A 71,267-nucleotide genomic window follows, 5' to 3' on the forward strand; every position below is an offset into this window, starting at 1 on the left:
CCGCGTGACAACTCACCAAACGGGAAGGCTGCATAAAACTGCGAAACTGATCGCTGTATCGAATGCCACCTGGCAAAGAGGTCAGAGACGCCTCTTGGTGCCCAGTGCGCTTCACAGCTCAACACATAGCCAGGACTGCGTGGAAGGCCAGGAGCATCTGAAACGGACAGTCAAGGAAGGGGGCCAAAGGAAGGGGTGACGAGGAGGACTGGGACAGGAGCCGAGCCTGCAGGGCCTGCACTTCGCTACTGAGAGAATCTAAACTGCAGAGCAGTCTTCCTAATCTCTGTCTAGTGAGACAGTCATTCCCTGCTGGTCAGATCGTCGGGGATTACCAGCAAAGTATCGTTCAAGAGTTCACACAGTCGAACAAGGAATAGGAGTGGGCTGCCCTAGCATGCCCTGCCCTTTGCAGGCAGAGGCCGGGCCATGTAGGAAATGCCCATTGGCCTCGTACGGAAGAATCCGACAGAAATCCATCGCGAATGATGTGCTTGCAACAGAATGTTGAAATTGGCGCATGGAATCCCAGAGCAGGGTGTAATCCACTGTTAAATGCTGGAAGGCAGTTTAACAATTCTCTACAGTACATAATCATTAAAGACCAAAGCACGGGGCCAAATTCGAATGGGGCAGCGCCAGCTTCCGCCTGCTGGGAATTGGGCCCGAGTCCTAAAATAACATCTCAGCACTTTTCATACTCCTGTCCCACTGCACTTTACAAAACAGCATGCTTCATGCCATGACAGCAAGTGCCACCCAGGTATTATGCCCTACGCAATACTCATGTACTAGCTCCTACCAAGAGGGGACATTTAAGTCCTCCCTCTGTGCTATCCGAGGAAGTGCCCTGGGGATCTATAACTTCCTTTGCGATTGCCCTTGGAGGAGGCCAGGAGATCTGTGTTAAGCTTAACGTTCCTCCTAAGTTCAGCCCTCTCTGGCATTAGCATTGGGCATGGAGCCAAAGCCATGTGCAAGCTTTTGGCCTTGGGGTGAAGGTGTTAAACTGGGACTCAGGAGATTGGGGTTTATTTCCTAGCTCCCCTGTGTGATCTTGGGTAATAATTAAAGCCCCGAAGTGATTTAGGAGCCTCACTCCCACTGACTTTCATTGGCATCTCTCAGGGGCTCAGTTCTCCATCTTTAAAATGGGCACAGCAAGACGTTTTTTGCCTGCACAGGGACTGATGTGTCTGTACAGCGCCTCGCACAGTGGGGCCCTGATCTTGTTTGGGATCTCTAGGTATTACTGTAATACAAAATAATGACTTGAATCCCCAGCTTTCAGCTACTGAGGCAAAAGTGCTACTATCTGAGCACTGTCAGAGGTAGACAGGAGCCAGACGTACGCAAAGCTCTCCATGCTCTATTGCAAGCCATCCAAAGTGTCAGTTTCTAGTGGAAACTCATAGGAACTTTGAGTCTGGCAATATATGCAGGTAAAAGGAGGGGGATAAGTACAAATCAGAAAACATGCAAGCAGAAGAATAACCATTATGACAAATAGGTTGTGAATTTGAATTTAAGCCAATCCCAGCACAGACCCACCTCTTGAAATTGCATTCTTCCAGCCTCTTCCTTCAAACATCTGTGTGTTCTAAGTCAAATGCTACATGAAGAAAATCTGAATGTTCCAAAAGGCAGATCTGGGCCGATGGGAGCCCGTGCTGCTGATTAGAGATAGGTGGAATTTTTTGGCCAAAACTATTTTGTTGGTGAAAAATGCAGATTTGGACTCACCAAAATGTTTTGCAAATTTGTCCTGGTTTTACTGAATTGTTTCTGTTGAATAAATCTTTGTAAAAAAAAAAAAAAGAAATTGAGTCTGGAAAGATAGAAATGACCTTTTCGAAACAAAATGTTTTGATATTTTGGTTCAAGATGACGTCACTTCAAAATGTCCTTGAATTTTATTTTTAAAAAACCAAAATATGTTTAAAAGTGGCAGAAATCGAAACAAAACATTTCATTCGACTCAGAATGAACTTTCTTCCTGACTTTTAGATTCACCAAATTTTTTGAAAAATTTCTTTTTCACTTCGACCCAAAATTATTTTTGTCTCAATTTTTGGATTGCCATCGAACCGAAAAAATCCCTTACGGTCACAGCTCTATAGCTGCTATCGTTGATCTTCTTAGCATGGGGAATGGCGACTCAGATTGCTTTGCTATCTCATGTTAAAGGCACGTGACTAGAGGCAAGGCATCCACGTAAATATTGTCAGATTACTTTTCCACAGAGCCTTAGTTCTAGAGTGAGATCAAAAATTGGATTAGATCTGAAGAATGGGAGGTGACAGAAGTATTTTAATCTGGGTGTGTTGTTCATCCCTTTACAGATGTAGTTGCAAAGCTTGGACATGGATCAACTTCCCCAAAGTTTGGGAGGGTGGAATCAGGTTTTCGTTCTGCTTCCGTCTAAGGATCTCAAAGTACTTTCCAAGCAATTAAGCTTCTAGTGCCTCTGAAGAGGGGAAGTTTTGTCACAGCAGAGTCACAAAGTAGCTCCAAGACACAGGGAGATATGACTTGAGTTGCAATGATACTGACCTCACTGGGAGTTGTGGGTGCCAAGCACCTCTAAAATATTAGGCCATCAATGACTTGCCGTAGGGCCACATGACAAATCAATACAGAACCAGAAAGAGAGCCCAGGAGTCCTGACTTAAGATGTCACCCCCTAAGGTATATTATTCTCCAGTTTGGGATCAGGATGCATTTTCCCATTGGAAATAAATTACCTAAAAAAGAACCAAAAAAATGGACTGGTATGGAACAGAAAGACTTTTCTCACTAAATTTAGGGCTAGGGTTGGGTTTTTTTGCTGGCTTGCGTTTGTCATCTTCTTGTTTGGAAACGAATCTTTCGCTCGCTTCCCTTTCATGTTTTCTTCAGTGCACAGTCAGGTAGCAGCGGGAGCGCCCTTTGGTGTGCTGAAAAGACACAGAACATGCTGAGATGTATAGCCGAGATGACGCAAGAGTCTCAGCTCACAATGGAGGGTTTGCGGATTTCACACCTAGGCCTGACTGTTACTTCCAACTGTTTTAATTTATTTTCCACCATAGAGAGTTAACAGACCTGTCCAGGATCAGGAACTCTTGCTTTCTGTTTCTTGTACGAGCTGCATCTTTGACTCCATTGGCTCTGAGGCATCTTTTATTGTGTCTGAAGGGTTGACATTCTGCAGAATAACAATCCCTTCTGGAGAATGGAAAACTTCCCAGGGAATTTTAAAATTCGATTAGAAAATATGTATGTATGATTTAAAAAAAAAAAAAAAAAAAGAACTGTGTGAACTCGGGGAAGCCTCATCCGCTTTCTCCAGGTAGGTCTTGGATGCTGCAGATACTAGCTGGCCAGATTTTCTTTTCAGGTGAGGAGGGAATTATCCACAGATAGTTTTCAGTTATTCCTCTCCATTGACTCTCTACATGTTAAAAACTGCATTGGTTTAACTGAAATTGTTTGTTTAGTTAAACTGCAGCTTTCCTGTGTGGTCTTTCGTGTCAGTTTCAAATTGATTATATTGGTTTAGTATGGGCCTGTGTACATTTACTGATGCAAGCTAAACAGCTGTGAGCCAAGTTTGAATGGATATGAGTGTCCACAAACAACGTTGCACCGGTTTAACCGAACTGATATGAACTCACACTTTTAGTGACATTGGTACCACTTTATGTGCAGACCCAACCTAGTGTAACAATCTTGCACAGGAGCAGGTGTTCAGTAAGAACTCTGCTTTTCCATCACTATCTGATTTCATTGCTGTAAAAAGACGTTAAATAACAATGGATGCAGGTGGCCCCATCAACATTTCACCTATTAGTCTTGTTTCTAAAAACTTGTGAGCAGACCAAGGAGATGAAGATCGGAACATTGGGCTCTCCAAGGTCAGCTGTACGAGGAGTCTGTTTTTCCCCTGATTAGAAATCAATCAACCCGTGGCATTGTTCCATCCTTGTACATGGAACTTGAATGTAGAGTTTCTAGGCTGGTGCTATGTCTCCTGTCTCTACATAGCAGAGAAGCTGGCACCGTTGGCCTGAGAGAGTTCTGTCCATCGGGAGACATTTTGGGTGGTAGTCATAATCTAGGCTGTTTTTCCTCCACTGCCCTGAACTCAAGTCAACATTGTTTCCTAAGTCATTTTCTGAGACTTGTTTTTAAAGTAAAACCATGTGAAGAGACAAACATCAGAAAAACCACTAAGGGCAAAATAAATAAATAAGTAAAAGCTAGTCCCAGGCAGACAGCTGGATGAGTGTCAAAGAGAGGGAGGAACAGCTGGATCCAGTAAAAGCACAAGGAAAATTAGTTCCATACCCAGAAGGGAAGTGGGGGAGGGGGCTTGGTTTTTGGAGTTCAGAGCTGAGCGGGACCAGCAAATGTCAGCACATAAGACTTGGGCATTGGGCATCGAAATCAGGGAGCAGAGCAGAAGGTTGCAAAGCGGGAAGAGAGAGAGCTTGTCTTCTGGAGGAATTGAGCAGCAAGCCCTGAGGAAAGGAAGGAGGTGGAGTGTGTGTTGGAGGGGGACTGCAGAGGGGAGGTGGGATGTTACAAATTGTAGGTGGAGTAATTCTGCGAGAATTTGAGCTGCTATCCATGGATCCCTGACTGTACATTGATGAGGTCATAGTGTTTTCGGGTTAAAAAAAAAAAAGACTTCGACTTGTTTTTCAGGAGAGAGAGAGGAACACACAGAGGCTGAAGAAATGGAGCAAGTAGCAAAACTCCTTCTGTGGCAACTTTTGCTTCTGCAAAGTAAGCTTCTAGCTGATCAGCATCATTATGTGTCTTTCTTGTACCCAGAGAGCTTAGCGTTTACTTGGGGGAGCTGATTCTGGAAGTTCAGTGGTTTGGTTTAGATTCTTGTAACTAGTTGTTTTCTGGAGTGTGTGTGTGTTGGGGTGGGGGGGGGGGATTTCGATGGGGAAAAGGGAAAGCTCCTGGCTTTTCTGGGGGAGAAATGTTTGCTGAGGCAGGGTAGATCAGAGGATGTTCTGTGTCGTTATCCATGTTCTGTGATTTGTTTTGCTGCTGATCCTCTTGGTCTGCAGAAGAAAGGGAAGGAACATAGTCTGGGATCGCCCCAGAGCTTTGAAATGCTCCACATTGTTTGATCTCAGGTGGCTTTGGGCTTTCGGGGCGAGACGGGAGCAGGCAGCCCAGTTATCGTGAGCGATAAGGGGGAAATACTAAAAACGTTTGGATGGCCCAGGTGAAAACAGGATTCACCTGGCCTCAGGGAGGAGCGGGGGAGATGGAGGACGGGGAGGGTGGTCGGGGGATTATTGTAGAAATGCGAAAGTGTTCATGTCATTGCCTGTGTTGCAAAGTTTTCTGTGGGGGACTGTGGCAGAGCCAAGGTGCTGAGGGACGGTGCTTCAGCAGTGAGGCTGTAATGAAGTGCAAAGACTGGTGGGTTGAAAGTGGCTGCCCATGTCACCTTCGACACTTTCTTCTCTGAGGAGAGCCAGGTGTGAGCAAGGCCGGCTCAGCCTGTGGTACAGGACAGCTCATTTCTGAAAGATGACATTGCATGCCCTCTGGGAAATGCCCTCACTTCACAACCCCAAATTAATCCCATTAGCCAAGGGCTAGGCTTCCCCTGCACCAGCCTTTCACAGCTCCCTCAGGTCACAGGTGAATTCAGTTTGTCTTTAGTCTGGTGCCTTGTGTTGATTTTCCACCTCACTTCACCCAACAATCCACAGTTGGCCGTGCCTCCAAGCATAGTTCAGGACTGGAACAGCCGGGGAGGACTGTGGGGCAGTGGCAGAGCTGTGATTTAGCAGTAGAAGGGAAGGGCATGTTGCTGATCAAGATTGAGAAGCAGTGGGAAAGCTGTGCGGGGATCTGTGACCAGAGCAGGAGGGGATGGCACCTGTTATGTCTGAGAAGCAGTGGCAGAATGGGAGGGGACTGGAACCAGCCAGGTTGTTAGCCATCATGATTCAGGTGATTTGGCAGTGCTTGCGGAGAACGTGGGACAGGAACAGCAGGCTGCGTTGCTGCTCATCAGCGGAAGAGCTGTGTGGGGTCTCAGACCTGGAAGCGTAATCCTGCAGGTCCGGATAGAGGTGGTCTGGCAGAAATGTTTGGGTGCAGTCTGCAGAGGCGGCAGCTCGGTTGCAGCCCTGCCGAAGTCCTTCCACCTTCAGGACGATGTCACCAAATTGCCGTGAAAATAAAGTTGAAGGTGAGGGGAGAAAATCCAATTATTTTAATCGGTGTTGAGACGAGGTTCTGATCTCCACCCTGGAGTGTTCGTCTCTTGGGGGAAGACCGGCTCTGTTCCGAATGGCTCTGCCTGGCGGGCCGTGGGCCAGGCGCCAACGGAAAATACACAAGGCTGAAAGGTGTTTACAAAGTGAAGCAAATATCTGAGTTGTCTGTGAGAAGCGGGTCTGTGAGGGATCCTGTGTGCACAGCAGCCAAGATGGCAACTGGCAAATGCTGGTGAAGCTTCTCCTGGCTTCTCATGCAGACGAAGGATGTTTTTTTTTTTTCTGCCAAGCCTGCACATTTTTGTCTTTCAGATCTGACAGGCATGTTCCCACTTGTGGGAAGGTGTTGGAATTGTTAGAGTCGGATAGCTGGGGGAGCTTTTGGGAGTCCCAATATCCCTCTGAAAGGAAGAACAAAAATCTGCTGTTGAGAAATTAGATCCCGGGAGCTTTTTTTTTTTTTTTTTTTAAATAGGGGCTTTAAAAAGGCCCCAGTGCAAGGGCTGGCTCAGCAACCAAGTGGTTGCCTGTTGGGGATCTTCATTCAAGATCCAGTCTTGGTGTTTCACTCCCGGGCCAGCAGGAGACTTGAGAGTCAGGGATGCAGTATGGTTAGCCATTAGGAAGCAAGCACTTGCATTACTCACGGATGCCCCCACCTGGGTGACTTGAAAGAGGGGTGTGGATCGCCTCCCTCTACTGTGTCAGCTGGCAAATAGCGCTATTCCCAGAACTAAGCGGAGATCATTGATGTGGCTATTGCTACGACAGTGCCCAAGGATAAGCCATAATGGTCCTGTTGACACTAGGTCAGGCCCCAAAGGAGCCAGCATGAAGTTGCTATCATTTTCCAAAACACTGGGAGCAGGATTTTGCCATGATGACGATGATGAAAATGAAGAACAGCACCACTCCCACCGATGTCCCTGCTGTCATACCACCCCACTGTTCACCCTGCAGTCAACTCAACTCACTACCTCCTTTGTCTCCTTCTCCCACTCCTTGCTTCACACCTCCTCACGCTGCCCTCTCAACGTGGGTGACTCCCTTAATCAGCATGAGCAAAGCAGCCTCTCTCAAGTGACAGTATCTGTACTGAAAGGTGGGAGTCTGTGTCACTGGGTTTGTAGCCCAGCCAGTCAGGATAAATAATGGAACCGAGGGCTACAAGTACTTTCCTGGCAAAGCACAGACAGGTATTATGCCTAGGGTGACCAGATATCCCAATTTTATAGGGACAGTCCTCATATTCAGGGCTGATATAGGTGCCTATTACCCCCTACCCCGTCCCGATTTTTCACATTTGCTCTCTGGTCACCCTAATTACGCCTACTTTACAGGTGCATAAATTGAGGCACAGAGAAGTGCAGTGACTTGCCCATGTCCTACGATGAATGCATGGCAGAGCTGGGAAGAGAACCCAGGAGTCCTGACAGGCAGTTGCCTAGACTGCTGCCTCCCTTGTAAGGATCTGCTAGCAGAGGCTTTAACAGAGGAATGAAAGGGAAGCCGGCAGGAGCCATGCAAAGTTTTTCTCTCCTGGAAACTGTTGCCCTGACATTACAGTCGATCACGCGCTGCAGCCTTGCTTCACAGAACAACCACATTTTGCAATGTGGTGGAGGAGCACACATGGCCTGTTGATGAGACTCCAGCAGCCCATCCTGGCAATACGCCCCAGGGGATGGACGGGAGAGTCAGGGCTTGTGTGGTCCTGATCGTGCTAGTAGGTAAAACCAGCATAATAACAGAATCCAGAAATGGGGAGTGGGGAGGTTGTCTGCTATTCTTAGCTCAGGGACAATGCAAGCTGTGGAGTGGAGCACACAGAGGGTTTCCCGGTTGGGAAGGCTCAGCTGGATGGCTTTGTCAGATGTCTAATTTATGCATGTAGCCTCCATGTTTTTTACATTAAGTTGCAAGGGGGAAAGGGAAAAATAAATGCATTCCCACTGCTCTGTCATGAATCAATCCGTTGCTGATGCACGGCAAAGTGAAGCTCTGACAGCACTGGCCGTGCCACCAGTTAGCAGCACCAATGTGTAGACGTGCTGTGGGATGAAGGTCACCGCACTGCAGCACTTCATCATGACGTCACTTCCCCTGTGTTGTGATGCAAGCCTCACTGCATCCTGACCGGTTAGCCTCACCCCATACCACTGATCTATGGCAACATGGGGCCATGACACAGCAAGATGACATGATGTCCCATCACACCTGAAGATATGCCCAGGGCTCAGTTATCCCATCACAGTATGTGCAGCTAATTCCAGTGATTTCAGTGGCTGTCCAGTTACTGATTGTCCCTTTTCCCCCAGCTATTTCGAGGTTCTCTCATGAAGACGCAAGTCAGTGACAACCGTAAGACCAGCTTCTCCCAGACAGTTCTACCAATGCATTTTAATTCTCAGCTGCTGTTCCGGCCCTGAGGCTTGTCCAGAGTTTGCATGGTGGTTTGTGTGATATGAACCCGTGCCCCCTGGTGAGTGGTTTGGGGTCACCACATTCATTAGAGCATGGTCAAGAGGTTAAAGCATGGAACTGGGTATTAGGAGATCTACCTAATCCACAATCAAGGTGGACCCGGGAACTAATTATTTAGCATCTGTGCCTCAGTTTTTCCACCAGTAAAATTAATGCTTACATGGCAGAGGTGTTGTGAGGCTTATTTGCTCAATATTCGTGAATCACGTTGGGATCCTCAGACTGAGAGTGCTACAGAAAGGCAAAGTATCAGTTCCTTGTTGCCCAAGCAAAATCTGAGCTTCCAGAAATGAAGGCCTGAGCATTATCGTTCTGTGCCAACAAGTGCTTCGTAAGCCAGAAATCAGGGATCTCAAACAAAGGAATCACGTCGCAGTTTGGGAGTGTGTTGTCCCTTCCTTTTATATGAGGTGATAAAAAGTACACCAGCAGTTTCCCAGTGTATTTTCTTTGTCGAGCTGCAAATATAAAAGTAGAAGAAAAGGCTTCCATTGGGAGTATCTTTGAATGGGGCACTTGAATGAAAATTGCCATTCTCACCCCATGGCGTCATGGCCAATGCTTTGTGAGATGAGGAGAATAGGAGTGGTTTATTTTGCTGCACATGTTCTCTGTGGGTGTGATTGAAGTAGCCCCATTCTGGAGTTAATTTATTTCCCGTTGCAAGGGGAATTCCAGGGCTGGAAAAAAAAATGTCAGCCCTTGTCAGGGTGACATTGTACCCAGGGCATTCGCAGGACAAAACAACTAATTATTTGGCTGTAACCCATTTGTGCTTAAACGGTTAACGGATGGTTTATGGAGATGAATGATGTCATTGTGTTGTGGTACTGAGCCATGCTCTCAACAGTGGACCTCACATCCTACACAACAAGCAGGAGGGACTGGGCGATTCTAAGGTGGAAACAAAGACGTTTGTGCCCGTCTCAGGAAGTAGTTCTCACCCCATGGATCTGAGTCATAAGGGCTGGAGAGGTTGCCAGTGCTCTGAAAAGGCATGCTAGCCTGGAGAAGCCAGGCGTGTGAAGGAGACAGACTCTACCAGGTATGCCTTTGATGTCAGCAGGAGGTTTCTCTGAATCGTCCTGGCAGCGAAGTGTGGAAGGAGCGTGGAGGGTAATGCACCTGAGTGACAGGAGCTTGTCCGAAGGATGCTTTTTTTATCATCAGCGTTTTGCCTTTTATGAAGCACTAGGACTCAGTTAATTACATCAACTCCAGCATCCGTGCTGCTGCCTTTTCTCCTGAAAGCTGCTAGCTCCATAGCCTTGGAGAGCACAGCTCTCTATTTAGCCATGAGACAGGTTGAGTGGCAATGCGGTCTCCCCCCTGCCCCACGTTATTCCAGCGCTGCTCTGACCTGGAGGAAACAAGAAGGGAGTCGAATCTCCAAGTCCATTTAGCCCTTGGTCTCTATTGAGATTGCCAGCTGGGACAGCAATCTGGGTGCCTGTAAGAAGGAACCAGAGTGAGTTTACCAAATGCCATTCACACAAGTAGCACAGAGCTGAGCAGGGTTGACACAGAGGACCTAGGAGGGGAAGGCGCCATATCCCATTGCTAATTCCATGAGCCACCCATTGCCCCCTTGCTGCTGCTGTCTGTGGATGATCCTACTTTCCACTGGAATCGCAATGGACCCTCATGGGGAGCCTGGTCTATGTGGCAGCCGCAGAGGTACAATTATGCCTTGTCGCCCTTTCTTTGTGGGGGAAGGGGTGGAACTTTTCTCTTCCAGATTGGAGAAGTCAGATGTGATGCTAGATGTCCTCCTGCATGACCCTGGGGCCTTTCCCCCTCCAAATGAACAGCTCTGAGGGCCTCACCTGGGCTGACTATACACCAGCCAGAATGAAAGCCTGTATTCTCTATTCTATAACGGCAGCACGGTCAGAAGCACTGCAGAGCACCACTGTCTAATCCAGGGGTGGGCAAACTTTTTGGCCTGAGGGCCACATCTGTGTATAGAAATTGTATGGCGGGCCATACAGAGGGGTGGGCAGGAAGGGGCAGGGCTGTGTGGGGGGAGCAGCTGCCGCGCAGCACTGCTTGGGACCAGGAGCGGCTCCAGTCAAGGTGCTTTGCCTGATTTTGGGTGTTTAGTAATTGAATGGGGTTATAGGCTCGCCAGTGGATCTGATCAGAAGATAATGAGGTTTTAGTCCCAGAATCAGGCTACACAGAGTTCTACAAGGACTCCCGGGGTGCATGACAGGAACGCTCCTGCTGACAGCCGAATATGTGTAGTTTTACAGACTTTTATTGAGCTAGCATAGAATGAGAGACAAACAAATAATCAAATGGATAATGATTAAAATTACAGTCTTGTCTTAAAGACACTTGATAGATATAATATGCAGTACGCTTTGGATTAATATACTCACACCCTTCCCCATCGACCTGGTAGGAAGATCTCCAGGCTCCTCAGTTCTTGCGTGGGAGGTGGAGAGCTAGACGGTGCTAGAGAGCTAAGAGCTTTAAGATTAAGACTACTTTGTAGTTGATGCTACTAAGTATCAATGAAGAACATGAAGATCCCAACAAGATAAAGATATCTATCCTATTGGCAAATATTCTATTCGGCCGATTCTTCCTAGAAGAAGGCACAAGCCCAAGCGCCAACACAAGCACAAGGAGCCAAGCACTAACCAACAATTGATGTGGGTTGCTCCTTTTATACCCTGAACAATATGGGTCCTCTTTCTAAGTCCAAACCCGGCTCCTTCACCCCCAAATTATTAGGGCACACTTATTCTATAGGCTGGTAGGTTTGTGTGTATTAACGACTTATCCATATCCTTTCCAGACGGTTCCAGAGGGTTCGCTTATCTCACCTTTGTTATTTCTGGCTATTTCTGTGGGCTTTATGGTGTATCTGTGAAGTTTACTCAGGGCATAAACTCAGACAGCCCCCCCTGTCTTGATGCCTCCTGACTTATCTAGAGTAAAGATTATAACCATATATGTATCTTATCCTTTAACTCGTCATTACTTATCTGGGCCAAAGGTCCTGAATGTATGTATGCTAACGGCCTTAGCTTTTCATACAGGATGTGGCCTGTAGATATCTTGCATTACAGCTATACTTTAACATGAATCTGTGACTGTATTATAAAAAACCAACTACTTAAATTTATAAGGAAAAGTATATATGTGCAAGCAAGCAGGCTAGTCCTATAGGCTACAGCACCGCTGGGCCCATGTAGTGGGGGAGGGGTGGGGGGAAGGCGTGGGGCTGGGAGGGGAAGCAGCCCCCACCATGCCACCCAGCTTGTTCTGCAACTTTTCCGCAGACCCCCGGTTGAACTGGAGGGCCTGTTGAAAAGCTTGGACGGGCCGTATGCGGCCCACGGGCTATAGTTTGTCCACCCCTGGCTTAACCGAGTGGAGAGAGACCAAGCTGATGCTCATACGCCCGTTCAGTTCCCAGCACTCTGGCTCTGCAGGAGAACATTAGGGGAGGTGTTTGAGTAATTTGCTCAACTGCTGTCTCACATTACCCTGCACAGAGCCAGTCTGCGTGATGCGTGGGTCGAAAGGCCAGCAGCTATCGGCCACTCGGCTTCACTCGCCTTCCCAGCGTGACCGCTGCTGATGGTGGAGCTGCCCTGTTTGTAGCAGTGGTGGAAAAGTTTAGGCAGGAAGAAAGCCTGTAGTAGACAAGGTCTTATTTCTGTCATCTAAAGCCGGTCTTTGTGGTGTGAGAGCACAGGGATAGTCCCCGTCAGTATGTTCCCATCCCTAATCACAGCTCTGAGCTCTGAGGCGAAGCTGTAGTTTTCTCTGTGCAGAGCTATGACTGAGAAGTGGTATGCGACTGCAATCTGGCTGAAAGCACTGTTGTGCCTGATACAGGCATCAGAAAGGCCACTGATTGCCTGAGAACAGGACCCCTGGCCACTTAGTTCCAAAAATGCAAGCCTCAACCCTTTCAGCTATAGGAGAATCTCCATTAGCCATCACTAAGGGTGTGTCTCCCCTGCCGTCGGGACAGTATGTGTGGACTTACCCGAGTTAGCTCACTGAATATAGCAGTATAGCCACGTGGCAAGGGCTGGCTGCCTGAGAACGTACCGAGTGTCCCAGTCAGGACTGTAAACGGGGGACCAGCATGTGTCGCTTCCTACATGGTCATTGCCACGCTGCTAGGTTAGCCAGCTAGCTCAATCACAGCGAGCTGGGGAGTGTCCACATGCCTCCCACTTACAGGGGAGACGTACCCTTAAGGTCAGGTTCAGGTCCTGTCTGTATGCTGCAGCCAGTAGAAGATGTAAGTTACAGACACGTTTACAGCCTGATCTTGGGAGGAACCGAATTGCTTTCCATGCACAAGCATCAGGCCCTCAGCTGCAAAACTGCACCTCTGCGTTGGCTCTGGGCCGCACTGGTGCATTGTTTACAGGCTTAGATTTTTTTATTTTTTTTTAAACCTGGTGGCACCTGTAGAGAATTAAGATATTTAATGGGTGAGACGCTCTATCTATAGGACCAACTGAGGGGAAGTTAAACTGGGGTTCTAAACCCCCCTCTAGCCAGACCAGCACATTTAAAGGTGAATTCAAGGGCTGAAAAAAAATCCCCATTTCTCTTCCACGGAGATGAATGGCCTGTTGATTTCAACAGGGGGTTGGTGGGTGCAGTGGTTGGCCTCTGAAAGTTACCCCAAATACCAGACTAGCTGCCTGGTGGTAAATTTCCAAGCCACTTTGCTCCATTTTCTAATTATCACCTAGTCCAGGTACAAGTAAAATGAACTGACAAGAATCCAGATAATGAAAAAGATGGGAGGGGGGGCGAGATCATATCGCTGGGATTGAAAGTGGTAAAAATAGAGTTAATTAGCATGGTAAACACCTGTCCCTCAGCTCAATCTGGAGCCTCAGGTTATCTCTGCAAAGCCAAGACCAAACGTGACTATATTTTTGACCCCGTGTCTTCCCCCACTTCTCCAGCTTGCTTGTTTTTTTCATCCGCTGGAAGTTCTTTGGGTCAGGGACTTACATTTCTTATGTTTGTAAAGAGCTTAGCACAGTGGGGCCCAGCCAGGTGGTGAGGCCTTGAACACTAGCACAATATAAATGTTAAATAACCCCAGCACTGAAGAAGAGATGAAGGCTAGAAGAAGAAGAATAAAGGAGAGAGGCTGGCTGCTGGCTGTGAATATATGTAATATTTGCTCATTTCCTTGGTCAGTAATGTTCTTTTCTCTTCTCCTTTGACAGGGTCTGTTGTCCATTTGTATTCAGGTAAGTGACACCCTTTTAATCTGCTGTGGTTTTAGGATCGTTAGAAGTATTGGAACTGACCACATTGAGTTCAATGGGCAATTTATTGTTGATTTCAGTAGTAATGGAACCAGGCCCACAGGGAGAAATACCTCTCAACTTTGGGTTAGCATTATGAGGAGGAGGTAAACTAGAGCGGATTTAGGTGTGGATATCTGGAACGTGCTCTTGCTGTATGAAATCAATGCTTCTATGTGAGTTTACAACCCACCAAAGGATGACTTTTATCTGATTGGTTTAAATGGCACCCAAATGGATTCCCATTGAAGGATTTCTGGTCTCAACGCTTCAGCCTTTTTGCTCTGGAGGGCTGGGAAAATGCTTTGGGCTGAGTTCTTAGAAGCCACTCCCAAATCTTAGATTCTAGATGGGGGCTGCAGATGCTCAGCACTTCTGAAAATCAGGCTAGTTAGGGACTTAAATATGAATTTATAAGCCTGACCTTAAGCACCCAGTTTTGAAACTGTTGGGCCTGGTATTTCACTGTGGTGAAGGAGGGTGCTGATCATTGGAGGTGACTGCCAAGGAATTTAAGCGGGTGAAGGGAGTGAGTGCTGGAAAGACCAGGCGAGCAGAGGAGACGCATGCATGGACCTAGGAAGAGCTTTACATGCACAATATAGCATCAGGGTTCGACTTTTCTAAAATTCACATTGACCTTCCTGCTCCCTCCCTCCTGAAACAGTCACCCCCAAAACACACCCTGTGGAACATTCCTATAGATCTGAACAGTGATTAAACCAATAGGGTTTTATAGCAACGTAGTTGGATGCTACAGAAATGACTGAGTGGAAAATGAGATCCAGTCTGTAGGGTGTTTCTTAACCATCCTATTAAATTCCAGACCCCTACAGAGTGGTTAGCACTTTCTAATAAACTCTATGGGACTTTTTCCATAAGGGATGTCTGTGTTTTTTGGGGTGGGAGGGTTACTTTGCTTTGAGGTGGAAGGTCTGCATAGATTCTACAACATGCTGCCGTGATTGACCTGCTGCTTTCGTGCATCCACTTCACGCTCCATCAGTCTGCTCTCTCCCCTCTTTGCCCACAGTCCCAGCTGACGCCTTGAACCCTGAGAGCGTGGTGGTGTCGGTGTCAAACGTTAGCGCCGTGGCTGGATCCCAAACTGTTCTGACTTGCAAGAGTTACCGCATGATCTGGACCCAGGACCGCCTGAACGACCGCCAGCGCGTGGTCCACTGGGACCTGTATAACCACCCAGATGGAGCTTACAAGGCGGAGAGGCTGTGTGACATGTACTCTGCTGGGGAGCAGCGGGTGTACAGCTCTTACAACCAAGGGAGGGTATCCATGCCCCAGAACGCGTTCACAGACGGCAACTTCTCTTTGGTGATCAAAGGTACCGGGAGCCAAAGTGATCTCTCCTTCCGTTGCTTCAAGATAGCTCCAGCTCCATGCTCTTGTTCTGACACTGCCTAATGGGAAGGGCAGCCTGATGAGGTCATTTGAGAGCCAGGAAATGCAGGGTTTTAACTGCTAGCAAAGTAACTGTATTTTAAGAGAAACTTACCTTGCAATCACTTTGAAAGCCTTAATCCTGGTGCGTCAAGAGAAAAGATGCCTTATGGGGAAGGCACTGGACTAGGACTCAGGAGGGCTGGGTTCAATTCATAGCACTGTCATGGACTCCCTGTATGACCTGCATTGAGTCACTTAATCACTCTGTGCCTCAATTCCCCACCTGTAACATGAGGATAATAATCCTGCCTTTCTCCCACCCTCAGTCTATCTTGTCTATGCAGATTGTAAACTCCCTGGGGCTCTTAGCATGGGGGTGTACAGTGCCTCGCACAGTCTTGGCTGGGGCCTGTGTTACTGTAATGCAAATAATAATTCAAACAAACAAACAATGGTTAATGACCTCTGACCCAATTGTGCGCGTAACCCTCAAATCAGCATGTAACTGCAGGAAGATGTCGGCCCCGTTTGTATAGAGCTCCTCGGGTACATCTATGCCTGGATAAACAGTTACAAGCAATCATCACTTTGCTATTAAATGGTCTTTTTCTCCTCTTGTGCTAGACGTTGCAGAGAGCGACCAAGGCACGTACTCCTGTAACCTCCACCATCACTACTGCCATCTGTATGAAACGGTGAAAATCCAGCTGGATGTGACTGAGACAGGTAAACGCACGTGCTGATGTGAACAATGTGTATCAATCCCTCTGCTCGGGGGGGGCGTCTTCCCAGGCCCACTACCTGGGGCCTCCGTCTGACAGAGAACTCTGGGCGGGGGGAGCTCTGTGCCCACATGGAGCCTTGTTGGTTTCACAGGTCAATCCAGCAAGGAACTTTGGTCAGGGAAATCAGTGGGGCTCCATGCCGCGGCAGAGCGCCGTGCAGGAGAGGGGCATGGGTGCTGCACGTGAATGTTGCTATGCCTCAAAAGACATCAGTGCTCACCGCAGCTTCTAGCCATCATGCGGCGGTGCGGTTTCATCTTCTTTGCCACTGGGGTCTCGCTGTATCACAGCTCCCTAGGTTTTTTGACCCAGGTAATGTGTTTTATGCACCCAGCTCTGTGGCTTCTGGGCTTGTGCCATACAGTAAAAGCAGCCTGTTAAATGTAATGCCTACAATCAGCTGTCTCGCCTACTACTGGCCCAACCTACCGTTCAAAAAACCTCCCCGGCAACGCCTTGCAGCGTGGTCAGTGAACTTGGCATTTAGAGACCACCAAGGGGAAGGAATCTCCTCCACTGAACGTGCCTTACGTCCAGATCAGCTTCTAGGGACTGCCCCGATGGCATCATTTAGATGAAGACGTCCCCCTTTGCCCGCCAGTATCACCTCCATCTTGTCTGGCCTGAGTAGGGTGACCAGATATCCCGATTTTATAGGGACAGTCCCGATATTTGGGGCTTTTTCTTATATGGGTGCCTATTTCCCCCCACCCCCGTCCTGATTTTTTCACACTTACATCTGGTCACCCTATGCTTAAGCAGCCGGCTGGCTTGCCTGCAGGCCCCTGTCTCGTCAGCACTGGGAAAGAGCTGAGGTTTCCCTGAGAAGGAGGTGAAGGGCTGAGAGTTCAGCAAGCCTACAGGGAACTCAGATAAGTGGGCGGCGGGATGGGATAGAAGCAGCATCTTCTGCTTTCTGCTCTCGCTCCCTGAACGTTTCTGTTCATATAATAAAAACATCCTGCCCGTCCCCGGGAGCCCCGATCTGCTTTTCTGTTTTTTATTGCTCAGCAAGAACAGCCTGCAAGCCAGCGATCCTATAACTAACTCCTCCAGTAATTAGGGTGTTGTGGGCAGCAAAACATTTCCTGCAAGGAGACTACATGAGATGCTTGGAAAATTGGGACCCAGCATGTGGAAACTAAAGTCTGTTGTTCTTATTTCGTTCTCAGTCACTGGAGAGAGCATGCTCTTCCTTCTTTGTCGAGCTAGTCACGGACTCTTAGCTACCAGAGAGGAAGGATGGGCTTGCAGTTAAGGCACTAAACTGGGACCCAGGAGTCCTGCATTCAGTTCCTAGCTCTGGTACAGACTCTCTGCGTGAGTTTGAGCAGTTCACATCCCCTCCCTGTGCCTCAGGTTGTGAAACACTTTGAGATCCCTGGGTGGAAGCGCAGGGTAGGAGAACATCATTGTTTCATTCTCGGTGGTTCCTAGTATGGGAAAGGCTGGTGTCTTTAGACAGCAGAGCTGCAGGGGGCAAGAAAATGTACGACAGATGTGTGTGCTGTGTTGCTGACAGATGAAATGGGACTGTGTATATTTACCCAGCTCTCTGTGTCCCCTCTGCAGCCAGGGAAGCGAAGAGGTACTGGGATGGCGAGAAGGCCGTGATCGTTGCCCTGAAGGACAGCACCGTGCTGCTCCCGTGCGTGAACCGGAACCAGATCTGGACTGAGCGGCACAGCGAGGAAGAGCAGCAAGTGGTCCACTGGGACCGGCAGCCCCCGGGGGTCCCGCACGACCGGGCTGACCGCCTCATAGACCTGTACGCCTCAGGCGAGCGCCGATCCTACGGGCCTCTCTTCATCCGGCAGAAGATGAACATCACGGAGACGGCCTTTGCCCGGGGCGACTTCTCGCTGCGGATTTCAGCCCTGGAGAGCGCGGACGAGGGCACGTACTCCTGCCACCTCCACCATCACTACTGCGGCCTCCATGAGCGCAGGATCTTCCGGGTCTCCGTGACGGAGCCGGTGAGAGAGAAGAAGGTGGTGAACCTCACTCACCACAACAGCGGGCCGGCTGTAGGTAGGTGACCCTCCAAGGGTGGGGGGGCCCTCTCTCCTGGGAAGGAGGTGAACAGCTACAGTCCTGCCTCAGGGAATGCCTCCAGCCCTGGAGGTGTTTGGAGCAGGCATAGAGAGGACTCTGCTAGCTCTGTCTGGCCCCACAACAGCCCTGGGTTCAGGAGACGCTCTGGGGCAGGCCAGGAGGGAGGGGACGTGACCAAGGTATTCCTGTGCCCTGATGACTCTGTGTCGCTGCAAAGCGCCACACAGGCCATTGAAACAACTTGGAGCTGCTCTGAGAGCTTCCCCAGCCTGAACCAAGGGCCACGCATGTCCTTGCAGCCATGAGTACGTGAGACTCAACTTCCCTTCTGTCAATGCAGAGGTGCAGGAATGAATCTGCCCCTATGTTCCGGGGGAAAGAAGGGGGTTGACATCTTTGTGTGGGTGGGGATTGATGTCTTTGTGTGGGTGGTGGATGCTCTGATTGCTTCAGGGGACAAGCTTCTGCAGAGAGCAGTCTAAAGCAAATCCTGGGAATCTCTGGTGCGCCTGCTACCGCGCTCGGTCGGGGCCTGATCCTGCCGCCAGCACGCAATGAAGTCAGTGGGAGTTAAAGCCCACTCAGCACCTCTGCAGTCCATAGGGCTGATTCTTCTCTGCCTTGTCTCTAGTGCCACTATATACGCTGGTGCAAAGCGTATTTCAAAGCTTACTCTTCTGGTGTGGGAGCAGTTCACACCCACTCGGAACTGGGGTCGATGCCACCAGGCAGTGGAGAATCAGCACCAGGATCCCCCTTTTTTAGTCTATCTCACATTTTCTTCTCTGGATGAGCTGCCATCTGCCAGCCTGTCCAAACCCCAACCATCACGCTCATCACAGGCAACCCCCCTGCCCCAGTTTAATAATTTTTGAGCCTTCTGGGCTATGGTTCTTTATTAACAGTTTAAAATATTCATCATGGTTTAATATTTATTGGCTGCTTAATACCGAATTTAAACGTGCTTCATAAATCTTTAAGTAGTTCTGCTCTGCTTTAGCAAGAGGCTTTTCTGAGCCACAGAGGCCTGAGTGTCCCCCCGGGGACATAGATCAGCATCCAGAAAAGACCGGCACCATCAAGCGGAGATCACCGGTGGGGCTGAGTTTACAGAGAGGCTGGGACACACAAATATGATTATCTCGGCCCGTGGCCTTTTTGCTGCCGTCCCTTGGCTTGGGGAACCACGTTTGGCTGCCATTTTGCGGCTCTACATTCCAATTTCGGGCAGGGTCCCCTAGGAATCCAGCTTTTCTCTTTGTTGTGTGGTTGCCTGCGCTAGCCAGTTAGTGAATTGGCGTTAGACCAACCATGGGAGTAACTAGAACCAATTTAACATAGACGGACTATCTCACGGGTCATTCAATCCTGCACCAGTTCCCCAAAACGGCTCAAGCGGCACCATGTCATTGGAGGTGCTGCCTTCCAGAGGAATATCTAAGTAATGTCCTGATCAATTTGAAATAGCACTGAGAGTTAGTCTCAGTATCCTAACTGCATTCTGATGAGGGTTACATTCTGCCTCCTTCCATTGCCCCATAGTGTTCAATTGACGACATATTCTTTATCTGCTCTTCAAAACTGTTGGCTGAGTGTTGCTGTGGGATGTCCCATAGCTGCTGTGTTTCACCCCAGAGGTGGCTGCATTTCAGTGGTGGGTAAAGAGATCGCAGCATAGTGTGTTTCAGTTTAAGTGAGCCTGTAAAATACTTTGGGAGAAATGGTGCTGTATATGTGCAAGATAACATTGATAGTGTAGGGCCTACACTGGGGTTTGTCACTGACAGAAGAATGAAAGGATGAATTATTCCAATCAAAGAAGCAGACTAAGGAGTCCTCTCTCATTTTGCACTAATTCAAACGACTGCTCTTCCTGTGTTCAATGTTTTTTTATTTCTCCCTGGTAAACTTTTGCCAGACCTTTTACTCTTTACTCCATTACATTTCATTAGCGTGCACAGTGCTAAATAAAATAAAATAAAGCCAGTATGTTCCTTCAATTGAATGATAGCTGTGGCTGCAACGGGATTTATAAATGCAATCTTGCAGGCCAGAGTGTGCTGGAGGAACTTAAGAGACAATGAAGTCTAAGGATCAGAACAGGGAAACTGGGAGTCAGGACACCTGGGTTCTCTTTCTGGCAGAGTCTCTGTGACTGGCTTTGTGACTTTGGACAAATCCCGTAGGGTCCACTAGTCCTGCAGCCCGTGCTTACCTGGGTAGCAGGGTAACCGCTTTGTGCCTGGACAGGATGGAGAGAGTTTCCTTCTAGGAGCGATGTCGTGAGCCGTCACTGGTTGATATTCATAAAGCGCTTTGAGCTTCTCCGACGAACGGTGCTGTGCATGCAAAGTATTAGCACGAGACGAGAAGGAGGCTTCTGCCACTTTGGCCAACTGGGTTCTGATCCTGCAAATCTTGGGTAATGTTTACTCATGCAAGTGGTCCCCACTGGACACAGCAAACACGGCGGATACGAATCTGTTCCCTTGGACACCAATGGCAAAACGGCCAGAGACAGCAGTGGGAGAAGGATGAGGCCCAGGATCACGCCCCCCACACTCCTTGATTTGAAGAACATATAAGCTGGATTTTCTTTGTTCCGAGTCTTTGCTGAATAGGTCCTTGGGGGCACTTAGGGCCTGATCCAAAGACCACTGACCTCAGCGGGGTTTGGATCAGGGCCTAGTGGGCCTCGGGTGAAGTAAAGCAAGCCGGTTCATCTGCAAAGTTCTGCTCCCCTTGGGCCCCTGGGTGGTGAGTCCTCATCTGGTCCGGAAAGCACCACGCTAAGAATTTGCTGAATTGATGGGAATTTGAGAGAAGCTGGAATGTCTCGGGTGCCTGTTCCAAACCCACCCCCACCATGCAGCACGCTGGAGCGGATCCGGTTTCCATAGCAGTGGGAATGGCCGTGACAGAACCCCCCCCACTCCTGGTGCACCCGGGTAAATATCTTCAGGAGAAATGAAATGAAAGAAAAGGAAAATGTCAGTAGATAACAGAGCCAAAGCCAGGGCCTTTCTCAATGAACAGCTCCAGTTCCGGGCACAGCGCCAAGATTTGGAACCATTTCCAAACAGAAAACTTCATCCTGCTGAAAATATAAACATGGGCTGGATTCTGCTCTTGGTTGCACCAGCATAAATCCAGAGCGAATCCACTGACTTTAGTGAAATGACACTGGACTTACATCTGTGTAACTGAGAGAAGAATCAGGTCATTCGCTCTATTGTGTATTTATTGTAGCACAAGTTCACAGATCTATGCTCAGTCTCCTGCCAGCCCCCAGGGTGTCAGCTGGTGCAAACTGGTATAGCTCTGTAGGCTTCAATGGAGCTAAATCCATTTATATCAGTGGGTGATCTAGCCGCTGGTCCTTGATAATTTGGTGGCAGGAATGTCAGGGGGTTGTTTCTGATTTAATTTTTTTGCACAAAAAACCAGAGATCCTGGGTTAAAATAAAGCAGCAGCTCTTGGAAAATGCAGGCAGTTTGTTTATGTTGTAATAATTCCTTACCATGCAACTTTGTCCTATATTTCAGCCCAAAGTCTCAGAGCAGTTTACGAACGTTGAATCACTTGAGTGTCACACACGTGTGAGATCGCTTGGTCTTTATAAAACAAACCTGTTAATTCTTCCTCATTGTCCTAAACGGAGCAGAGTGGGGGCGAGGGAACTAGCTGGGATTATACAGTGTTTGAAAGAAACAAGGAAAGGGTTTTGAATATGGAAATTCACAGGCTGCATTCACATCTGGTCCCCAGTCCTGTATCCTGATCCACATGTGTGGACCCTCCTGTCCATGCAGAACCCCGTGGACTTCATATGTAAGGGTCCACCTGTCTGGATCAGATTGCAGGACTGAGGCCTTGATGTGTAACTCCATTGAATTCAGTGATTTATAGTCTGATTTGTGAGCACGTGTGGGGGAATGTCAGTGCATTAACTCTTGCATTGCTGACTATGTTAGAGCTAGCCTCTTTTGTTGAATACTGCCAACTATTTCAGGGAGTTTTAGGGCAGTGACTTGGGTGCAGATGGGGATGTAATATTTAGAAATATTGCAAGTTTAGCTCTTGCTCGTAGCATAAAGCAGTGTTTCTCAATTAAATTTGGCCACGGAACCCTTTTGAACTCGATAAATAATTGCGGAACCCCCCAAACTCTTAACAGTATTTTTACATATGGGGCCAAAAAAAATGTCGAAATAAGCAAATTATATACAAACAACTAGGTCAGCGTTTCTCAATTAAATTTCCCCGTGGAACCCTTTAGGCTCCGCGGGGAAATTACATTCATACTCGATACCCTCCGCTGAAAAACCCAGGACATCTTCCCTTTTTTGGCGGCGCGGAGAACAGCTGCTCTCGGCGGTGCGATGTCCCTTTCTCGTGGAACCCTAACAGTGTTCCCGCGGAACTCCAGGGTTCCGCGGAACACCAATTGAGAAACACTGGCATAAAGCAACATCACCCAAGCTTAAACTTTGGTGCATAACTAGAATGGGGAAGAGATACTGTGTACTAGATAGAGATACTGTTTCTGTCTCTGCCGCTGGCCTGCTGAGTGACCTTGGGCAAGTCACTTCATGCCTTGTGCCTCAGTTTCTGTAAAATGCGGGTAACTGATTTCCTTGGTAAAGTGTTTTGAGATCTACTGATGAAAAGCACTAGATGATAATAGCTAGACGTTAATAATAATAATTAATATTGCTTAATAACATAAACCGCAAGAGGCTCAAAACGGTTTCAAACCTATTGTTTGTTAGTCAGTGAAATCCCCAGTGTTTACAACCCTGTCTGGCAAGCGATGTCATGGGAAGGCAAAAGAACAGTAAACTGCTGTGTTGCTTCCTCTGCATGGCAGCTACTGCAGCCTTTAACAACGTGGAGATTTGTTGCAGCAAAGTTGATGTTGAGGGCTCTGCAAGTGGGTTCTTTATATTCTTTTAACCCTGTCTCTGATGACAAGGGTTACCCAGTTCATCCCTAATAGAGCCAGCCAGCAGCTGCCAGTGTAATGTGTAGCAATGGTAATAAAAGAGGGATGCACTATCGGATTGGCGGACAAGCCCATCAGATCAGACAGCTCTTGCCGAGCTTCTTGATTTTCCAGTGGTGCTGTTGGCATTGGCGATGTGTAGTCTTGGGCTCTACGTTTTTGGCTCAGTCAACCAAGACGTGTGTTTTAAACAAACAAACCAAACAATGTGTCCCAAAGCCAATAGCTCTATGTATGCGAACGGGGCTTTCACTGTGGATCACAGGCACTTGACAGTCACTAATTAACACTCAGCACTCTTGTGGAGCAAGCCAATTATTTTTGCCATTCTACAGATATGGAAACGGAGGCATGGAGTGGTTTAAATACATTCTTTGTCTTATTCTCTGGGTCTTACCCCTCTCCCTGACTGTACACTGACCCCTGGCAACCAAAGACCCTTTTCCCACATCAGGGACCGGACTGAGTTGTGCATTTCACATCCATTGGCTTTGTAGCTGAACTCCTTCTCAGTCGGAGGATGCTGGATGTTCTGTCCGGCCCGTTGAAGAGCATGGCCCATGCTGGGAAGTTTGGATCTGGATCCAAGCTCCCCGGAAGTTCAGGAGGGGACAGATCCAGTGTTCTGGTTCAGAACCAGGTCTAACTGGGTTTCTTCCATAAAGCTTAGTGAAGACTGTCATGCTTCCAGGACTCTCCATCCTGCTCTACTGCCCCTTCCCAGAATGTCTTGCTGCTCTCACCACGTTGATAAGAAAGGTTTCCCAGGTGGACCGCTGCTGTGTGTTCCAGTATTATAGCTGTCAATCCCTCTTGGCAAGAAGACATCACAGCAAGGGCTGAACCCAGCCCTGTGCTAGGCAGTCTGCAAGGAGCAGAAAAGGATCTTGGTAGCTTCTTCCCCAATACAATCAGCAGAACATTAGGGGACTGGACCAACTAACACATCAGCCCAGGTCCCCAGGGGGCATGCTCTTCTGGGCGGGGTGTGCCCAGCCTTCCAATCAGCGGGAGGCGCTAGCCACAGAGCATTTCATTCTTGCTCGGAGCAGCAGCAAAGTGCTCGACCTGGGCCTGCCCTGTGTCATCCTTGCTTGCCTGGCAAGAGTCACTTTTACAGTACAAGCACTTGAAGCACTGGAGAAGTATCTCTGGTCCCACTCCCTGCTTGTCTCAGAGCAGGATCCAACCCGGAGACAACTAAAGGGTTTCCTGATTCTTACCTGTTCTTGAGCAGCTGCCTCAATTCTTCGTTTTAATCGACAATTTAGCATCTCCTTATAGCCAGGGGTCCTGGGTCACTCAAGTGTTTAATTAAAGTTTGGCTGACTGGTTTAATGGGCTATTTGCTCTAGCCCATTAGGCCTTCTGTAACTAGGGTCCTGGACAGGGCTGCTTTTGGGTCAGGGTGCTCAGCCCTTAGTTTATTGCAGGGAATGTGGAGTTTCTGGACCCTGACTGTGTTTGCATTACTGTACTGCTGGAACCGAGTAGTTTATAACATTCCCAAATGGCCCCAAAAGCAAAACCAGCTGTTTGGAGTCATAATGAATTCGCTGGCTTCGCTCAGCAGCGACATTCCTGTTAGAGCCGATCATCGCTGTGCTTAACCGATACACCGGAGGTGTCACGTCACTTTCCGGGGAATGACTAAAAAGGCTCTGGGGAGATCTGGCTTCACAGGCAAGGCTGACACAAATGGAGAGCTGGGTTCAAATTGTGGGCAATCATGGCCCAGCTAAGACAGACCCAGTGGTCTCTTTCTAGTCCTGATAGTCATTTGGTCCACACTGCAAAACCACCCTCCAGTTTGACATAGCATAGTCTTTGCGTAGGACTGGAGTGTTGGCAGAAAGATGGAAGCTCTTTTTTGGCAATACTGTGCATGGACTGTGGGGAATCTGCCACTCAGTGCCTGTTATTTGTCTGTTGTTAGCCTCTCACTCTCAGAAGCACCAAAATGCACTTACAAAGAAAACAGTGAGCTAAATTCTGCTCTCGCATAGACTGGTGTAAATCCAAAGTAATGGAATTACTCCAGATTGACACTGGAATAATGGTGAATAGAATTTGGACCTTTGTTTAATATTATGTGGATACCAGGGAAACTGAGGAACAGAAAGCGTAGGAAGTTTGAGTACGAGTGCACCAGTGCCAGGGATAGAACACAGGATTCTTGGTTTGCAGCTTTAGCCATTAGGGAATTCTGTCTGAACATACTGCAAGGTACAATGGCTCTTTGGATGTTTCCCCTTAGGTTAGAATTCCCTGTTGGTGTTTGTCTGGTGCTATGTGAACTTTCCCAGTCTTCAAGAGACGGCATCTCCTTGAACTGTATTTCAAAGGGAAATCTCCCACAGCACAGTGATTCTCCGGACTTTCTATCTATCCTTCAACAGGATTTATCTAATCCCCTGACTCTTGCAAACAAATATTTCCTTCTCTTTTTTTGGCAGAGGGAGAGAGACCATTGACCCAATTTTTCAGGTTCTAGAAAAACATTCCATGTACAAACTCTCAGTTTCCCTTCCCTGCTTGGAAGACGAGCAACTAAAATTGAAAAGCTGCTGCGCCCAGAAATGGAATGGTTTCCTGGCTTTTGCACTGTGTTCTTTTTATTTCTATTATTTTATGTAAAAGAAAATTCATTCTTTGGCACTGCAAATTCCTTCCGCTCCATAAATTATACCACTTGGCAGGGCCGGGCTGTTTCATCCTTCAGCTGTCTGGAGCTGAAGCCGTGCAGTGCATGTCTAAAGCAACCAGAAAAGCTAGCTGGGAGATGCAGAGGCACCTGGAGTTCTCTTTGCTAGACAAGCAATGCAGTGACCATCGGTCAGAGTCACCAACAGCATGTTTGAGACTGCTTCCCTGGAAAGTCTTGGGAACATTAAACATAAGCACATGTTAAAGAATGATTATTAATGCCTTATGCAGCAGAGAGGGAGGATGCACTAGCGGTTAATGAGCTGGCTGAGACTCAGGAGAGTGGGATTCAATTCTGCTAGATATTCTCTCTCTGACTTTGCTCAAACCACCTAATCTGTCCACGACTCAGTTCCCTCCTTGTTAACTGGGGTTAATAATCCTTCCATTGTCGGGATCATGCACTTCTAAAGGCAGGGGCTGTCTCTCATAGAATCATAGGGTTGGAAGGGACTGCAAGGGCCATCTAGTCTGACCCCCTAGCAAGATGCAGGATCTGCAGCTTGGGTATCTCTTACCATGGGTATGTAGAGTACTCAGCACGGTGGGGCCCAATCTCAGTTGTGAGCCTCCAAGCTCAGCTGAATAGAGCAGTAACAATACCTGAGAACCTCGGAGGAGAATGTGGTATTGATTTAGATGGAATAAAGGGACAAGGAGTTAAAGGTGTTGATGCAACCCTTCGATTCTATGACCCTGTTACTGCCCAACATTAAACAGGTTTAAACAAGGTTCAGGGTTTGGTATACAGAGACCTCAGCCTGCTTAGCACATGGCAATCATCACTAAAAATCCTTTTAGACCTTTCATGAAACACCCAGAAAAGAAGGAAGAACTGTTAAAGCCTGTGAAATGTACAGTATTAAATAAGGCTTTCATTTTAACAGCATTTCTTGTTCCCTTGCCCTGTAGCTGAAGGGAGCTTTTAGAAAGGGACCGTCCTGGTCTGACAGTCTGAGATGGTGACAAAGATGGTGATAACTGTGCTTTCGGGGGAAAGAGACGAAGTTAGTTGAGGTGGATTGGAGCAGTTGTTGCTGTTGCTGTTCTAGTCCGAACCAGCGTCCTTGAAGACAAAACAATGCAAACACATTCATACCTTTTCCCCCTTTCCCAGCAGCCTTTGTGGTTATAAGTCATTGTGACGCTTCATAAGCTTGCACCCACTGGAGTGCCCAGTTAAATCTGTCGGCCCAGTTATCACAAAAGGAGCAGTGGGTTTGGTTTGGGATTTTAGTTTGTCCCTTCCTGGAGATGAGGCGAGCCACCGACATTTCAGCTCCAGAGCCAGGTCCAAAGTGACGAGAGAGTATTCAGCTGCGGGGCCAGCATTGCCTTTGACCTCTCTCAGTTGGGACAGCTTCCATCTGAAAGGATCCCACTGGACGTTACAGCCTGTCTGTATGGGGCTCACTCATTCCTCACTGAAATGCAGCCATTTCTGGGGTGGAAATGGCCACCGTTCTCTGCCCAGCAACACCATGCGCAACAGCATTTAAAAGAGGGTGTGAAGAATAACGTCTCTCCGTGGCTAAGCTGGGGCACGTTTCAGTTCCAAAGCCACGATCAAGAAGGATTTCCCTTTGAACAGGGCCCCAGTCTGTGTTCTGCTTTGCTCCAGACAGTGGGCGCTGTCATGTTATTTCATTTTGCTTTCTCCCTCCAACCCCAGATCCAAACGCAGGCAGGGGCCATAACGTGATCAACATCCACATCCCCGAGAGCCGGGTACACTTCTTCCAGCAGCTGGGCTACATCCTGGCAACCTTGCTCCTCTTCGTCGTCCTCCTCGTCATTGCGGCGCTCGTTACCCGCAGACACCAGAGGAGAGGTAAGCCCCTCGCCCGCTGGGAGAGCCCACTGACGGCAAAGACTACAGGAGCATTACTGTGATAAAGAGCCCGCCCTGCCAGTGCTTGCTACTGAGAACCGTGCTGAAGGCAATGAAGCTTGCGCTGGGCAGGGTGGAAAGAGTTTGCAGGAGTGGGCCCGACAGGAGACCATTCAGTGAGACGGTCGTGAAATTCATCAGGGCCTGATTCTAGCGTAAATCAGGCATGAAGTCACTGGAGTAGCCCTGGGATAAATGAGCGGAGCATCAGGCCAGGGTGACTTTTATATGCCTCTCACTGAAGAATCCCTCTTAAGCACCCCTCCTGCAAACCCTTTCCACTGAGCACTGGCCTGGCTGCCGTGATAACTCTTACTGCCGTCAGCAGCGTGCTCCAGAGGAAACGTTTGTTCTCCATCAATAAAATTCATCCAGCGCAGGCGGTGCGTGTAAAACCCAATGTGCCACCTATGAACTAAGTGAGGTGTAAGGGGTGCCTCCAGCCTTGTGTGGACCCTAGACAGTGGGTGAAACTCCCCTGCCGAAGGAGATCAGTGCATACAGATATGGCTGTAACAGAAGTAGCTATGTACACTATGGACAAGGTGTGTGTGGGGGCAATATCTATCTCCTCAGTGGTGCCCTTGGATTGCCCCTTTTTGTGGGGGTAGGGACCCAAACATTAGGGAACCAGATTCTGATCTCTGCTGTTACACTGCTGGAAATCCAGAGCCACTCCATGAACTTTGATGGAGTTGCACTGGGTGCACCTCGGTGTCCAGTGAGAACAGAATCCAGGCCAAGGTCGTACTAAGAAAAAGAGAACCCCTGAGGTCGTAGTTCCATCCAAGGAAGGGGGAAGGAATCTAGCCATTTGGAAAGGTCACAGACCTAATGGCTCTGGCCAGGTACCTGGGGTCCATGAGAGACACAGACCTAAATGGCTGTCCTGTCTTACCCGTGAGAATGGACCATGGACCAAGTACTAGTGAGTGCAGCAGCACGGGCAGGGAGTGACCTACGAAACGCCCATGTCTTTAATACAAGACAGAGACATGACATGGAGAAGATCAAAGCTTTTGGTTGCTAGTCATCTGCTGGTCTGGGAGGGGTGGAACAACAGGTGAAGGTTTAGGAACAAAACATGGCTGGCCTGTGAGCTGGGAGACCGGAGGGTGGGATGGCTTCCTGGCGCAGATGGGAGAAAACACGATGGGGTGGTGAAGGGCCTCCCGTGTGCTGCCCTCTCAGTGCCACCCATGAGTCTGATGGGTTGGGTAGAGCTGTGTCATTGCCCCCGCTCACGGTGTGTCTCTTTCCCCATCTAGGCTACGAGTACAACGTGAAGAAATACAAAGAGTAAGTAGGAGCCCCTGATCTGTAGTAAATAAGCCCTGAACAAAGTGGAAAGGTTCCATCTTGAAGAACATGGGCCCAGATCCTTAGTGCTGTCACGTGGCGTAATGCCACCAGCCGAGGAGATGGCTGGGAAGTGCATAGTCATGTAACAAGCATGAGGATGGACAGGCTTTATTCACTGCCTCCCCGCTGATTCACCTGCAGCTCACTCCCTAGTTATTGCTGTGGTTATGTGCTTGGTGAGATGCGTTCCCCTTCCCTGGTGAGCAGCTTGCAACCTACCAAAATGTGCAAGGGGTTGCTGGAGGGCTGGCTCGGTAGCTGGATTTCCTCTGCTTACACACTGGGAATGGAGCCTAAAATAAACAGCGCTTCATTAAGAAGGCCTCCGGGAGTTTGTGTTAAAGGCACAAATTGCACAGGTCTGGTGTAAACACTACTTTGATTGTCCTGGCGAGCCACCTGGACCGAAGCCCCCTTAAACTTTCTTTGCATTGTGGTCCCATTTCTGTGACTCTTGCTTCTCCATTGAGTTCTCTGTAAAGGAGAGACCTCTGGCTGACATGCTATAGGAGAGGGGGGTGCCTCTTCCATTGGCAACGGAGAGAAGGAGAGGTGGTGACGTTCCACTGACTTCAGTAGGAGGCGGGATTCCCTTTTGTGAGATCATTTTGTCGTGTGTTCCCTTCCCTTACGGGAAAAGTCTTATAGAATTTATTAAGGATTTTATTATCTGTATTATGGTAGCGCTTCAAAGTCATGACTGAGATCAGGGCCCCATTGTGCTAGGTACTGTACATACGCATAGTAGGAAATCATCCCTGACCCACAGATCTTACAATCTGCATAGACCAGACAGACAAAGGTGGGGGGCGAACAGAGGCACAACGAGGCCAAGTGACTTGCTGAAGGTCACAGAGCAGGTCAGTGGAGATGTGTCTACAGTGCACATTAAGCCCAGGCTCTGACTCAGCTTTGAACCCCTTTCTCTCCATACATAAATCAGTCTGACCCATGTCAGCAAGCACTCAGGACCCAGGTCCTAGGACCCTGCTGGGCACATGGATGAGAGCTCTGTAACTTAGGTCCCAGCCCCGTCATTCTGTAGTGTGGACTCAGCTCAAGTCACAGATCCAAGTCACAAAGCCTGTGTAGTCCAGTGTGGATGTGTTAGCGTGTCTGTGAGATCTGAGGCCAGCAACTGTAAACCCAGGTTTACAATGTAGCGTGGACGCTCATGCATGGACTTGGTAAAGCCAGGTCCACTCGCTTAAGTCCCACCAACCTCGGTTTACAATGCAGCATAGAGATGCCCTGGCTAAGCCAGGATTAGAACCCAGGTCTCCTGACTCTCAGTGCTATGCTCTATCTACTAGATAATTCTGCCTTCAGTGTAGCCTATCAGGCTGTTAGCAATTTAGTAGGATTCTACAGCACACTCTCTAAACCCTCTAGTGTTTAATAGAGAATGAGCTCCTTGGGCAGTTTTCCCTACAGCTGTACAGCATTTTCTATTCAATTCTCTAGAATGGTCCCCCCAAAACCTATAGAAAAAATGACCATTTCTTGTTAAATCTCCTAGGGCTTGTCCATCTGGGTTATTGTTAAAAACAGTCATTTTGGTCTTCATTTTTAAAGGGTAAATCTTCAAAGCAGTGGGTGATGATTGAAGCACAGCGCTGCCGTTAGCTTTAACGTGTGTGGCCAAGCTGAAATCCCCCAATAAACTGCTCTGAAATTTAACCCCTCTGAAGATCTGGAATAGGCTGGAATGTCGGAAGCAGAGGTGATGGGAAAGAAATGAGAGAAGTGAGGAACAATCTGCAAAAATGAAGAGAGTTAAAGGAGCCAAGCATAGAAAATATCTGGCAAATTGTTGGTTTTTTTCTTGTTCCCTTTGTCAGGAAGGACATGAAACTCAGAGAATTTACCGTTGACACAACTGACCTGACCCAGTACAAAAGTGAAGACATAAGGCTGGGTACGTGTTGAATCAGCAGATGCTTCTTGCAGCGGTTCTCAACCCATGGGTCAAAACTAATTACGACAGATTTTCCAAGCCATCTAAGGGATTTAGTTGTCCAGTTTCTCATTCATTTCTGTGGGAGTTGTCCATCCACAACCTATAGGCAGCTTTGGAAATCTCAACTCACAAACCTGAAACCTGGGCCAAGTTTATGAAATATTTTGGGCTGAGTCTAGGGGCTTGAGTTTTGGGATGAGCTGGGGGCTGATTTATGGGTTTTGGGAAAACCAGGCACAACTCTACTTTCACTTTGAGCTTCTTTGAACCCTGCAGCTCAAAGCAAAATTCATGAGGATGTGAAGCCATGTGATGCTAAAATAGGAGAAAGATTTGTACAAAATTCCATGAAGGGGGTATTATAAGGATGATGATCATGATGCCACTTCTCTAGGGTCTACCATCAAAGAGTCTCAAAGTGCTTTGTCATTAATCCCATGTTACAGATGAGCAAACTGAGGCACAGACCAACTAAATAACTTGTCCAACACTACACAGTGAGTCATTGGAAGAGATAGAAATAGAATCCCAAAATCCAGCCTCTGAGGTTCCTGCTCTAACCACCTGACCTTGCTCTCCTCCAAGAAAAGAGTATGAACAGCAGTTGACCGAGTTGGGGAAAGAGGAAGATCACGAGCCAGCTCCATTCCCTGCCTCTCATCTTCCACTGTAGCAAATTTAACTCCGTCCCTTGCAACCAAGTCCTCCATGGATGCCAGGAGCAAACTATATGCTGAGAGATGGGATGCCTCTTTGGAAGTGCAGGGGAAACTGGGGCAAAAGGACTCAGAGGAATATCCTAGGAGAAGAAGTTGGGAGTGGCTGACTCTTAGGTCCTAGAAGAGCATAGAAGATTGAGAATCCCTGTGTTGGATTTCATGGTCACATGACACATGCTGAAACAAAGGGATGCAAGCAAGGCTTAGTGATGGCTTACATAAGGGTGACCACATGGCTGTGTGTGCATAGCCGGGGGATCCTGTGTCGTACCTGGAGATGGATCCTCCTCCTTTTTACTGGAGCTTGAAATGGGAGCTTTGAGCTCCTTTTTGGATAGTTAATCAGGGGGCCTTCTCATTGTTCAAGTTTGGGGAAGATTGCAGTTAAAGTCATATTGGTCCTCTTTGGTGTACTGAGCTGAGCGTTCCTACAGATGATAGGGGGCCAAACTCATCCCCAGCGTAACTCCAGGTATGTCAGTGGACTCACTGGTACCTCACGGAAGAATTTGGCCCCTTCTCTGTTTTGTTCTGTGCAGTCCAAAGAAAGGCCTACCCATGATATATCCTCTGGAGGGAGGGACTGCTTGGAAAACCATAGGATACAGAGTCAGAGCCTGAGCTACAGAGATCCCAATATGGGCCCCAGAAAACTAGGTGTGTGAAAATGCAGCAGCAGAGACTAGAGGAGTTCCAGGGGGCAGGTCTGGGGTAGAGGATGGGACCTGGGACAGAATTCTGCGCAGGGGAGAGGGGGAGGCTGCAGTAGGTGGCTTCCTACAACCCTGACAAAATCCTTCTGTGTGCATGCGTCTTCTGAGGCTATGCACATACCGACGGCGGCAAATTCGCTGCAGTCAGATCGATTTTTCCGGATCGATTGAGCAGTGAAGACCCGCTCAAGCGATCCAGAAGTCAATCTTCTAAAACCACCTCCACAAAAAGCATAGCGCTGGGTCGACAGGAACGCATTTCCTGTGTGTGCAGCACAGTGGAGATGGCGCGCTAAAGGAAAGTAATGAAGTTGATGGGAGTTACACAAGCTAACTCCTGTCGACTGCCGCTGAATTTTGCCAGCAGTGTAGACCTGCCCTGAGAGTTTCCCTATGAGCAAAATTTGTTAACTAACAACATCAGAAAAGGCCCCCAGGTGCCTTTCATCCAGCTAACCCAGAGCATCTCACTGCAGAGCTAAGGAAACTGTGGCCATTATTGAGGGCAAGAAGCTGAAGTATTCAGACTTGATTTGTGCCAGTGAAGTGATTAAGCTGGAGAAACCTGTTTCCTCCCTGCCAGTATCTGAGTAGCTCTGCAAAGGCCCCAGGTGCCCTGCAGGAACAATCACACATCCCTCTCATCCGAAAAGCAGTGTTTTCTTTTAATATTCTGTTGGAGGCCAGCATCTGAATTATGCTCCTTCCTTACACAGATTACAAAAACAACATCCTGAAGGAGAAGGCCGAGCAAGCCAAGAGCTTCCCAGCAAAGATCATCGATTTAGACAAAGGTAACGATAACCCACTCCACCACTAAATGCTGGGATGGAGGCTCTTTATTGTGGGGGCTGGGGACAGGAGGGGAGCGCGGTGCTAAGATTACAGCAGTGCAAGCCACAGATGAAAGGGGAACGTCCAAACAGCCTGACACGTGGCAGCTGGAATGAGGAGTTGGTTCTGCTCATGTTCTCTCATCATGCAGCCAAAAGTTACAAGTGGTGATTAGGAGCCTTAAAAACTCTTGGCAGCAGATGAGTCGAATTTTCTTCCCATCCCAGTATAATGTAACGGAGCCAGAATACTGTATTCCAATCTTCTAAATAGTACTTTCCCCAGCTCGAAGACGGCTGCTCCTCGGGCAAAGATGCCCTAGCAGAAATGCACTCCCTGAGAGGTTAGGAATGACCCACTCTCTGGAAGAAAGCACCACGGGCTAATTTAATTATGGACATCATGCACTCGATCCAAAGCAAGCAAACAAAACCCTCATGAGTCTGAATCTCCTCTTGTGCCTGTGTAAATCTGGAGTAACTCCACTGTAATCAACAAAGTTACACTGGTGTAAAACTGGTGTGAGTGAGAACGGAGTCAGGCCCCAAACCTCATATACTTCTGCTTGACAACTGTATCAGGGGAATTCAGCAGCTAATTTCATAGTGATCACAAAAGTTACCCTGGAGCTGCAACTGCTGCTGTGCTGTTACTGCCTAGATCATAGTTTCTCAACCTGTGAGACACAGGCAGGGGGTACCTGGGGGGAAAAAAACAGTGAATGGGAGGTGGGCGGCATCTGCCAACTTCTGAGGAAGGCGGGCGGCAGCCCCCCGCTTCCTGCCCAGTCACAGCTCCCAGCTGGGAGGCGGGCAGCAGCCGCCACAGTCCCAGGAAGCCGGGTTGCAGCTGCCTGCTTTCCGCCCTGTCACAGCTCTCAGCTGGGAGGCGAGCGGCAGCCCCCAGCTTCTGGGGAAGGCGGGCAGCAGCCCCCTGCTTCCTGCCTGGTCCCAGCTTCCAGCTAGGAGGTGGGCGGCAGCCGCTAGCTTCTGGGGGAGGCGGGCAGCAGCCCCCTGCTTCCCGCTGGGTCCCAGCTCTGAGGTGGGAGCCTGGTGGCAGCCTCCTGTGTCTCCTGTGTCTCCTGTGGAAAATTCTGTGTTGGGAGACTTATTAAAATTTTCAGAAGTTAGGGGGTACTTGCTACTTAAAAGATTGAGAAACACTGGCCTAGATTCTGCAGAGCATTTCATAGTAACCATTTAAATAGCTTTGGTCCAATCTGGATCACATCTGTTTCATCTGGCAAAGGACCATACCAGATCACTGGAAGAAGGAGAGGTTGCTAGCAAATGAAGGATACATTTTGTCCTCTCTAGTAAAATGATTATATGTTATTTGGAACAATGGAATATTCCCTGTATAAAGAGGTTCCTATAGGGAACCTGAGTCTACTTCTGTTTAAATCAGCTCACATGGACTGTCATGAAGCATAGAAATGAAATTATAAGGGAGAAAGCACCTCACAGAAAAAGAGGTGGATGAAAAGCTCCAAACACTCCCCACTCTCTCCTAGGTCTAAATGATGTTGTGAGTCTCTTTCCCAGAGTACTGAAAGACGGAGATCTCTTCTCTCTATCTGGGTGTTTGTCTCCATTAATGAAGCATCCAAGTGTCTCACACTCATTTAATGCATTTATCCTCAGAATTCTCCTGTGAGTAGAGTGGGGCAAAATTTTTCAATTGAAACTCTTTTTCAGTGCAAAATGCAGATTCAGTGACACCCAAACATTTTGCAAATTCATGTCAATTTCGGTGACTAGCTGTGGTTGAAAAACAAAACCAAACCCTAATCGACAGATAAACTCTGAAAAAAATGAAAATGCTTTGTTTTGACTTTTTTTCAATGAAACATTTTGATTTTTTTTTATTTGAAACAACTTTTCTTTTTGAAATCACCTACAATTTTATTTTTAAAAAATGCTTGAAACCAAAATGTTTTGTTTGACTTGAAATGACTTTTTAAAAATTATTTTTCAAGTCACTAAAAATGTAGAAAAATTTCATTTTTGGGTCAATCTGCAACGGTTGCCGGAATTGCCAGAGAGGTGAAAACCTCTGTTTTTTGCACAGCTCGACCTGCAAGGTGGGGAAATGATGTTATTCCTATTTGGGGATCTGAGTCATGATGGGAGGAGGGAAGAGCCAACCAGAGTCAGGAATTTCACTCAGTTCTTCTATGCAGCACTGAGGTGCCTTCACCACAAGACCATCCTTTCAGCCGAGGCTCCTCCATCACAAAACACAAACACACGTCAGCCCCACCTGGGTCTCATAAAGAGGATTTTACAAGATGGGTAGGCTGTGAGCATCCTGCTGTACATCTCTATATAACACAATGGATTGATTTGCGTGATTTTAAATCAGTCTGCAAACACTGACCTCCACCCCCCTCTGCTTTCAGATTTCAGGAAGGAATACTGTAAATGAAGACATTCTGAAGCTGCTGGCTGGACCAGAAGCTGCAATCCAAAATAAATAGACGAGATGCATTCCTTATTACAACATCCTTCCAGTTACCATAGAGCTTTCATTTTAAGTTTCTTCCCACTGGGCACCAAGACATGTGCAGCTGCTTACAGAAAGGTTTAGATTGTCTGTGTGATCATAAGATGGTATTTGGTGGCTTCTTTTCCTTTTTATATTTCCTTCCCTTTCCCTGATTTTTTTTTGTTCTTTTGCATCAATGGTTTTTATCAGCTGAATCAGCAGACGTTTAGCTTTAACTTAACAGCATTAAATAAACCAAACCTGCACCGTGACCCTGAGCCATCATTATGTCAGGTACTTATCCATGCAATGTGCTTGATAGAAAATAACACAGGGTCTGATTCTGATCTCCCATACGCTGGCGTAAATCAGGAGGAACAATCACGACACTTCGCACTTTTTATAGTCAAGATGTGGTAAAAATGTTAGCTAATCCATCCTCATGCCTGTCAAGGGGGTGAGTAAATATTATCATCCTCCTTCAGGTGGGGGAAACTGAGGCATACAAGCACAGTAACTTGTGTGTGATTTTGGAGAGGATAAGTGGCAGCACTGGACACCTTAAATCGGTCTTATTCCTCTCAGCCACCTGGCCTGATTTTTTTTTAATTATTATTTTTAACTATAGACCAAATCCAACTTGAGCCTGAGCAGCTACAGCTTCCTTTGAAGTCACTGGCATCACGCTGCTGAAAAACCAGCATAAGTTAGATCAGAACCAGAAATCTTACTATGAGCAAGACAAAATTTTTGGATCTGTAGTGTGGTTCTCTGCTGCATAGCCTGCATTTTCCCGGTGGAGACCTAATTCCACCCTGTAGGTCTTTTATCTTCAGGATGGATGGGGGAGGAGAATTTTTCACTATGGACCTAACCCAGCCCCAGGCATGACTCCCGCTGAAGGAAATAGAGGCAGTATGCTGGGACTGAACCAGGCCTTAGGTGAGTGACTGAGATCAAATTTGAACTCTCTGGGTGGCACTTTCAAAAGCATCTATGTGATTTAGGAATACGAAGACCCATGAAAATCAATGGAACTTGTGCTCCTACGTCATTTACGTGCTTTTGAAAATCATATGAACATAAGAATGGCCATACTGGGTCAGCCCAATGTCCTGTCTTCCAACTGGCCAGTGCCAGAGTCTTCAGAGGGAGTGAACAGAACAGGGCAATTTATCGAGTGATCCATCCCCTGTCATTCAGTCCCTGCTTTGGCCACCCAGAGCTTGGGTTTGCATCCCTGACCACCTTGGCTTATAGCCCCACTGATGGACCTATCCTCCATGAACTTATCTCATTCTTTTTTAACCCAGTTATACTTTTGGCCTTCACAACATCCCCTGGCAATAAATTCCACAGATTGACTGTGTGTTGTGGGAAAAAGTACTTCCTCGTGTTTGTTATAAATCTGCTGCCTATTCAATTTCATTGGTTCCTTATTCACCCTCTCCACACTAGTCATGATTTTATAGACCTCTATCATATCCCCCATTAGTCATCTCTTTTCTAAGATGAACTGTCCCAGTCTTAGTCATCTCTCCTGGCTGTTCCATACCCCTAATCATTTTTGTTGCCCTTTGTATTTTTGCCAATTCTAATATATCTTTTTTGAGATGCGGTGACTAGAATTGCATGCAGTATTCAATATGTGGCGTACCATGGATGTATATAGTGGCATTATGATATTTTCCATCTTATTATCTAACCCTTTCCTAATGGTTCCTAACATTCTGTCAGGTTTTTCAACTGCTGCTGCACACTGAGAGGATGTTTTCAGAGAACTATCTATGATGATTCCAAGATCTCTTTCTTGAGTGGTAACAGCTAATTTAGACCTCCTCATTTTGTATGTATAGTTGGGATTACATTTTCCAATGTGCATTACTTTGCATTTATCAACACTGAATTTCATCTGCTATTTTCTTGCCCAGACACCCAGTTTTGTGAGATCCCTTTGTAATGCCTCACAATCTGTTTTGGACTTAACAATTTTGAGTAATTTTGCGTCATCTCCAAACTTTGCCACCTCACTGCTTACCACTTTTTCCAGATCATTTATGAATGTGTTGAATAGCACTGGTCCCAATACAGATTCTTGGGGGACCACACTACTTACCTCTCTCCACTGTAAAACTGGCCATTCATTCCTACCCTTTGTTTCCTGTCTTTTAACCAGTTAATGATCCAGGAGAGGACCTTCCCTCTTATCCCATGACCACTTACTTTTCTTATGAGCCTTTGGTGAGGGACCTTGTCAAAGGCTTTATGGAAGTCCAAGTACTATATCCACTGACTCACTCTTGTCCTCATGCTTGTTGACTCCCTCAAAGAATTCTAATAGATCGGTGAGGCATGATTTCCCTTTACAAAAGTCGTGTTGACTCTTCCCCAACATATCATGTTCATCTACGTGTCTGATAATTCTGTTCTTTACTATAATTTCCAACCAGTTTGCTTGGTACTGAAGTTAGGTTTACCGGCCTGTAATTGCCAGGATCACCTCTGGAGCCTGTTTTAAAAATCAGTGTAACATTGGCTAACAGCTAGTCATGTGGTACAGAGGCTGATGTAAGTGATAGGTAACCTATCAGTTAGTTGTTCTAAAGTTTCATATCTGAGTTCCTTCACAATTCTTGGGTGGATACCATCTGGTCCTGGTGACTTATTACTGTTTAATTTATCAATTTGTTCAAAAACTTCCTCTACTGACACCTCTTTCTGGGACAGTTTCTCTGATTTGTCCCTTAAAAAGAATGGCTCAGGTGTGGGAATCTCCCCCACATCCTCTGCAGTGGGCAGCATTTTTTTTTCTCTGGAAGGAACCAGGGAAGGAGGAACAGATTCAGAAGGGCTGCATGGTGCAGGGTAATATCAACGAATGCTCAAAAGAGGCTAAAGGGTGTTTTCAGTGTGCTAGTTCCTAGGCAGGGAGGTTGAGGAGGGGAGGGAAAGGAAACGGGATCAGTTCTGTGCGTGTTGGCTTCACATTTGGAAGCAGGGGAAGCAGGCTGAGAACGAGAAGCCTTTTTGCAAATAAACAGCCCGTTGGGCTGGGGTTTCAGGTTTAAAACTGAATCTCTTTCTGAGTCAAGTCTTTGCACGTTGGAAAGCACGCAGTGGATGCTGCCCATAGTTCGGTTTCCATTATCTCCTCACTGGCAGAGGCTTGACAGCATACTCACACCAGAGCCCTGAGTGATTGGGAAGAAGAGTAAAACCAGGGCTGGATACCCAGGAGGATGCACAGCAGAACTGGCGCAAAGCAGACTGCTTGGATTTACCACAGCTGCAGCTCTACCCAGTTTCTCTGACTTTCTCTGTTCTCCAACCGCCATGCTTTTTGCTTGCTAGCATTTTTTTTTTTTAATACACTGTATTGGCAGTGATTGCCAACAGCAGAATGAAATTGCCAACAACAGAAAAATCCTTTGCTAGTATAGAGAGGAAGTGGAAAAATCAATATCTATTGATTTAAAGCATTATTATGAGAACCTTGGTGCTATTTTATCAAAATTGAAAGTCAGGCAATTTAGAAATGCAGGTTAAAAGACAAACATTTGGAAATGGGGAAATTAGAGCGTGTACAGATAATCCATGCAAGCTAAGGCATCAAGGAAGTCAGGAAATACTCCAGGCTCCAGCATCAACTTTCCCTCTGTGCCTTTCCTTTTGCTTCCATCTATCCATCCTGTTTCAAAGGCACCTCTCACTATGATATCTGCAATGATCTTTCCCTTTAACAGTGCGTGAACTCGGCTATTTGTGATCTGAAAGAAACGTTAATTGTAAGCGGGAATTAATCCAGCATGATCTTTCGTGGCATGAACCTGTAGGCTGTGCTCACCCTAGGTGCAAGGCGTCTCAGCCCTGTTTGGGGCTGGAGTGGAGAGTGTTGGAGGCTCTGGGGCCTGTATAAATTGTGTTTGGCATATGCCGGCTCAGACACGTCGAAGTGGAACGGGATGAGGGTGGGATGCCCAGCGCATTGTGGGAAGGGAGTTGCAGAGAGGGTCTTGTGCGGAACTTGTGGGAGGGTGGGCAGGTGGCCTCCAGCCTCCATTTGGTGGGATTTGCTGTTTATAGGCAGGCATGTTGAGTTTTCCCTGGAAAGTGGGTGTCTGAGGTCCATAGCCGGAAGTTAGATGGGCTTAATGGTCAGGGGAAAGGAGCCGAGTTCTGTCTGCTGACCAAAGAACTGGGAACATGAAACGTTGCCTCGCTTTCCTAGCTCTCATCTCTCTAGACCCACTCTTGCCACTGTGCTGGGGGTACGTGAGTATGGCCAATAGGGGGCACCAGTCTATTGGCAAAAGTAGAAAGAACTTTACTTATGACAAGAATAGGGGGCTGCCCTGCATAGTCACACACCTTGCAAGAACTCTCCCTCACTATGGGCCTGATCCAAAGCTCAATGAGGTCAGTGGAAAGATGCCCATTGACTTTATTGGTCTTTTGATCCGGCCCTCACCCCACCCAAACTCTATGACCTCTCGCTCCTGTTGTTTCAAATATGGACGTTCATGGAGTGATGCAGCCAGTCCTCACCGGCCCGCTCCCTCCAGAGGTGAAATCCAGCAAGACTGCATTGCAGTTCGAATGTGGGCCTGGAGTAAGCAAGCACAACTGCGGTTGAGTTGCACCCATTTACACCGAAATTAGTTCTTCGGCTCCATCAGAGGGACCATGGATGGTACCAAGACAACCTTGGCACAATACTGTGAAGCCCTCACATGGACTTAGAAGCGAGGATGGAGAGGACTTTGGTGCCTAACGGAGGGTAGAAAGGAAAATGGCTCACCAAGAGTATCACATATGCTCTGATTTCTCGCTGGTGTGTGTGGGAGTCTCCTTATTGAAAAATAATTTTCTCTGGGAGAGAGCTACTTTAATACACCCTCCTAGGGCAACGTTAGCTAAGGGGGGAAAACCTTGATGTGATATAGTAGGGTAATTCCTCAACTTCCAGTTATCCTGGCCCCTGTGATTTCTGAGAAACTTCCCTTCTCCTCCTTTAGTCCCGCTTCCCGCAAACTGCTCCGTGAGGGCAGACCCCTGATCCCAGGGGACACAGCTTGCAGGATCAGAGCCCTAGCTTCCACGAGTTCCCCTGCCTTGGAAAGCAGAGAGCCATTCTCGACTTGCATTTTGCTGGGCATGATTGATTGAAATCCAACCCACATCCCCGCAGGTGCATGGGGAAGCAGTGGTTATTCAATCAGGACGGCACAATCTCAAGCAATCAACCTTAATGTCTCTCTCGCTTTCATGTCTGTGAGTCAAAGGTTGAAACTTTTACTTGCGAGTTCAATTTGCTTAGCGCAGCTTGTATAGGCACAGGCTAGAAATTGGGTCACTTACTCATAAACTCCAGAGGAGTTTAAATACTTCATTTGTCTTCCAGGCTGCAAAATAGTTAAGGAGGGAGTGGGAGAAATTAACTTGTTTTCTGAACTAGGCATTACACTGGGCTTTGAGAGCTCTTTGCTTTGATTTCCAATGTGAAGGTGGGTAGGGGTCAAGCCTGGGGTGTGTGTAACCTACATTGATAAAGATGATAAAGGTATTATGCCCCCTTAGCAATCAAATGAATCTCTGACTCAGAAGAGGTTTGTGTGTGTGGTTCTGTGGAGACTCCAGCCGGGTTCCTGTGATGTGGGTGGGTGGGATTTTGCTCATGGCTGCATCTCTGCACATGCAGATACCCAATGCAAACTGTGTTTCTCCTGTCCACTTGGTGCAACTTGAGTTTCAGCCTGGGCCCAAGGCTGGTTGAGAAGAATTACACAAAAACTTGGCCATGCAAAATTGTGCCTTGCAGCTTTTAGACATCCCTCGCTGTCAAGGCCACTTTAAGAAAAAACAAAATAAGGGCCAGACTGGATATCTCACCACACTGGATAGGAACAAAGGATTTGCAATAATGGGATCAGGCCATTGTCTGGTAACCTGCCTCAGGCACTACCTGGTGCTTCAGAAGAAGGTGCAGTTCCCTGGCCAATTGTACATTGCTGCACATGGAGGGACAATGTTCCTCCCTTATCTCTGGCCTGCCATGCGAGGATCTGAGGTTGTCATGCTAGCAGGGTATAGGAGCACGCAAGAGAGCAACCCCTTCCTTTCCTCGCTGGTGATAAGAGAGGTGTTGGTTCCTGAAGGAATCATGTTCCAATAGAGACTTTACTGTGAGGTTTCCACCACCAACTCCTTGGGGGCAGGGACCATATCTGGTCTAGAGCCAGGCACACAGTTGAAGCTTAATAATAAAAAATAAAGAGTTCCCAAGTATTGATGGTGGGGAAAGATTTTAAAAAGAGGGTCCCTTGGAGGCCTGCACCCTCCCAAAGCAGACTGACATGGCAGCATTGAAGTCTGGCCTATCAAGTGTCATGTGTAGTACTGAGCAGATTCAGTGCAGTGTTGCTTTTTGCTAATCAACGAGAAAATCAGGTCGGACAAGGCATGCATTGCCAGGTGTATAATTTACTGGGTCAAAGGCTGGAGGGAAAGAGATCCAGGCAAGACTGCAGGACAACCTGATTAGTGTCTCCAAAGTACTATTAAATAACTAAGTGTAACCAGCCCTCCTGGAGTCGGCAGGGCTAGGTTCTTGCATTTGATGGTATATAGGAGAGATGAGAGGGCAGAGAGCTTTCAGCTCGGACACCGTTGAGCAGCTCATTAGCTTTAGCTCCTTTGCATGTTTGCTCTTGTATATTTTTGGTCTTTCACCTTGGCCTGAAGAAGTATGGCTGATCTCATACATGAAAACCCTCCAGCATCCCAGTAGCTGAGAAATGGAAAAAAAAAACTATTAGATGATTGAATCTATCCCCATGTGGAGGATAATAGCCCTCTGACTCAGGTCATATCATATCTTAAGTTGAGGAGAAGGATGGTCTTGTGATTAAGCCCCTGGCTTCGACTCCGAAGAGCTAGCTTCTGTTCCTGGCTTTGTCACAGTCTCAGTGGATGACTTTGGGTGAGCCAGTTTCCCTCTCTGCCACTCAGTTTTCCCATCAGCATATAGGGATAATAATTCCTCTCTCTCAGAGGAGAAATTCATTAATATTTGTAAAGCACTTTGAGAACCTTAAATGTGTGTCTCTAGAGCAGTGCAAAAAAAAAAAAAGACTGCACTAAACAGATGTTGCATTTACTCTTTAGCAGACATGTTTCCCTTCTGGGGACTGTTGTCATGCTTTGCACCTTTATAATTTCCTTTGTGTCCCGAGAAACACATTTCACTATAATAATAATAATAAACTAATAAAAACCCTTAATTTTTGTATGCCAATTGCTTCCCCCATTCTGAAGCAAGTTGATGGTAGAAAATGAAAAGTGCCTGCTAGGGTAATTCAGATTTTATGGACTGTAATCTTTTGTTTGGAGACAGGGAAACAGTTTACATCAGTGACCTTAAAAAGGGTTATGTTAAATGCCAGCTGGTCCCAGATCAACTCAGCTCTTTGGAAGCAAGAATTTTCCAGAAAGCTTTGTGCAGCAACAGTGCCTTTATTTTTAATTCTTGGAATCAATATTATCTGGTGCTTGTGGTTTTGACTTTGGAGCCGTGAAAGCACGATCCTTTCCGTATGATTTATGTTCTCCGCTTTGACAGGAGAGCTGCAAGACAGTGTATTTTATTGCACTTGCATTCACGTTGATTGAGTTCTTTTGGCCATTTTCCTCTCAAGTTCATAAGTGAATGATTGTTATTGTTAACAGTTCTAGAGGCTATATGACCTATAATGATTTCTCCTCCTTTTTTAGCAAGCATGGTAATTTGGCACTGGAGAGAAAGACAAAGAAAGAAATCCTAGGATTAATTTAATGAAGATGACATTGTCATGATCTTAATTGGACATAAATAGCAGGGTGTCCCTTCTACAGGTAGGAAAGTGAATACAGATAAAAGACTAAGGCACCTAGGTGGAATCAGTGATTTGGAAAAGATAAAAAAAGAACAGCTCTTGTTTTTTAGAGAGTCTGCACAAAAAATTATCTTTGGCATGAGCTGGTGAGATCTTAATTGAAGGCTCAGTGAGCTGAACTTGACTAGAAGCTTGTGAGATGGTATAATTCGAAGCAGCTGCGCAATTCTCATACAGGTGCTAAAACAACAGGGATTGTGTTAGTCTACAACTTACATTTTTTTTGCCAGAAAGTACACAGTTGCTCTTGTTGCTGGGAATTGGTATCGATATTTTTTGGTAATTGGGAATTTGCTAATTACAGGAGAGCTCCCTCTAGATGAGAACCTGCCTGGCAGGTGTGATGCTGTAATCCAGTCTTTATGTGGGGCTTGCCCGGGTTGCGTGCAGCAGGTAGGATGCACCTAAATGACTTGGGGATTGTCTTCCCACGGAATGAAGCAAGAAATGTTTCTTTCCTCCAAGATTTGAGTGGTTGGGTGTGTGTTAAAATTCAAATAGGTAGAGGCTAAGTGCTGCTTCCCAGATGAGACTGGAACGTGAAGCAAAGGCAGAGCCAGTTTCTCAGCTGGTGTAAATCAGTAAGTTCTGGTGGCTACACCAATTTACATCAGCAAATGATTTGGCCCACAACAGTTTGTGCATGGAAATAAGAATACTTTTGGTTTGTCTGGTCTCCCTGCCCCTCCCAAAGAAATGAAATGCTACAAGAGATTCTGTATGTGGCAAGAAAACTCATAGCAAGCACAGGAAAAACTGTGAAGTTGTTTTTTTAATTTGTCTGGGCTCTTTGATTGTTCTATTCCATTTAGGGTTTTTTATTTTAAAAAGCTCCCATATCAAATAGCAGTAATTGCAATTTAGAGAAGTGTCTTTACGCTTTTAATGTAAACCCAAAAGGCGTTAGCAGTGACAAACCAAGCTTCCGGTTTGTGGAGTAAGCTGGGTAATTAACCATAGGAACAATTTACCAAGAGATGAGGTGGATTCTCCATCACCTGAAACCTTTAAATCAAAAGGGGATGTTTGCTCCAGCTCAGCCAAAAGTTCTGGGCTTGATGTAGAAATTAGTGAGTGGGGTTCTTTGGTTTGCGTTACACAGGAGGTCAGCTTAGATCAGTGGTTCTCAACCTGTAGCCCATGGGCCGCTTGCTGCCCAATCAGCACACAGCTGCGGCCCATGTGACAGCCTCAGGGCCATCCAAGTAGTATATATATATTGTGTGGATGCAGCCCACATAACATCAGTGAGCTGCATATGTGGCCCACAAAATAAATAGGTTAAGAACCACTGGACTAGATGATCATAACAGTCCCCTTTGTGCTTAAAATCTGTGAATCCTCTGCTGGGGGCCCAGGGCAGTGTTTGGCTTTTTCCAAGGTTCATTTGGAACATTTATTTTTATTTCTAACAGGCAGCCCTCACCAATTATTTTAAGCTAGACATGGGTAACTCAGCCAGAAAACCTGTTAATAAAATTAGGAGGCATTTTCTATTGCACATATTACTCTAAATTATATACGGGGCTAAATTTTTTGTCTGTTACAGCCGAGCAACCCTATAATTATAATAATAATACCAAGGAGCTCTTCCTCCCAAGATCTCAAAGTGCTTACAAAGGTGTGTGAGTAGAACTGTCTTCATATCTCAGGTGGGGAAACTGAGACACACAGTGATTTGTATTGACTTGTCCAAAGGTACACAACAGATCAATAGCGGAACTGGGACTCGGACGCAGATCTCTTGCTTTTCAGCTGTGCTCACTAACCACTGAACCATGCTGCCTCTCCAGACAGAGGAGAATTTGGCCCATCAAGCTGGTTCGACTCTTTGCTGTAATATAATTCATTTCCATGCTAGCGTTGTTGCTTAATTGTCATCATTTATCAGCCCCTTGTGTAACTTTCCTTCCATGTAAGAAATAAAGAAGAATGTAATTGGTTTTCAAATGTGGTTGGTTTTACTTCTTGCTCTTTGCGATGCTCTCTAAGAAACTGACCAGCAGCAGCATGTTTCTCCTTACAGCTGTGTAGCACCTTCCACCTCAAAGGGGACCAAAATGCTTGACAAACTCTGGGACCAGTCCTGCATGCTCCCAGTGCATGGAACTCCCCTTGGCTTTGGTAAGAGTTCCCCTTGGGGGGAAGGCTCATCAGACTGGGTCTAGAAGTCCCCAAATCCTGCAGTCTGTATGCAAAAACCCGCACTGACTCCCTAAGAAGTTGTGTATAAAGGCTGCAGGATCAGGCCTTCTACGGGCTATACAGATCACACCGTCACTGAGGGGCACGGAGGCAGCTGTACAGCAGCCCACAGTAACAATGCACAATGGTGTAGGAAAGGAAGATACCATAAGCCATTGAAACTGCAGGGGTGGGGGGTTTTAGGTAGGCCGACTGTACAGCAACATTGTCATTACTGTAAGTAGCATCTTCAGAGCTCTAGTATTGGCAGATAGAGAGGCAAAGAGTTTGCTGTTAGTAGGAGATCAGGATTCTGCCTCCTCCACTGGCTGTCGTGAGTTTTAGTTTCAGTGTCTAAAGGTCGTGCCCCGTGGTGCACGTTTAGTCGATTCCCTCCGACCTGGAATTCCTGCTGGACTTAAATAGCGGCCAAACCTCCCCAAGTCCATTCTGCTTGTGGGGCGCCACCAACCGCTGGCCAAGATTCCAGCTGGAATGACAGAGTTCTTCCCCGGATAGAGTGGAAGCCATTTATGTTGCCCCATTGGCGGGACAGTCCAGTCCCTGGCAAAAGTAGAGGGAGATCAAAGCATTTGGAGTGGGAGAAAACCAGGCGGTGATGCAGTATAAATAGGCAGAGGTGTAGTGACTGAGCTGTTCGAGGAGCCTGGCTCTAGACCATGCTTAGTGTCTCGCCTGCATGGAATTCATCTTAAAAACTGTCCTTGTCATTCCATGGCACCCTTTCCCCTGGGGCAGGGCAGCCTGCCCTGTCTCCTTCAACCTCCCAGCTGGCCACAATAAACAAGGTTAAAGAGGGGGCTAGTGATGAGCTGCCTTCTTCCACTCCCGTTTCTGACAGCAGATTACAAGGAAGATGGGGGTGATTTCCCTGCCTCGGAGGGCGTTAATCCCACCCCCTTGTCTGGTGCTGCTTGCCTTCTTCCACTCCCGTTTCTGACAGCAGATTACAAGGAAGATGGGGGTGATTTCCCTGCCTCGGAGGGCGTTAATCCCCCCCTCCTTGTCTGGTGCTGCTCAATCAGTCCTGCTGGGGACGATGGATAGGGCTCACAAAAATACCTGTGAAGATCAAACACTTCGCCTTTGGCGCGCCCCAGATTGCACCAAGCATCAGAAACCTTCCGTGTCTTTGGATGAGATGAATTCAGGGCCCACAAGCGCACAGTGGATCCGCGCTGGCTGGACCCGTTTTTAAGCTGCAGCGCATGCTCCCCACTGCACGGTCTAAGGGGAAGCCTCACTAGCCATGCTGAAAGCAAGTCGAAGGATGGCGTCAAACAGCTGAGTTCAGCCTGCAAATGGTGCCATCCCCCCACTGGGAAGGAATCAGATTTGAGAATGTTTTTTAGATTTAAAACTACCCCTCTTTCCCCCCCACACACACCTTATTTTTTTTCTAAAAGCCTCAAGCAAACTGCAGCCACAAACAGTGCTCCTGATTCCCCACGCTGGTTATCAAGAAGCCAAAATCAAAATATACACAGCCCCCTTTACTACATTTCAGTCTCTGGCTTCCAATCAGCCACTAGGTCCAGTAAAGAGACCAGTTATTTAAAACTCTATACTCTTTACCAAAAAGGTTTCTCCTGACCCCAAAGGGTCAGCCACAGTATCAGATCAATATAAGTTTAGATCTTACCCAAAATACCACGCTGCCAGCCAATCCTTTAGTAACTAAAGCTAAAGGTTTATTATAAAAAGAAAGAAACAAACTATAAGAGAAATGTTAAAGGATTAAATCAATCAGATACATACAATTGATTTGAAAGTCCATATATATCAGGTTTCTAGTAGAACTGTGGAGTTTGCAGGCTTGTATAATCCCTCTGGTGTACATCCAGTACCTGGATGGGTCTCAGTCCTTTGTTTCACAGCTTCAGTTCAGTTATAGATGAGTTGATTCAGAGGTAGGCTGGAAACTAAAGACTGACAAAAGGCAGCTGCACAACATCCATTTTGTCTTCAATGTCCTTTGGCTTTGGCAATGCTGCTTGTGAAATTTTACAGGAATAAAATGGAGTCCAGAGTCACGTGAGTAAGTCCTGGTGACTCATCAGGTATATCCCTGGCTTCTCCCCCTGGGCCCCTTGTACCTGTGAATTTCTTAATGGGCCATGAAGCAGGCTAGTGCTGCAGCCATCCTGTCGGGTGTCGCCCAGACACAGCACAATTTGAAATACAGATATAGCAACCATATCCATAACTTCCATTACACACACAACACATGAACATTATCATCTTACTTAGCACATTATAGCCTTTCTAACAGTACCTGACACAGTATATCTCTTATGAATTATTATGATTTTGACATATTGATGTTAAATAATATAATAAATGTCCCCCGCCCCTCCTCCCCCCAATCCAGCCAGTGTGACAACTGTAACTGCTGGAAGCCAAAGACACCAGCAATTTGTTGGGCTGACACGGTGTGTGCTGGATTTAATTTCTTCCTTTATGCCTATGTAGGAAATGCGGAGCCATAAGCAGAGTTTCCAACGGGCCTCCAAAAGTGCAGCTGCAAAGACTGCAGGCATGCCTGTTTGTACAGGCATGACACCCACATTTATATGCGTGAACTGCACAACTCCATATGCAAATGACCAGCCGCCAACCAAACGGGAGAATTTTTCCCATGCACAAATGCGGGGAATGCACAGGTACAAATGGCAACGAGGTGGGTGTGATTATCAAACTCTTTTGAGAACACGGTCCCAATGTCTAGCCAGGGCCAGCCCTGGGTCACACAATGCCCTGGGCCACCCATTGGTGGTCTGCAGAGAGATGGCTGGTCACATAACACTGACTCCTCCTCCTCATTTCCCTTGGTTTCTCCAGGCAGTCAGGCTCTTCATTGCCAAGAAGGACCTGGCCCCCTCTGTAAAAGCAGTTGGGAACAAAGAAGAGACAATTTTGCAGCTACAGGCCATTGGAATCAAGGGGAGTATTTCCAGCATCTTCAAGTGACTTTGGTTCAGGCCCAGGCTGGGAGGAGGAATGGACACCGGAGAGATTTATGGGGACCAACTTGCCAGTCTGAGTGGAGCTGCCAGGCACCAGCTGGAGAAACATCCAGGGGAGAAGGGAACAAAGCATCGATAAACCTGCACAGGGGGAAAGGAGGAGAAGGGCAACAACTACCGGGGTGGGGTGGGGCAGAGGAGACACAGATGGGAGGGAGAGGTGAAGTAAAGAGCAAAAGGAGACCATGCGATTCACCCTTTCCTAAATGGACAAATCACAGTCCCATGCCCATGTTCCCAAACGCTGGTGCTCCACAGAGAGCTGGCTTTAATTGCATTAAAGACCATGTAAAATATAGGAAAACGTCCCTAATGGTACTTTCCTGTGTAAACAAGAGCTGTAGCTGCCGGAAGGGTGATACCTGGTGGTGAGTGGGAAGATGGGTGAACCAGGCAATCATGAAAGGGGGAGGGAGGCGCCTATTGATCTCACTGCTGAGATGTGGTGCTCACTGTGAAAATGTTTGAGAGCCCTGGCCTAGCTGAATGCATGTGCGATAACAAGTGACTTACCACAATCACCACCTATAAAAGGGTTCCAGCAGATCAAGTGGTAAAGGCCTGAGGTTTTGGACCAAGAGTTCTAGTCCCATATGCCCTGTGGAGGGGAGTCATCTAGGGATTGCCTTGACTAAAACACAGGTTTCTTCCCACTTGGCCAATGCAGGTAAGGGTTTTGATATGAGCCTTATGTTTGAGGCTCCCATCTACAACAACCAAGAGGAGAAAAAATGGCTCTTTTATCAAAAAGAACTTGATGCTACTTGCTGCTTTGATGATCTCCCTCCACGCTCCGGCCTGACATCCCTTCACAAGCAAAACTTCCATCAACTTCAAAAGGAGACTTTTCTGCATATGACTTGCAGGTTCAGGCATCTGAACAGCAAAGAGATGGGCTGGGTTTTGTTTTTCCTGCTGCTGTCAGTGTTTCCAACGCAGCTGGCTTATAGAACTCCAGCGGCTTCCTTTCCCATTCAGACTTCATCACTCAGATGTTATCCGGCAGGCAATGGCAATTTTAAGTGGTGGTGTATTCAGCAGCAACATGGCCAGGCTTTCAGCAGCACTACAGCACACCAGACAAGATGCAAAACTGGGGCCTGGATCACTTTTGATCATCGGGTTAATAAAGATCCCATAACACCTTTTGCAAGAGATGGGGCTTTGTAGGGGTCTGGCCAAATTCGGCCACTTTAAATTATGCCCTAAAGCTTCAGTTCAATCTAGGATTCTTCGTATCCTCCTCTAAATTGTTTTGAAGTGTTGCTATGAGCTGTTAAACAGCTGCGGCGTTCCACCTCAAAGATGGCTGCATTTCAGTGATGGGAACACCTTTGTGATGTAGGTAAGCCTCACGCTCGCCTGGCTTTCACTTTGGGTTTGCTGTTGCTGGGATGCACTGACACACTGGAATGCAGTTCAGTTCATGGCCTGCTTGTTCTTTGTCCAGCACAGGAGTCCATTAGTGCTGACTACAGAGCTGAGTTTTGTGCTGCAACCACCTGGCTGTTGATAACTGAACTGAGACCCACAACACCGATCAGGTGGGAACAGAATCACCACAGCCCTGGGCTGGATTTAAACTAAGACCCTGGGCTGAAGGCGGCTCTATCCCATCCCCAGTTCCATGACTTTTATTGACGCTCATAGGAACTATGCACTTGCCCCAGGAGCGTTCACTAACTTTTTCCACTAGCAGCATCTTGTTTCTTTTAAACAGTCCCACAGGAATCCAGATGCCAGGTGCTGCCCGGGCTGTGGTATCAAGCTTTTAAAAAAAATTATTAAGTACATTTTGTCTCATTCCTCCAGCCCTCACGGAAGGTGAAAAGCCCCGCAGGGTAAGTATCTACATTCCCTGAAATGCCTTTGAAAATGCCCAGTCTCAGATGTCACTCTCGGTTATTTATTTTCTAAACCCGCGGCAGCCAAAAGTAACAAGGAGCCTTGCGGAAAGACTGGGGAGCTGCTCTGCTGAACGGCAAGGCCTTTGCCACCCTCTGGTGGCAGATGAGTTTATTTCCATGTGAACCTTGCCTGAGCTGACGTCTGTAATGAACCACTCAGAGGTGGCAGAAGAGGAAATCAACACATAGGGTCAGGTGATGATATAGATTGATTTCAATGGCACCGTGCCACTTTATACCAGCTGAGGAGCTGGCCCACTGCTTCTTAATTTTAGACAAATCCAGGCCCTATGTTTTAGATTTATGGGCGATAGACTACCTGCCTTTCCTTTATAAAAAGCTCTTAGGAGGATTTCCATGGCTATCTGCCATCTCCCATTTTTGGATGAGAGGAAACATTTACAGCCTATATGAACTGGAGTTAAAACAGTGAAAGTGAGCCGTAAACCCATCTCCTTCCCCTGAGATGAGAAGCGTGTGTGTACATCATTACACCTTCCCCCTTCCAACTGCACTCAGAAAATCTATTAACCGTGCCCCATAAAATGAAACCTATTTGGATGGGGTAACTTAAAACACATGGAGAAGAGCAAGGGCTTGCTTGGTGATTCGTGTGCATAGATGCGCTCACGGACAGAGGTGGCCGTTCTCAAGCTTTTATACATCATTCCAAAGTAAATGGCCAAAATCTCCCACTCCTTTTCTCTTCTGCCAGTCACGACCCGTGTGAATAATGCATAAGCGAAAAGCATTTGATTACATGGATGAATAACAAAATTTAGTCTGCTGGCAGGACCGAACGGCGTGGCAAAGGTCTCTAGGTCATTAGTTTGGATCCAGCCAGGATGGTGTCGCCACTGTTAGCAAGTTGGTGGCATCCGTTCAGTTTCTACTGGAGAAGCATCCAGAGATGTGACACTCACTGGCCCCCTCATTGGCATTCTTGGCAGAAAGGCCAAAGAACTGAGTCTGAACCTTCAGGATGGACAAGGAATGTTGGTCGGGAGTGTTGGGTATGGAGGATGCGGAGGGCATGGACTGACTGGCTGATGGGCTATTCCCCGTTCTGTCGATAAGCGGAAGCCTTCATTCGCTAGCTGGCAATCTGACCAAGGGCACTTATGATCTCATTGGTCTCACTGGCAAAACTCCCATTGGCTGGCCCATAGAGAAGAAAACAGGATGGTTTTCTAAGGTAAAACCAACATCTAAGCTCCCAGCGGAGGTTTTTGCTCAGCTTTTGGCAGGTGTTTATATGAGGTGTCATGTGAGTGGCAGTTCTGTTCATCTTCCCTTTGTGATTCTCACACCATAGGGCTGGGCAGAGACTTGATATGGCTGAGCTGGCAAGAGATTAGGAGTCTTTCTCTTGGTACAGGACCAAAACTAAATTTCCTGATTCTTGATAGGTTGCTAAGGGCAAACGTTCCATGCACGGTGTGAAGAGTACTCAAACATGTCTTTATTTATTTGTATCTTGCTAGTGTCTAGTGGCCCCATCACAGATCAGGGCCCCGTTATGCTAGGTACTGTACACAGACCCAGTGAAAAGACTATTCCTACCCCCAAAGAGTTTACAGTCTAAGTAAACATGTATCTTGCTTTTGGACTCCCCTGCCAAACTATCACGGCATGAAGGGAGATGCTTTTTCTCCTTTCCTTGTGGTGATTTTTAAAAACGCCCATGCATGCTGGGAATGAGCCTGCATCTCTGCATCATTAAAATTCCAGGGTGTCCCGATCCTTGCTTTTCTTTCAGCCCCAGCTCTAGTGCAAACGCTTAGTAAATAAGCACATGGCTTACAGTAAGCCTGTGGAATTCAAGGCCACAAGAGGCCATCACAAATACAATATAAAAGCCAGAAATTTTAAAAAGGGGTTGATAATTGTAGAGCCCTAAGAATGATTAAAGGAGTAGAAAACATGCCTGATAGTGAAAGACTCAAAGAGCTCAATCCACTTAAGTTTAACAAAGAGAAGGTTGAGGGGTGACTTGCTCACAGTCTGTAAGTACCTACATGGGGAGCAAATATTTGATAACGGACTCTTTAGTCTAGCAGAGAAAGGTCTAACACCATCCAAGGGCTGGAAGTTGAAGCTAGACAAATTCAGATGGGAAATAAGGTGTACAGTTTTAACAGTGAGGGTAATTAACAATTTACCAACCGTCGTGGTGGATTCTCCATCACCGGCAAATTTTTAAATCAAGATTGGTTGATGAAGGCATCGTTGGGGGGACGTTCTCTGGCCTGTGTTATACGGGAGGTCAGATTAGATGATCTCAGTGTTCTCATCAGGCCTTGGAATTTATGAATCTATGAAGAGTAGTGTCAAATGCTTTAAAAAAAAAAAAAAAGGGCTGATCAAATCTTATGCTTCAGGACCTCATCTCGTCAGGAAGGCTATTTCCCCCATCGAGTGGCTAGGACCCTTATACCTTAATTTTACTTGCCTCTGAAGTGTTAGGTACTGGATTCTGCAAGAAGCAAAATATTAGCCTTGTGGCACTAATGGTTTGCTAGTATGGCAAACCCTCCGTTCCTCACTATGTATCAGATACATTGCTAATTTAGATTAGTTTGTGGCTTAACTGTAATGTTCATCTGGGTTATGCCAAGAAGGAAAGGCATTATGGGCAGGGCACAGGAATCCTGCGAGTCATAAATCCAACCTCCTTATCTCTATGCTGACAAACATACAACTCATTCCATTTTTAGCTGTCAAAAGTGAAAGCAAATTGGCTAGAGCAGGATCCAATCTGCAGATCCAATCTTTGTGTTAGCCCCTCCTTTGAGACTGAGCAATTCAGCAAGTCATTAAGTACTCACTGAAGAGACCAAAGTCTTGAATATTTGCATGGAGTTTTATTATTATTAAAAGACTGCATAGGACTCGGTATCTCTGGAAAGCATAACTCAGATTAGAGCCATCACACAAGCCTGCTGTAAGGTCTCTTGTGTATTCCTACTAAGCGATTCTAAAATTGGTAAAACTGGTGTTTTTGCGGCATATTTTCTGTATCAAAAGCATCCCAAAATGTGATCTGAACCGCAGTGTATGCGGGAGATTGAGAAAGAACTTGGATGCATGATCTTATGGAAATCCACAGGAGTCTGTGTCTTATTGCTATTAAAAGGCCAATATTTAAACAGTGAAAACATAAGCCTAACCTTTCCAAACTGACCAGTAATGGCTGACTAAATTCCGAGGGGCTAAACTGGGGACACCTTAAAAAAAGACTGATGTTCAGAGAGTGGGTGCTCAGCCCTTCCTGAAAACCAGACGCCCCTGGCGTGTGCCAAATTGAACAACCCAAAACTTGAGGCACCCTCGCATCACTAATCTCTTTTTGAAAATTCAGGCCCCAGCTTTTCCTTGCTAGTCACCTTGCATGGCTTGTTAAATGATTGTACAGGGATGTGGACTCACTGGCGAGAAGCAGGGCGTAAATGCCAATAGACAGACAGTCAGGGTTGGAGAATTCCAGTGAATGCAACTTTGTAATTACGTCACTGTACCAGGAGCAATGGCAGATAGCTGGTACTAGCATTTTGGTTTCCCGATACGTCTCACAGTCAGGGCCGGCAAGAGAAATTTGGGACCTTAGTACATCATGTTCACTGCTCCCCCCCTTTAATTACACCAATGTTTTATCTGGGGGGAAGGGGCTGAACTGAGGACCCTGGTACAATTGTCTCTCCTTGTGCACCCCCTCAGCCCTGGTTGCAATGATACTAAGTGTTACTGAAATGAATCTAAGCCTCACATTCACTCAACCCCCCCTAGAATGACACTAAAAACATGTCAGTTACAATAGAGGACATTTAGGTTCCTTTCTGGGGAGATGGCTTCTTTTTAAATGGGAACATAGGAAATTAGGGTAGAAAGCACCATAGATCCATCCGCAGTCTGGCAGGGGCACCCAGGTATTTATACATTCCATGTTTATAGTAAAAAAAAAAAAAAAAAAGCAAACCCAAAGCTTCCCTCCATGATGACAGTTACACAGCATGATGTGCACCAGTTTTCCATCTGGCTGCCCCATCCACCCCACTGATGGCTGCATTTCAGTGCATGGTGAAGCATAAACCAGGCCTGATCGTGCATACACTTACTACCAAATGTAAGCAAAGGGACTGCTCCAAGCACTAATCGCTGCACTCACTTGTGTTCGCAGGATCGGGCTCATAGCGGTTAAAGCACCTCAAGATGAAAGCTGCTATGTAAATGTAAGATATAGGGCAGGATTTTCAATATTCCCTAAGGAAGTGAAAGTTAGGTGCCCTATTCCCATTAAAAATCAACGGGAATTGAGAATCTAACTAGTTGCCTTTCAAAATCTTGCCCCTCATGCTTACCATTTGGGTATCCAGGGCCCCCACGTGAGGTGGGAAAAGGGTACACTTTACTGGGGCCTGGAGGCCCTTGGGGGGCCCGGCCCAGGCTGCAACCCCCATTACCGTGAGGAAAAAAATGTTCATGGCTCATGAGATTGGGATGAGGGATTGCGGTATGTGTGTGGGAGGGGGGCCCGTGTTACAAATTTGTACTGGGCCTGAAAAAATTATGCTTGGGCCCTGTGGGTATCCCTCCTCTTTCAAAATAATAAATAGCAACAATGTTAACCAACCATTTGGCATACCACAGCTGCATTAACACAACTGGCTCCCTATTCTTTTTTCTAATGGAAAAATCATTCCATTGCTACAGGTAATTCAATTACTGAGCTGTGATTTACCTTTCTGCAGACACCAGCTGAATATTCAGAGAAATGAATGTCCTCTTTCTTTGGGCGGTAAACAAACAAACAAAAAGGAATGTAATTAGTTTGGGGTTTTGCTGCAGAAATATTTTTAACAAACAGCAGTTTCCCCACGCCTCAGCCATACCTTTTGGATATCTTCACATGCTGGTTGCCCTTCTCTGGAATTTCTAAGGAGGAAGCTGGTGTCACTCAAATGTGGAGGCTGCAGAATATGGACCCCTAATAAGGATGTGTTCTCTAAAACTAGAGTACCTCCATCCTCTTCTAAAGCACAGCTCTCAGATCCGGCAGGATGGAATAGCTTTCGTGCATGACTTTTGAGAAAGAATTACATTTTTTATGGCAGGTAAAAAGCTTTGTAGGTGCCAACCATCCCAGAAGCATCCACGCTTGATAGGTTCCCAATCAGCAACTATTAAAGTAGATTTCTGAAGATGGCAAATGTCTCTCTCTGCTTTCTTATTAGCATAGGCTTTGGAGAAGCCTGCTGGTCCATGACAAATTGTACTAACTGCAGGGGATCCCTGAGCACGTTGATTAGACAGAAAAAAGAAAGCAACCCAGCTCTGTTGAACTATAAAGGGAGAGTACAACCCTTTCTTATCCAATGACTGCTCTGCTTTCTGTAACTGTCTGTTTCCAGTTACAAAGCACAATACACATTTTTTTTCTGTAGCTACCAAAATCTCTGTGTTACCAGCTCTTGCTCTGTTTAACCCCCAGACTCTCTCTCTTTTTTTTTTTTTTGGCCTAAATTCCAACATTCTTTGATTTCCCTCCACGCCAACTATCAATGCTATGCCAGTGTCACTTGTGTCCGTAGCTCACAGGTTATTCCTGCCAGGAGCCAGAGCAATCTGCAGAACAGAAGTATGTGTGGGGCTGAGAATGGGCCAGGCACCAAAATTTGGCCAAAATTTTCAACCCTGGGTGCCTAATATGTTATGCTCCCTGATCTATATTTAGGTACATACATATAAGTGGCTGGATTTTTATTTCAGTGGGAACTGTAGGTGCTCACCACCCCTTACTTACCCTCCTTAGTAATGTTAGGGGCATCAAAAGGCTGCTAACATGAAGAGGGACCACCTGGGAGGGAGGGATCGCTAGATCTGGCCCAATATTCCTATGTATGGGTAATTGCTCACCGTCAGGAAATGACAGGTACTGTACAAGTGAGATGATTATTTTACTATAAACTCACTAATCACAGGTTTCCAAGCATGGCCCCCATAAACCATGAAATACATGGAGTTGTGCTGTAATTCACAGTCCAGCCAGCCCGCCTCAAAAGGGGGCCAGCCGTTCCTTTGGTTTCTTATCAAGATGTTTGTCTTTGTCCCTTTCCATGCGCCCAGAAACCAGGACCTGGGTTTATTTCAAGGCACCCGACGGGGTGGGGGGACCGGCAGATCTTCTCCCTTTCCTCCCCCCCCCCCCAGCTCAGAGAGCAGGATGGGCGGATCGCGTTTCAATCCTGGCTCGGAGGGGAGGACGGGAGCGTCCCCTGATGGCAGAGAAGAGCCGGCCCTGGGTGTGCTGCGGGGGGGGACCGGCCCCAGCTCTCGCGCTGAAAGGGGCTCGACAGCCTCGGCGGGTCAGTGTGGGCGTGTGTTGTTCCGCGGCAGCCGGGGAAGGGGGGCCGGCTCTCGGTGACACCGGCTGGCTCTCACTCGGCGGGAGGCGGCAGCACAGAGCGCGGGGCGCAGAGGAGGGTTTCGCTCGCTCTCCCCACTCCGAGCCACCGGCAGCGAGCGGGTGGCTGCAGGAGCCGGTTGCGGCAGACGCCTCCGGCCGATCTCCCTTGCCCAGCCCCGGCCGGGGCCAGCGGGCTCGCTTCTCCTGCCGCTCCCAGCCTCTCCGGCCGAGCACGGTGAGGGGGGCCCGCCTCCCCCCCCCACCACCCCATGGCCCGCCTCCGCCTCGCCTCCCCGCAGCCCTCTCCTCGCCGCCGGCTGTAGCCTGCCCCCTGCGCCCGAGGATGTCTCCCGAGCTGGGGCCAGCGGCGCGGCTCCGTCTGGCGTCCAGCAACCGGAGAGCGGCGCCGGGAAGGGGAAACGCCCGCTGCCGCCGAGCCCAGCCGGGGAGCGTCTCCCTTCCAGTGCCGAGCCGCGCCGGGCGGTTGTGAAAGCGCCGCCAGCGCCCGGCCGCGCCGAGGGCTGGACTAGATCCGTCCCCGTCCCCGTCCCCCCCCCCCGCGGGAGATTCCGCCTCCTCCGCGCCCGCCCGCCCGCCGCCCGTCTCCCATGGCGGAGACGAAGATCATCTACCACATCGACGAGGAGGAGACGCCCTACCTGGTGAAGCTGCCCGTGGCCCCGGAGCGCGTCACGCTGACCGACTTCAAACATGTCCTCAGCAACCGGCCCGTGCACAGCTACAAATTCTTCTTCAAGTCCATGGACCAGGACTTCGGGTGAGCCCAGCCCCCCCGGATCACTAAAACTGGGGGGGGGAGCGGTTTACCTCCCCCCCCCCTCGCGTGTCAGCTGCGAGGGTCTTTAAACCCGGCACCTGCCGCTGGCGGCGCTTTAAACTTTCGCTCCCTTTCCGGGGGGGCCCTGAGCGTTTGTTGGGGGGGGGGAATGGAGTAACCCCCCCCTCGCCCCGGCAGAGCGAGGCTAGCAGCCCCCCAGCGGCGCTGAGTGGGAAGATGGCCCCCCCCCAGTGCCGGGCCGGGCCGGGGCTGCACCCGTTTACACGAGGCGGGGGGCTGTCGCCTGTCCGAGGGTGCCCGGGGAGGGGAGCAGCGCTGTTGACAGCGGAGCCTGTGCGCGCCCCTCCCCCCCCGCGGGGCCGAGCCAGGGCAGGTTAGCGTCGGGGGGGTCCCGCGCGCCTCGTCACCCCCCGCGGGCGGGGGCGGATCCTGGCATCGCGGCGGCGGCGGCGGCTTCGCGCTAGGCCCGGGCAGCCGCTGGAGCCGCCGCGGCAGGGACCGGGGGAGGCAGCTACTAACATGGCGGCCCGGGCCGGGGAAGCTCCCGTCAACACAACTCCGGCTCTGGGGCAGCTTCCCTCCCCGCTCCGCCAACTGCCCTGCCCTACCCTGCCCTGCTCCGGGGCAGAGTCCCCCTCCTTGTCCCCTGCCCCCTGGAGGTGTGTGTCATGGGGGGCAGATTTCCCCCCTCCCCTGCCCGGTGGGGGGCAGATTTCCCCCCTCCCCCCGTGGACACTCTCCCAAGAACCAGGCATAGGAAGCCGGGTCCTCCCCCATGACCATGCCCAGACAGGGCATCTCCCAGCTGCAATGCCAGGGTCGGGGGCAGCGCCATCCCCTGATACCCAGGTCCAAGGGGGCAAAGGGAGTTCCTTATCCAGCCACCCAAATATGAACCAAAAGGAGACAGGTTCACATCCCTTCCCCTGGGCAGGCATCCTAGCTCTCCAAAGAAGTGACACATCTGGTCCGGATAGTCTTCCGGACACAACAGTAAGCTGTTGTAAAGGATATGACCAAGACTTATGCTAATGGACATATTCAAAGGGCCTTCTGCTCCTTCACGTGCAAAATGCACTTTTACAAGTGCAAAAGCACCTTTGCGCCCATGCCTCAGGTAGCCGTTTTGCTCATGGAAGTGATTGTTTAGTCACCACTGATAGTTTGCACAAGATACAAATGCAGATGAAGACGAGGGGCAGAATTTCAAAAGTCCTCAGCATCCGCAATTCAGGCCAGATTTCCAATGGTGCTGGACGTGCTTCTGGCCCAACGTTCCTAAATGCTAGCTTTCCCTCACAAATGGGGTTTTGTACACTTGAATTTGTTTGCATTCCTATTTAAAAAAACAAAACAAAAAAACCCCACAAAAGTCCAACGCCCTTTGACAATTTGTCATAAATCGGCTTTTAAAATGTAATACTACCTCTGTGATACATAATTCCACTTTTGGGTATTGGAGGATTGTATCTGCATGCATCAGTGGCAAGACATCTCTACATTTCTAGATTGCTTGTGAAAAGAGGATAGATGAAACATTTGTAGAAAAGTAACATTATCTAGAGCTTATAGCATCAGTATGCTAAGCCTCTGAATACAGTGTCAGGTATCTATGAGGACACTGTTTGTTGGTAATATTCATACCTCTTAAAATGATATCCTCTTTATTGTTTCTTGAAAGCTTGAACACTGAAGTCTTTAATTATCCATGATGAAAAGTTCCAGAGGGGTAGCCGTGTTAGTCTGTATACAGCAAAAACAACAAGCGTCCTGTAGCACCTTAAAGACTAACACATTTCTGCAGGCATACGCTTTCGTGAGCATGCATCTGACGAAGCGGGTTGCAGCCCACGAAAGCTTATGCCCGCAGAAATTTGTTAGTCTTTAAGGTGCTACAGAACTCTCATTGTTTTAATTATCCAGTTGTTTCTCCATCCATACTAGACGTGTTTATTTGCTGAAGGGTATTTCTTGAGTGGTGGATTGTTTATATTGGTTTGTTACTAAGCTAGTCATGCATTGATTTATTTATTTCCTAGAATTTGGAAACATTTTATTTAGAAAAAAGTACATAAAGAATTAATTTAAAAACAAACACATTGGGAGCGGGGGGGCCGCAGGGGAGAAATGGTCCAGATGTTAGACCAGCCAGTGTGGGCCTACCCAAGTACTTCCTTTTTTAATCGCACAGTTGAGTACAACTTAAAAAATATGTTTGTTCAACTTGGTGTATATAAAATTTGCCTGTCCCTTAATCTGATGTTTTTCTACATGGATCCTTAAATGAAAGGTGCTGCAATTCTGGGGGATAGCCTTAAAATCCCAGCTCTTAGGATGCATGATCCAAGCTCAGTAAAAAAAAGCTGGATGCTGAGTTTGTTGGGATTGCAGGTAAAGTCAGTCATGTTGTGCTATCCCTGCTCTCTGTCCAGGTGAGGGATAGTAATTATCAAGAAAATCCTGTGCAGGATTTTTGTTTGTTTCAACTCCCTTACTGACTTGATTTTCATCTTTGTCCACTCCGCTTGCCTGCTCCTGAAAATGGAGTTGGCATAAGAGTGGAGAGTTGCAAATGTACAGTTGGATTTTGGATCTGTCAAATTAGTGTCTCTAGTAAAAAATTCTCAAATACAAATATCCAATACAATTGATACTTAGTAAAAGTGCCTGGGAGGGAGAATGGTTGCAGTTAAGTTGTCAGAGCTGCCCGTGAAGTGTGAAATCACTGCTTGGGGATACCTGTGGAACCTTGCATGGTAAAATGGCAAATATGAGGGTGTTTGTTTGGAACCATTGTCTTAGAGAGTGTCATAATAATGATCGTATAATATGGAACTGGAAAGATTTTGCTTTTCCCACTAGAATGGGATTCACCAGCTGAAATGATAAGGTGATGACATGAACCCAGATAGGCCTAGCACATTCAAAGCGAAAGGTCACACTTGGTCTTTAACTGCTGCCGCCTTGGGTATGTAGCACACAGGATATAACGTAATTCCATGGCTGCTCACATACGCAACCTGGTACGCTACCTTTTGAAGTGCCTATGTGCAGACGTGGGATGGAAAATTGGCAGTTCCAAGGCTTCCGCTATATTCTGCTACTGGAACCAGCTGCAAAAGAAAAGCTAGACCCAGTGTGTGAACTGGAGCAGTGTTTCTCAACCTTTTAAGTAGCAAGTACCCCTTAACTTCTGAAAAATGTAATAAGTCCCCCAACACTCCACAGGATTTTATATTTACAGACTAATGTGAGCCATATGTTGGAAGAAGGGCTGAGTATATAAGGCTGTGATATGACAGATGTCAGATCTAGTGTGGGCAGGGTTACCACCTTTACACCAGGGGTGCGCAACTCAAGTATGTACCTGGGCTAGAGGTGATGCTGGCCAAAGCTAGGAGGCTTTGAGCGGCATGCCAATGCTGGGGCATATAAAGCACCGTGCCAAATTTTTGCCATAGATTTGAGAGGAGGAAGGGGTGAGAGAGAGACAGGGAAGGAAGGCGAGAGAGAGAGACAGGAAAAGAGGGTAACTGGTGAAATCTGGGACTGTCATAGTCAGTTTCACTGTTCAGCTGTGAGCCCAGCTCATGAGATGCAGGAGGCTGCCACCGGGCTCTCACCTGGGAGCTGTGACAGGGCAGGAAGTGGGGGTGCCGCCAGCCTTCCCCAAAAGCCAGGGGCTGCCACCCACCTCCCAGCTGGGAAGTGGACTGCTGCCACCAGGCTTCCTCAGAAGTTGGCAGCTGCCGCCTGCCTCCCCTTCACTCTGTTTTTCCCCAGGTACCCCCTGCCTGTGTCTCGTGTACCCCCAGGGGTACCACAGGTTGAGAAACTATGAGCTAGAGTATCTAACATTCTTCTAATGGGGGAATCTCTCCAAACCATAAGGATTTTTAAAGCATAAACTGCTGCACGTGTATGTGTCTGCGGTGTGTAAATTTAAATGGCATAGACTTACATTCAGGGCCAGATTTACACCTGCATGCCCCTAGGCACAGCATCTTCAGAGCCCCCCCTGCCTACAGCTGACCTTGGTGTTTTCCACACAGGATATGTGTGTGGTGGTGTGTGTGGGGGGGGGACTGGCTGGGCCAGCTCTGTGCGGGGTGGGGCTGGGGCAACTGGCTCGGCCAACTCTGGGCGGGGGGGAATGTGCTCACCCAGGCTCTGGCTTCTGGCCTGACCAGGGAGTGGCCCTTAGAGAAAAGAGGAGGAGCAGAGGGCGAGACCGGAATTCTGGTGCTTGTGCGGGGCCCCAAAATTGACCGGGGCCCCTGGGCATGGGCCCTGTTGACCCTGTGTGGTAATCCGTCACTGTTCAGGCAGCCCTAGAACGCTAGTGCCCCTAGGCACATGCCTAATTGAACTCTGGCTCTGCTTACATTTTCTAAACTTCAGCTCACAATTTATTTTTACAGCCAAGTTGCAAACCAACATAAAAGCAGATTTCTAATGCAAGAGCTGATGCAACGTTTAACAGTGCTAACAACATCAGTCACTCTTCTTTTTCCTTTCATGACCATGGGATTTCCGCAATTCCAGGGGACTGTTGACCTCTAGTGAGGTCCCTTTCTCCCCCCTTCACCTCCTTTCTTGCTGTAAAATGTCATCTTTCTGTAGCAGGGCTTGTTTCTCCAACTGCCATAATAAACCACTGATGGTCTCTCTGCATTCAAGTTTATTGTGCAGTTGGTGACTGTGGAGGTCATTATGGTGCCCTCATGGGGGAGGGAGGGGGTGTGTGTGTGTGGTTTTTAAAGCAAGTAGTTATCTTATTTCAGGATCCAGTTCAAAACTGACTATCTCGTAACACCACTATATGGATTTGCTCCATCCTATCCTATAGACCTTCTCTGAACCAAATTTAGAGTGATATGTACCTTAGCTTATGTCTCCACTTGCCACCAAATTCGACGGCAGTCGATGGGAGATATATCTCCTGTCAACTTCCTAACTCCTACTTACCGCGGTGCCTTCAGTCCGCTGCGCCAATGGGAAATGTGCTCCCGTCGACGCAGCATTACTCCACCTGGCGGAGGTGGATTGATAGCGTCAATTTCCGAGTCGATTAAGTGGGTCTCCACTTCTGCTCAATCGATCCAGATAAATTGATCTGACGGCAGCGAATTTGCCGCCATCAGTCTAGACATAGCCTTAAACTCCCTTACACTTGGACCTGATGAGCCCATTTCGGATATGATGAATAGCATGGGTGTAAACGACGTGTTGGTGGATGGGGCTCAATCTAAAGCCCTGATGCTGCCAACACTGATGACACACGTAACTATATGCATGTGCATAGTCCCACTGACCTTCAATGGGACTGCTCATAGGTAAGATCTTGGCCAAGGTCAGTAAATCTTAGGTATCATGTGACTAATTTTTGAAGGCACCGGAAGTGTAAATTACACCAATTCAGTCTCGCCTCAGAATTTGTTCCTGGCCCTAGTCCATTAGCTCCAGCCTCCTCTTTATCCCACTCCTCAGCAGAGCTGGTGCAAGGGCCTTCTGTGTAGCTCCTATCATCAGGAACCGCCTTTCTCTGTTTCTTTGCCTTATCCGCCTCCCTCTCTTTCCCTCCCCACCCCTCTGCGCCTGATTTCAGATCTCTGATAAAAACAAGTTTTTCTCCTTTCTGTGTATTTCTGTTTCTCTCTCCCTTGCTGTGATAACTCCACTACACCCTCTAACTGGTTTATTTTGTGAAGCATTTCAGAATCCAGTCTGAATGACTAAAGAATAAAGCTGTGGTGTGTTGTAGATGCATTGGAGCAGGAAGCTATTGGCTCAGTAAGGCAAGAGTCTGCTCCTATTTGGGGCTAGTGTTCCTCACAAGCCAATATGTGATCAATCAATCTTGTCTACTCGTCCTACTCAACTTTTATTGCTTCCTTTATAAACACAATTTTGGATGAAAAGCAGAGAGAAGTAGAAGAGAACCCATTTGCATTTTGGCTGTCAGGACAAAGTATTAACAGCGAATGTGGGTTTGTGTTTTCATAATCTTGTATCCTAAAGGGTGCATTTTTTTTCTATAGCAAATAGGGAACTATATCTACAATTTCCACTAACTATATCTACATCTATAATTTCCACTAATAATCCCAAGAATTGTATGTCAAATGTCCTCTGAACATCCCTGAAAATGTCCTACAGAATTATTTGTTCTCTTCTGTAAGAGGTACTTAGATTAAATGATAGTAACATTTCAGTTTTCATTGTAGAGTTCTCTCCCTCTAGACTTCTGTTCTTGGCGTTGCTGTCCAATGGCTGTGCAGGGCTATACTTTGGCAAGTTGACTGTTGCTTGGCAGAGCAGTTTATAAATCCCAATATGGAGTGAAAAGTAGTTCTTGTGTTAGGGCTGCAAATGTTTTCGTGCAGAAGTGGAGCCTTTTTGAGAAGCCAGCAATCAGGAACTGACTCTGCACTATTGCACATGTTGTTGTAATTACGGCACAGCCTTTCCTGGATCCTGGAATAATGTAATAAATAACTGTGCAGAAATAACGTATGCATTGAATTGTTTCCAACCAGGAATGACCAGGGTTATTTAGGGCACAGAAGTGGAGTTAGAACTGGGGCAGAGCCATATCTGGCTGTGCAGTAAATATAAAGGTGTGTCTATTTCATGTACCTATGCTGAGTGTTTGGCCAACCTGCAGCATACTGGTCAGAAAGCATGGCAAAGGAGATTCTAGGGATTTTTCTAGTTATTGGCTTAATTCACTAATCTATTATGCTCAAAGTACTTAATGTTACAGCCTCAGCCAGCTGTGGTAGTGTAAACCTTAGTACTGCAGAGATGCAATACAGAACAATTTAACATCACTTGGAGTCTGCTTATAACCAGCTCATAATAAATGCTCTCTCTTCTACCCCATCCCCCACGCCCGATGACCTTTGCACCCACTGGTGGGTGCATGGATTTATCTATACTTTGTACAGTACTTTCCTGCTTCACTCATACCTATAGTTCTCTATAATATATGAATGCAAATATTTCCTAATAGATGCAAGCCATCAGTCTAATGGAGGACCTGATCCTGTGAATTGTTGAGAACTTCTACTCTCTCTTGAAGTCAATGGGAGGTGAGGGTGCTTAGGACACTGCGGAGTCAGGCAGTAGGAGACAATGTGTCCACCAAAAATGAGTCTCTAAAAAGCTGCTCCTCACAGCACATGTCTCTTTACTGAAGAACTGTCACCAGGTTTGGTGGTTTTACAGTAACTGATTTTTTTTTTTTTGCCTCTCCTTGTAAGTGACAATAGGTCATCTCTTATCCATAGGAATAGTGTTGACTCGGAGGTTATGCCCGTGCATCCGTCCTTGGTCTAATGCAACTTCACTGATTTTCTTTTTGTAATTACTAATTTGCATAAACACCCTTCATAAAAAAAATTCTAAAAAAACCCAAAAAACTCTAATGTGGTCAAATGGAACCACCCTCCTTCTCTGTGGCCCTGCCTGCGTTCACGGGAACTATGGCGGCTGCACACACCTTACAGCTCAGGACCCAGCAAAGTCACACAGAGTGTCTGTAATGTATGTGCTCTGATAATAAGATTTCCAACTAGGCTCCTTTGTGTGCTTTAAAAAAAAAAAAAGAAAGTTCTGGGAAAAAACCTAGTGATTTATTACAAGGTAGAACACTGTCCAACAATGTGCGGTTTAGAGCTGAGAATTATGAAAGCAATAAACTCACAAGATAAAGCAATTAATTACAGGACTGCTTGTAACGTTATCATCCTAAGATAAATGTACAGTAACATATGTTGGGATTTCACTATATCTGTCTCATTCCTAGCTAGCACAGGACACAGCAAGAAAGGATTGTTGCTGGCAACAGAGATACAGAGGAAGAACTATTCAATCTCCAATGCATAACTTGGGCCAAATCCCGAGGTTTATACTGACGGATGTGCCCCGTGCTCCAATGTGTCTGCACTGTTGTTGTTCATTTCCCAGCTGTTCCAACCAGTATGTCAGTAGGGTTGGAACAGCTGATCGTTTTCCTGTCCCCTAATGGTGGTACTGTGGGACAAGCATTTTCTGTCAAGGGCCTGCTGTTCCAGAATCCTCTCTTCCAGTATACCATAAACCAGAATCTATTCTGCCATTCTGCAGGAGAGATTCAAGACCTGAAGAATCATGAAATGATGTTCTATTTATTGTATGCTCTTGGGGAGGACATGAGGAGAGGATTGATTTCTGCATCTCTTTTGGTATCTATGCATTGAAAGATGTTGCCATCAGTTTGGTGTGAGAGAACTGCATTTAAATGATCGTTCTGATGCAGGAGACTGTACCAGTGAGGAGATGTGGCTTTCTGTGTACTGCACCTTTAAAAGGGAGGAATCTTGTTGGTTGTTTACTGGGGAGATGTGCAGAGTGAGACAATTTATGGTGGCGGATCTTCCAGCATGAGGAAGTTCTCTCTGCATTCTCTCATGTGGAGACTTTATATGGGATGTCTCTTTGCTTTCCTGATTCTAACATAAGTCCTCTAGTCTGAGAAATGCATGTAGGTGGACATCCATAACAATTTCATTATGTGCTAAAAGGCGTTTGAGCATGGAGGTTCTTTATAGATACATTTCTAGTCCATGATTCTTCTAAAAAATGAGGGGATAAAAGCTTAAAATTGGTCCTATCCTCCCTAGGAATGGAGTAAGCGCCATTTAAAAAACAAAAGAAAATTTCCCACATGCAGTAGTTGAAAACTTATGGCATTTCCCATTCTAATCACAGAGAATTCTGCATATACCATTGCTGTGGTAAACACTCACATTGGCTGGTAAACTTCTGAGAACAAGAAACTCTCTGAACAAAAAATAGAAACAAAAGATGTTTAAAAACTTTGCGTCTTTCTTAGTAAATACTCCAGGGCAAAAATGTCACTTCAGTTGTCTGTGCTGCAAAAGAAGCATTAACGAATATCGATATTTTGGCTAGTTGTATGACAACTACAAGTCAAGGACAGCCATGAGGTGGCAGTCAGTGAGCAGGGCTCAGAGTTATTGCTAGGCCAGAGTCAGGCTGGAGTAGGAGACCGGAGATCAGAAAGTGAGGTGAGGCATGGAGGCGCAGCAAGCCAGAAGCCTGGGTGGTTGCCCAGATGACTTCCTGGCACGCCTTCAAGGATTAAATAGTGAGCATGGGCCAAACAGAAGACCACAGCGTGCTGCAGCTCTGGACCTTTGGGCGGTACAGTACTTCCTGCGACCCCTAATCTCCACAGCGCTCCTTGAATGTGGCTTTGGGTGGCCTCTGCATGGCAGCAACATGGGAATGTGAGCTGTCCTGGGCTCTGCAGATCTGGGTTATGGTCCCAGAGATCCTTCCACACAGAGTTAACTGAGGGGGGTTCTGACCCCTTTGAACATGAGGAACTACATTCTGCTTTCATAAACTAGCCGTAGAGTTTCTGTTGAATGTAGCGTTCTTCTGGCCTTCTGCAGCTTGGTTCGCTGGTGCTCAGTCCCTTGAATGTACATGGAGTTAGAGCCATCCAAAGACTGCAAAGCACCCGGATATAAAGTATCACGCTTAGCTTCTATCTATGAAAGTAAGGTCAGATGATTGCTACATGACACTGAGGAAATGAGTAGGGAAAACATTGATGGGCTTCTCATCTCGCGCTCTCTCTATACTGGAAATGCGAGTGTAGGTTTTAGCGAGAAGGTAAACCCGTTGGCGTAAAGAATGCCTGAGTTCTAATCCCGTTTTTGACAATGACTCAGTCTATGGCACTGAGCAAGTCATTAACACCCTGACTCAGCCACTCATTTAAGCATGTACTTGATTCTTTGCACATGTGCTGCGATTTTCAGTGGGGCCTAAGGAAATTAGGTGGCCTACTGAAAGTCAGTACGAGATGGAAGCTTTTACTCTTTTAGGCCATTTTGAGAATCCTAGTTGTGGTTCTCTTCTCTTCTCTCCTCTTCCCCATCCCCTCACCCCCGATTTCATGAGACTTCAGCATGTGCTTAAGCGCTTTGTTAGACAGGATGGAGTTAGGTGCATGGGTAATTTTAAGAACATGCTGAAATGCTTTGTTGATTTGGAGCCGAAAGGCCAAGTTTCCAAAGTAGCTGGGTGCCTACTGATCCCACGGCCTTCAACTGGGTGCAGGGTGCTCAGCAGTTCTGAAAATCAAGCCTTTAATGTCTCTTCCTCAGTTTCCCCACGAGTGATATTTATCTGTCTACATGGCTGTCTTGAGGATTAAGTAGTGATGGCCTTATTGTGAATAAATCAGTGAAGAGACACTGATCTACAGCAGCTGAGAATCTGGCCCATTAGTTTGTAGACCTCTTCAGAACAAAATAACCTGGTGAATTTTTAAGCCTTCCAGCCAATCTTGTTTAGCGGAGCTAGGCTTATTAGAAGTGTAGTGCAATATCCAAACCAATAAGTATTGCAAAGAAGAGGAGTTCAAGAAAAATCATACAAAACTCAGTAGCAACTATGATCGTGAAATTTATTCTCCAGCATGTAGCCTAACATTACAGGTTAGGATCGCTTCTTAATATGTAGAGTCCACAGTGTTTTCATAAACTAAATGAATAAGGGAATAGAAGACCTCTCTCAACTGCAAGTTTAGGCCTCAATCTTCCAGTTTTTTGCCAAGAACAGATGGTTGCACCTATGCAGAGCCCTACTTACTTCAATTAAACTCCAGATGGGTGCAGCGGTCCACTCAAGCACAAGTAGTTTCAGGCTTGGGGGCCTTAAATGGTAATTCCATCATGTAAGAAAGCTGAATGCAAAGAGTTACAAAGCGACCTCACAAAACTGGGTGACAGGGCAAGAAAATGGCAGATGAACTTCAATGTTGATAAATGCAAAGTAATGAGCATTGGCATACTCCCACTATACATATAAAATGATGGGGTCTAAATTAGCTGTCACCACTCAAGAAAGATCTTGGAGTCACTGTGGATAGTTCTCTGAAAACATCTGCTCAACATGCAGTGGCAATCAAAAAAGCTAGCCGTGTCAGGAACCGTTAGGAAAGGGATAGATAATAAGACAAAGTATCAGAATGCCACTAGATAAATCCATGGTACGCCCACACCTTGAATAACGTGTGCAGTTGTGATTGCTCCATCTCTCAAAATGTATGTTAGAATTGGAAAAGGTACAGAGAAAGGGAACAAAAATGATTCGGGGTATGGAACAGTTTGCACATGAGGAGAGAGAGAGGTCTATAAAATCATGAATGGTATGGAGAAAGTGAATATGGCAATGTTATTTACCCATTCACATAACACATGAACCAGGAGCCACCCAATGAAATTAATAGGCAGCAGGTTTTAAACAAACATAAGGAAGTTTTTTCACACAACACACAGTCAGCCTGTGGAACTCATTGCAGGGGATATTGTGAAGGCCAAAAAGTATAACTGGTTTCCAAAGGGAATTAGCTAAGTTTAGGGAGGATAGGTCCATCAGTGGCTTTTAGCCAAGATGGACAGGGATGCAACCCCGTACTCTGGGTGTCCCTAAGCCTCTGATTGCCAGAAGCTGGACCTGGACAACAGGGGATGTCTCACTTGATGAATTGCCCTATTCTGTTCCCTCCCTCTAAAGCATCTGGCATTGGTCAGTCGGAAGACAGGATACTGGGCTAGATGGACTATTGCTCTGACTCACTATGGCCATTCTTATGTTCTTAATTTATTGCTTATTTCTTCTACAAATTAGGCAGCCTCTCTTTTTTGTAAGTGCCTAATGAAAGACATTCTAGTGCAAATATCTGTTTCAGGTGATATGTGTGTTTTGAACAGGTGGAACAACAAATTAGTTCCCTTTAAAGTTTTTCCTCCTTCCTTCCCCCCTCCCCAAGTTCTTTTTGGCCTTGTCTGTGTCTGTTTGCTCTGACTATTATGTAACTGGTTCTTTTGGCTTACAGACATCAGTTGTCTTCAGGTCATGCTCAGACAGCTGTTCCACATGATGTGAACAAACATGGCTGCCCAAGGAGACAAGTGCCTGGCCTGTTACAGGGCTGTGGCAAGGTTTTATAGCCCTTCTCCATTGTTGCTCACTTAACTAGCATTATAGGGAGGGCCCAGAGTTTGCAGAATGTATGTAGCAGCAGCATAGGGCCTGATCCAAAGCCCAGTACACTCTATTAGTCTTTCCATTGATTTCAGTGGGCTTTGAATCAATTCCTTAGCTGTCTAGTTCGTTTTTTGAATTTGCAGTTTGTGGTGGGTACCAAGGGGAACAGATGTTTTCAAGTCACATCTGCCAGTATTTCAATGAGTGGCTCCCACAAAAATGTAGCTAAAACAGGTGGCTGAGTAGCATCATGAGATGGGATAAAATATCCGAGGCAGGGAAATCTTCCAAAGCCTTCCTTCGAATTGGTCCTGGGATTTTAACTAGTACCACACTCAAGGGTAGCTAATAAGATGTCCTGTGATTTAGGATGGTGTCTCGACGGCTGTGATTCTCAATCTTTACGGGCCACGCTACAGGTAGGACAGACATGGGCCTTGACTTGTTCCATGTAGCAGCCAACAGCTCCCATTCTCCTGAGTGTGCTCCAGCCTGACAGGGAGCTTTGTCTGCTCCAGGCCCTCGTGCACAAAGTTTGCAGCTGTCCCAATCCCTGGTGAGTTGGAGAGCTCTGAAAAACTGAGGGCCGCATTCTGTCCTCAGTCAAACCAGAGTCAATCCGGAGCAACAGCCTCACTTAGAGCACAATTTGGGCCTGAATGTCTGGGTCAGGCAGCAGTGGGGGTCCAGCGGGGAGGTTCAGCCTGAAGGCAGGGAGGGGAACCGAGGTTAAAAGTCACAGAAGCCTGAAGTACTGATGCCTGGTACAAGAGAATAGATGCATATTTAAGGCACTGACCTGGGACTTGAGCTCTATAGTCAATGCTCATTCTGCCACTGACTTTCTGTGCGACCTTGGGCAACTCATTTAGGTCCCAGTTCAGCATGGCATTTAAACAGACACATACCTAATTTTATGCACAGATGTGTGTTTTGCTGCACTGCTGGGCTTGGAGCCTTGTTTGCCGTATATAAAACCAGG

At 47.2% G+C, this 71,267-nt stretch overlaps 2 protein-coding genes across 4 annotated transcripts in view; both read left to right on the forward strand.

The window, feature by feature from the left end:
• The first annotated feature begins 13,834 nt into the window (after window positions 1-13,834).
• MXRA8 (matrix remodeling associated 8) lies at window positions 13,835-36,211 on the forward strand. Its single transcript, XM_067566782.1, has 9 exons — window positions 13,835-13,966; window positions 15,057-15,365; window positions 16,049-16,150; window positions 17,782-18,240; window positions 27,649-27,807; window positions 29,136-29,166; window positions 31,071-31,147; window positions 33,338-33,415; window positions 35,857-36,211. Exons 2-9 carry the CDS (start codon window positions 15,158-15,160, stop codon window positions 35,880-35,882), a joined length of 1,140 nt encoding a protein of 379 aa, XP_067422883.1. The 5' UTR covers window positions 13,835-13,966; window positions 15,057-15,157; the 3' UTR covers window positions 35,883-36,211.
• Window positions 36,212-56,997: 20,786 nt separating this feature from the next.
• DVL1 (dishevelled segment polarity protein 1) overlaps window positions 56,998-71,267 on the forward strand; it is a 182,778-nt gene continuing 168,508 nt past the window's right edge. For all 3 annotated transcript variants that reach the window (XM_067567248.1, XM_067567249.1, XM_067567250.1), the window contains exon 1: window positions 56,998-58,192. In XM_067567248.1, coding sequence (XP_067423349.1) covers window positions 58,023-58,192 — 170 coding nt within the window. In that variant the 5' untranslated portion in view covers window positions 56,998-58,022. The remainder of the gene's footprint in view (window positions 58,193-71,267) is intronic.

This window comes from Emydura macquarii, unplaced genomic scaffold, assembly GCF_026122565.2.
Source record: "Emydura macquarii macquarii isolate MOO-44397 ecotype Brisbane River unplaced genomic scaffold, CSIRO-AGI_Emac_v2 contig_2768, whole genome shotgun sequence".
Lineage (NCBI taxonomy): Eukaryota > Metazoa > Chordata > Testudines > Chelidae > Emydura > Emydura macquarii.

Bases quoted from the DNA above. Each gene is read 5' to 3' on its own strand.
- MXRA8 (XM_067566782.1), top strand. From the start codon at position 15,158: ATGATCTGGACCCAGGACCGCCTGAACGACCGCCAGCGCGTGGTCCAC. The intron at 18,241-27,648 runs GTAGGTGACCCT...CTCCAACCCCAG, and splicing joins CAACAGCGGGCCGGCTGTAG to ATCCAAACGCAGGCAGGGGC. The intron at 29,167-31,070 runs GTAAGTAGGAGC...TCCCTTTGTCAG, and splicing joins AACGTGAAGAAATACAAAGA to GAAGGACATGAAACTCAGAG.